The sequence below is a fragment of the Eubalaena glacialis genome, chromosome 1 (genome assembly GCF_028564815.1).
Source record: "Eubalaena glacialis isolate mEubGla1 chromosome 1, mEubGla1.1.hap2.+ XY, whole genome shotgun sequence".
Classification (NCBI taxonomy): Eukaryota; Metazoa; Chordata; class Mammalia; order Artiodactyla; family Balaenidae; genus Eubalaena; species Eubalaena glacialis.
Genome location: NC_083716.1, coordinates 11,759,378 through 11,831,466, shown reverse-complemented (window position 1 = coordinate 11,831,466; position 72,089 = coordinate 11,759,378). Strand labels below are relative to the sequence as shown.

The 72,089-nt window shown below is 40.1% G+C and overlaps 1 protein-coding gene across 7 annotated transcripts; it reads right to left on the bottom strand.

Moving 5' to 3' along the window:
- Positions 1 to 14,544: 14,544 nt before the first annotated feature.
- TIAL1 (TIA1 cytotoxic granule associated RNA binding protein like 1) lies at positions 14,545 to 35,942 on the bottom strand. 7 transcript variants are annotated; one of them, XM_061192719.1, is made up of 12 exons: positions 35,418 to 35,934; positions 28,316 to 28,412; positions 22,454 to 22,603; positions 22,160 to 22,214; positions 21,915 to 22,002; positions 19,945 to 20,020; positions 17,906 to 18,014; positions 17,148 to 17,243; positions 16,958 to 17,042; positions 16,601 to 16,724; positions 16,124 to 16,263; positions 14,545 to 15,290 (listed from the first exon to the last, which is right to left on the bottom strand). In XM_061192719.1, exons 1-12 carry the CDS (start codon positions 35,447 to 35,449, stop codon positions 15,164 to 15,166), a joined length of 1,179 nt encoding a protein of 392 aa, XP_061048702.1. In that variant the 5' UTR covers positions 35,450 to 35,934; the 3' UTR covers positions 14,545 to 15,163. The 7 variants fall into 7 exon arrangements, with proteins under 7 accessions (XP_061048702.1, XP_061048706.1, XP_061048728.1 ...); XM_061192723.1 differs by having other exon boundaries at positions 14,546 to 15,290; positions 22,454 to 22,552; positions 35,418 to 35,933; XM_061192732.1 differs by lacking the exon at positions 35,418 to 35,934 and adding an exon at positions 22,898 to 22,980 and having other exon boundaries at positions 14,548 to 15,290; positions 28,316 to 28,377.
- Between the last annotated feature and the right edge of the window lie 36,147 nt (positions 35,943 to 72,089).

The following is a 72,089-nucleotide window of genomic DNA, read 5'->3' as shown; positions in this document are numbered from 1 at the left end:
GAAAGCCCGCGTGCAGCAACAAAGACCCAACACAGCCAAAAATAAAAATAAATAAAATAAAATAAAGTAAAATTTTTTTAATTGCAAAGATCAAAACCAGCTCACATACAAAGGTTCAGAAGTCAAATTGTCATTGGACTTCTTGGAAAACTACTGGAGGATATGGTGCAACAATATAAGAAAATGCAAAAAGAGGGGAAAACTCAGGCTCCTAGGAACAGGGGACCCAACATCAAAGAGAGGCAAAGTCCCTGTTGGGATGCCGGTGGGCATGTGGTAAAGTCAGGACAGCCAGTCCAGAGGGAAGCATGACAGTGAAGGCTCCAGGAGCCTCATTTGATGAGTTTGAATGTTTTGACATCGTAGTGAAAAGCATTTGATACATCTGTGGCTCTATTTGGTTAAAATTAGTGACAAGTTTATAGAAAACTAAGCAAAGAAAAATCAGTCAATTATTAACTCCAGGAAAAACCCCAAAAAGTTCAAGAAAGAAAACAACCAAAATATACCACTTGTAATTAGTAATGACAGAGTCATAAATGCTATTAACTGAAAACGGATACATTTGGGGGAAGGGGATTGAAGAGAACGAAAAGCAAGACAGCGAAATACTCATCTACCATAATGGGAAGTCAGCAGCAAAATTCTAAGATTGTTGCCTTAAGAGACAGCAGTATTGTATATTATTCCTGTTATGTGGAGGTAAATATCAGAAGAAACAGTTAAAAATTTTAAACGATGGCCTCTGAGGAGTAAGCTTGGGAGAGGATGGTGAAGGGGAGTGCTCTTTTCCTTGACTTTTTGTCTGTTTGACTTTTTAAGCTATTATATATCATTTTAAAATAAAAATTAAAAAAATTCTAGTAATCATCATGTGTCTAGTACATAACAAAAGAGGTAAGAAGACTTGGTGATATCACCAATAACAATAACAGCTAGATTTCACTGAGCACTTTGTATGTGTGTGGCACTGTTCTAAGTACGGTTTTAAATACTGTTCTCATTTAACAACCCCTTGAAGGGGTCTTAATCCAGCTGCAAGTAAAATTGTGGGTCTCCATGGATTAAACAAGCACATTCACACACATTTTCATTTGATCTTCCCTAAACCTCACGATACAGGAATATAGATGTAGAAAACTGAGTCTCAGAGAGGTCTGGAGAATGGTTCAATGTCACAGGTACGACTGAAAAAACAGGACTGGAATTCAGGTCTTTGGGCTCCTGGTACTCTTTATACACATGCCTCATATCCACGAAAAAATGATTTTTAAAAATCGCTGTTCCTGGTGACTACTTTGTAACACTGTTCCCTCATCATATTTTTATTTATTTTTTGATGTAGACCATTTTTTAAAAACATCTTTATTGGAGTATAATTGCTTTACATTGTTGTGTTAGTTTCTGCTGTATAACAAAGTGAATCAGCTATACGTATACATATATCCCCATATCCCCTCCCTCTTGCGACTCCCTCCCACCCTCCCTATCCCACCCCTCTAGGTGGTCTCAAAGCACCGAGCTGATCTCCCTGTGCTATGCAGCTGCTTCCCACTAGCTATTTTACATTTGGTAGTGTATATATGTCACTGCTACTCTCTCACTTCGTCCCAGCTTACCCTTCCCTCTCCCCGTGTCCTCAAGTCCATCCTCTACATCTGTGTCTTTACTCCTGTCCTTCCCCTAGGTTCTTCAGAACCATTTTTTTTTTTTTAGATTCCATATATATGTGTTAGCATACGGTATTTGTTTTTTTCTTTCTGATATACTTCACTCTGTATGACAGACTCTAGGTCCATCCACCTCACTACAAATAACTCAATTTCATTTCTTTTTATGGCTGAGTAATATTTCATTGTATATATGTACCACATCTCCTTTATCCATTCATCTGTCGATGGACACTTAGGTTGCTTCCATGTCCTGGCTATTGTAAATAGTGCTGCAATAAACATTGTGGTACATGACTCTTTTTGAATTATGGTTTTCTCATATGCCCAGTAGTGGGATTGCTGGGTCGTATGGTAGCTCTATTTTTAGTTTTTTAAGGAAGCTCCATACTGTTCTCCATAGTGGCTGTATCAATTTAGATTCCCACCAACAGTGCAAGAGGGTTCCCTTTTCTCCACACCCTCTCCAGCATTTATTGTAGATTTTTTGATGATGGCCATTCTGACTGGTGTGAGGTGATGATACCTCATTGTAGTTTTGATTTGCATTTCTCTAATGATTAGTGATGTTGAGCATCCTTTCATGTGTTTATTGGCAATCTGTATATCTTCTTTGGAGAAATGTCTATTTAGGTCTTCTGCCCATTTTTGGATTGGGTTGTTTGCTTTTTTGATATTGAGCTGCATGTGCTGCTTGTATATTTTGGAGATTAATCCTTTGTCAGTTGCTTCGTTTGCAAATATTTTCTCCCATTCTGAGGGTTGTCTTTTCGTCTTGTTTATGGTTTCCTTTGCTGTGCAAAAGCTTTTAAGTTTCATTAGGTCCCAATTGTTTATTTTTGTTTTTATTTCCATTTCTCTAGGAGGTGGGTCAAAAAGGATCTTCCTGTGATTTATGTCATAGTGTTCTATGTTCCTCATCTTATTTTTAAATGTTAAAGGAGAAAAGGGTTTGGCATTTTCAAGTATCTTAACCAGACCTTCCTTAAAATCCAGATGAAAACTGCTCTCTGAAAAGCCAAAAAAAAAAAAGGGGGGGAAAAAGAAGTGCATTTTTGCACACAAACTCACGCACAAATAAGGAATGACCATGACATAATAGTTTTTTTTTTTGGACAATCGTATTGCAACACACATCTCCCACTAAGTGTGGTCCATTCTGTGTGATCATGCAGACACTCCTCAGCACTCCTGAGACAACGGGGTGCTGCGACTGCTCAGACCTTTCAAAAAAACTTCTCCCTGGGTACGTCTAATGGTGAGCAATATCTTGCGGCCGTAGCCAGTTTTTGGAAACTGCTGAAAGCCATTTGATGAAAATCAGCAGAATGACATGGGTGATACAGTGGTGAAATGCTGGTGGGGGGCTGCGAGACACAGCTGTAAAATAGCTGGACCAATTTACGGGTGTGGCTTATAAACCAATCTCAAAAACAACTTCAAAAGAATCAGCATTTGCGAAGAGGATTACAGGTGACTACTTTTTAAGGCAAATATATACTTCACATTTTGGATATATAAAATCTGGCATGATTAAAAGAAACTCACTTTATAAAAGCAAAAAGTTACATTACTAAGGTTTATGGCCATCATATAACACACCCACAAATGTTCCTTAGTACGCAGTAAAAACAATGGACATTTTGTGAACTAATCAGTCCCATAAGACAGAATTCAATGAAGAACATTTAAAAAATTATTTTTTAACCCAAGCCTAATTGATATTGAAAAATGCAAAAGTTATAACGATTTTAATTAAAAGTATCCTGTTATTCATCTACGCTTATAAACTAATCTCCAGAACTCTTTTAAATGCTTTTAAAAATCATAAAACCTAACCAAGGTAGAAAGCAATCTTCAAAAGACAGATCATTTATCAAGATGTCCCCATTTACCATTTCCAAGTCCCATTTGATCAGTCATCAAATTTCACCTAAAAGCTATTTTATAGCTGTTTCACATGTAGTTGAAGAAAATGTTAAAAATGGTGGTAAACATATAAGAAAATCATCTGACAAAATACAGGGGCTGCAGATCATGTCGTTCTTGCCTAAATTTTAGCCAGATAGAAACTTCTCTGAATCACTACTTCTTAGACGTTCATTGACCAAATTCTCAGGAAATGTACTTTGGCTCACAAGTTTGATATTTTTATCAGATTTTAAAGGAACATTACATGTGAGTCTTTGCACCTTAAACCAAAAAGAAAAAAAAAGCTGAAATAATATACAAAACCATAACTCAGATCTTGAAGATACTTGGGGTGGAAAAATACATGTGTGTATATACAAATGAACATGTATGTACATATTCACCTATATGCATGCACATGTATGCATATATACATATTTAAATGAGTTTGTAAGCAAGCTGAAAAGCAGTGCGTTTTATTGGCCCAGCAACTGGACAAATGCACTTTAGAAATAGTCTGCACAGCTACACCTCTCAAGAGTAGGCATTAGTTCCACACAGAGATCTGGCAATCATCAGATCCAAAGTTTTCAGCCCATAAAAAGGAGTTACCTTTATAGGGAGGCAAATACCACAAGTTTCTGTTTATCAGGATTGTTAGATGATCTCTGTTGATAAAGACAGGAGAATCCACTAACAGTACTTAGTTTTACATGCTTCCAGTCATAAATACCAAAATACCTTCTTTAATAACTGTTAATCCCACACATTTACATCATAGGCTATAAAGTGCCATTTTTGATCCAGTCCGTATTTTGAAGGTATTTACAGATACAGGTAAAATTTGTAGCCAGGCACTATTTACAACCTTGAACAATCTTTCCAGCTGAGGCCACGTCTGTTCTCAGCCACTACTACCCTCAACCTTTTTCAGTCAGGGTCACCAGAAAGTTTTTTCACCCTTAACATAAACAGCAGTAAATTCTCCAAGGGCAAACATACCATATTTCTGACTTTATAGGATAAATGGATACATGGCAGTTGAGGAAGACTGTTATCTGCTACATTTTGCAGGCATTGTTCTCCTAGTGTTGCTGAGGTTGATGGCCTACCTTATTTCTTCATGTCTAGTATTTTTATGTCATTAGGCTAAAAAAATGCCACTAGATTAAAATCACCTTAAGGCAATGTAAGAGGAAATTCACTAATAAGCTGATGACTAGCTGAGATCTTAACTCACCTAATGTCTTAAATAACTAAGTTCTGTCACATAAAATGAAAACTTGACAAAGCAAAGATGTGGAAGAGTACTGTTTCTCAAAAGGAAAAGTATCTAAGAACAGTCACCTAACAAGAAGAAAGCTGAGTAAATTTACACAGACTCTAATTCTGTCAGAGAGAAAATGAGAAGAATTCTGAGAGCAGTTACAAATCTGAAAGGAAAATAGTACCTAGGCCCAAGCAGTAACGATTCTGTTTATTTTTTAATGTGAGCTATAAAATTCAAAAGTTATATACTTTATTGTGTTGAAAATACACAACATAAAAATTTCCATCTTAGCCATTTTTAAGTGTACAGTTCAGTACGGTCACATTGTTGTGAAACAGATCTCCAGAACGTTTTCATCCTGCAAATCTGAAACTATACCCATGAAACAATTCCCCTTTCTCTCTTCCCTTCAGCTCCTGGTAACCTCCCTTTTACCTTCTTTCTCTATGAATTTGACTACTTTAGATACCTCATATAAGTGGAATTACATGGTATTTTTCTTTTTGTGACAGGCTTATTTCACTTAGCACAACTTCTTCAAGCTTCATCCAGGTTGCAGCGTGCATCAGAATTTCCTTCCTTTTAAAAGGCTGAATAATATTCCATTGTATGTATATACGTTTTGTATAATCCATTCATCTGTCGATGGACATCTGAGTTGCTTCTATCTCTTGGCTATTGTGAACAACACTGCTATAAACATGGGTGTACAAATATCTCTTTGAGAATCTGCTTTCAATTCTTTTGGATATATACCTGGAAGTGGGATTGCTGGGTCATGTGGTAATTCTCTTTTTAATTTTTTGAGGACTCTCCAGATTGTTCTTCATAGCGGTTGCACCATTTTACAATCCTACCAACAGTGCACAAGTGTTTTAATTTCCCCACATCCTCATCGACATTTGTTTTTTTTTTTTTTTTTGGAGTATAAAAAAAAAAAAAAAGCTATATACTTTTTACGTCCACAGTAAAGTTTTCCGTTTAAGGTAAGTTAAAAAAATGGAAATAACTGTCTAAAAATTTTCAAAATTTTAAAATGTATATAGCCAACTAGGATCATTGTTCCCAGAACTTAAAACGTTTTAAACTCCAAGTTATTTTTACTTAGATCTCTACTTATTCTTTCTTTTGAACACCCTGTCCTTATTCTAGCCCATCCGGGAGCAGAACATAAGTAAGGATGCATTCAACTGTAAACACGGGAACAGCTGCCAGTGGTAGAGAAGGGGATGAGGCGGGCGTGCATGACAGGAGAAGGGCAGAAGGGCAGATTTGGCACCTAGACCGGCTTCCCTCTTGAAGATTTCCTTTCCAATCACTGCCACAAGCACGTTCAGGAACATCAACAGCAGCTCCTGAGAGGAAGCTGACTTGCCTTTTCCCCAAAACAGCTGAGAACTGAGAGGTTCCCATCACCAGCAGTAGCCACCTGGACTGCCAGAGGAAGCTCTCAATGGCCCACTTGACTTTGGGAGTGACAAGGTGGAAGGCGCAGCAACTGTGCCTTGAATAATAATAATAATAAATGACCCACACTGCTTCCTGTAGCAGTGCATTTCTCTCATTCTAACAGATCTAACCAGACCCATGCTCCAATTTTGTACACAATGCATCTATTTCCCTTCTGTTCCTACTTTATCATTATTTGCCATTAGGCCCTTTGTAAAGTTTGCAAATTTACCTCATAAAAACTTACTCATTCACTCAACAACTATTCATTAAGCATCTGATACATAGGCACTGTGAGAGTGGCAAACGAGACAAAATCACTACCCTTGTGGAATTCATAATCTGGTAGAATGCCATTAATCAAATCATCACATAACTATCTATGCCTATTGTTTCAAGGACCATAAAGAAAAAAATAAGGGATAATGAAAGTAAAACTGGGCAATCCTTAAATTAGATGTGGGAATGAGGCAGTCAGGGAAGACTTTTCTGAAAAAAATGACAAGCTGATACAAATAGCCAAGTAGACAGTGGTAGGAGCTTTCTAGACTAAGAAGGCATATGCAAAGGCCCTGAGGTGGGTAAGCTCAGCCAGGGTGACTGGAGCTTGTTAACAGGGGGGAGGGGGAGAAGGGCTAGATGGGTAGGGAAGCACCCAGTTGTGCAGGGCTGTAAAGCATGTCAAGGACTTGAGATTTTATGCTAAGTCCAGTGGGAAGTTATCGAGGCATTTTCAGGCTACATGTTAGTAAATGTTTATTAACAATTAATGCAACTGTATACTAAGATTTATTAAGTGAATAAAGAAAGGTGCAGAAGCGTGTATACAGGGCTTCCCTGGTGGCACAGTGGTTAAGAATCCGCCTGCCAATGCAGGGGACACGGGTTCGAGCCCGGGTCCGGGAAGACCCCACATGCCGCGGAGCAACTACGTCCGTGCGCCACAACTACTGAGCCTGCTCTCTAGAGCCCACGTGCCACAACCACTGAAGCCCGCGTGCCTAGAGCCCGTGCTCCACAACAAGAGAAGCCACTGCAATGAAAAGCCCACGCACTGCAACGAAGAGTAGCCCCTGCTCACCACAACTAGAGAAAGTCCACGCACAGCAACGAAGACCCAATGCAGCCAAAAATAAATAAATCAAATAAATTAATTAAAAAAAAAGTGTATACAACACACTATCATTTATGCGGAAAAGGGAAGGAGAATAAATGTTCACATATAGGTATCTCTGAAAAAAATACAAGACACTGGTAACACTAGTGTCTCTTGAGATGGGAACTAGATGGCTAGGAGACAGTGGGAGGAACAATTTTTTACTGTATACCTTTTTTTAATCTTTTGAATTATGTATCACAATTAAGAGTTACCTATATAACAGTAAGTTAAAAATGAAAAAGTCACTCTGGCTGTTGTGTAGAAAAGACTGAAAGGGTTAAAAGCTTAGGTTAAGACATAGGTAAGACATCGGAACAGTTAAAAATGAAAAAGATTGATAATATGTAGTGCTGAGGAAATGCGGGGAGTAACTGGAATTTTCATATGCTGCATGCAAGTGCAAACTGATGCAACCATTTTTGGAAATTATTGGGCAGCATCTGCTAAAACTGATCAGACACATATCCTATAACCCAGACTTCCATCCCTAGGTATACTCAACAGAAATGTGTACTATGTTCCCTAAGATTTATAAAAATTCATTACAGCACTATACATAACTCCCAAATGGAAAACCAAGTGTTTAAAGGAGAGTAGAATGGATAAATTGTAGCACATTCACACACTACTAGCACACTGAAAAACTCAGCTATGTGCAACAAGAAACCCATTAACACTAAATCAGAAACAAAAGAATATACACTGCTTAATTCCATAGTTACACAGTTCAAAAACAAGCAAACTGATTTAAGATCATAGAAATCAGGCTAGTGGTTATCTTAGGGGAAGAGTGGAGGTTAGAGACTAGAAAAAAGCATGAAGGCTTCTGGACTGCTGTCAATGTCCTATTTCCCAATCTCGGTGGCACTACATGAACGTGTTCGCTTTGTAAAAGTTCAGAGCTGTACACGTGTGTGTACTTCTCTGTGTCATGTCCTAACTTCTTAAAGTATATATACCAGGTAGGAAGCTACTGTAGCAGTCGAAATCGAAGATGGTAGGTTAGACTAGCATAAGAATAGAGAGCAAGTAAAGACGAGATTTATAAAGTGAGATGTATTTTTTTTTCCTGCTTTTTCATTTTGTCACCAGTCTAGTAGGTCTAATAAAAGCATCAGCAAACTGAATGTCAAGACAAAGCCATTTGCTTGAATGAGGTAACAAATTTGAGTAAGGCTGTACATTCCTGGGAGTAAACACAAGTAATTTCCAGATATATTAGAATTTAAAACCTTTGCGTTTGACAGCACTAGTTTCAGGACACATTTAAGACCCAATCAAACTAGAAATATAGAATATAAGGCATTCAATAAACATTTACCCTTCGTGATAGAAGGGCAGACCGAATTTTAAATACACTATTTTAAACGTGCACTTGCAGGTGATACCATACCATGAGAGATCAATACTATTAAAATTATTACCTACTGGGGCTTCCCTGGTGGCGCAGTGGTTGAGAATCTGCCTGCCAATGCAGGGGACGCGGGTTCGAGCCCTGGTCTGGGAAGATCCCACATGCCGCGGAGCAACTAAGCCCGCGAGCCACAAGTACTGAGCCTGCGCGTCTGGAGCCTGTGCTCCGCATCGAGAGGCCGCGACAGCGAGAGGTCTGCGCACTGCGATGAAGAGTGGCCCCCGCTCGCCGCAACTAGAGAAAACCCTCGCACTGAAACGAAGACCCAACACACCCAAAAATAAATTAATTTAAAAAAAAATTATTACCTACTCTTTTCCTACAAGTCTTTTATAAACTGTCTTATTCTCACATAAGTAATTAGGAAATTTCCTTATATCCTAACCAGTTTATCAGTATTGCTGAAGCACGCACAAACTTTAGATGTCTATGTGATATACATATATAGCAATTATATACATAATTGCTACTTGAAGAATCTCAACTGTGTCCCTTCCTATGGTTATTTCCAAGTGGTCTATTATACTCAGATGCTGCGTGTCCAGGAACCCAATTCTGCCTTGCTGGTAGCCCCTCTTCTGAGAAAATAATGTTCCCCAAACTATCTGACACCATGGCCCAGTATCACTCATGTCCTTGAAGAGTGCTATACAGGAGTAGCTATGGTTCCTACCTGGTACATCCAGGTACATTACCATCAGGTGTACATTCTAATCACCTTTGAAAGATGCTTAACAAACTATATTGGGTAGCAATCATAGTGATCATGCACTCTAAAAAACTAGTTTTTCTGGGAAATGTGTGACCACTACCCATGGAATTTTCTTCCCCTGACAACAGCTAGAAAAGGAAGGAAACCATGCCAATGAATTTTATTTCAGATTACATTCACCCACAACTGTGGAGCCTCAGAATCTGCATTTTAACAAGCACTCAGTTCATTCTGATCAAGTTCTACTCAAGTAGAACACCAAGTGGTATTCTGGTTCTAAGAGGGAGACTAAAATATCCATTTACCTTTACTTCCTCAATCATGTTCACGCATTAAACATCTACTGAGTATTTACCATGTGCCAAGTATTCTTATGTAAGTCCTAGGGTTTGTGTAGTTACTAGAAGGTCCTGCCCCCATGGAGCTTACATTCTAATGGAGGAAAACTGACATAACCAAAGACAGAAAAATAGTGAAGCAACCTGGGAATGAAGTTATCCATTTTTAAAAATAAAAGATTCCTGGTTATAATAAACTAAATGTGGATTGTGAAGGATATCGTAATCCCATCATTTTACTGAAAATGCTCAAAGGCAGTATTTTAAAAACAGCAGCATGTGCCCAACATTCTAATACACACATAGATACAAAAATAAATTAAAACACACATTAAAGGAAATTGAAAAGAAATGATCAGGGCCAGTAAATGACATAAAGATGTTGGTAATACTTTATTTTCAATAACCTGGTAAAGTCTCCTAGTCTTCTTGACAAAATGTGCAGTCTGAGCTAACATATTAAATATCCGCACCCAAATTCTGATTATCACGCGTGGTTTACTATACTTGCCCAAGACTGTCTATTCCCATGTCAATGCTCTTCAGAATCAAGGACTTCTCCCCTCTTCATTACCCTAGTCACCACTCCTTTCCCAATCTCGTTAAACAGATAACCAAGGATGAGCTGGGCAATATGCTAAAATATAACCTAGCCAAAGGAAGTTAAAAATGTTCTTCCAAGTTTAGTCCTTTTCAAAAAAAGAAGCTAACTAAAATTATTGTATCTATTTTGTTTAGCTATGTTAAGACTTAAGAATTGGCATTATTTTTGTGAGCAAAAGCAATCATATAAACCACATATGGAACAATTCAACTCACAACTTTTAACCAGTAAAATGAACTGTGAAAATCTGAAATTTATGCAATATTAGTATCAATTTTCATAACAGGCACAGTTGCATATGGCTACATATTTCACGCCCATTTTGTCCAGATGGTTTTGGACTTCTCTTCATTGGTATACCAAAACCCAAGGAAGAAAGATACAGGAACAGGAGAAAAAAAAAATCACGGGTGGGCAAGTTATGATATCCACTGGATATATATATAGCAAAACCTGGCTTACCTCAAAAATACAATTCTGCAGCACCACCTGATAACCACAGTTTGCAAACTCTTGTCAGTTCACAAGAATGACACACAGTCAAAACAGGAGGTCCACAGGCAAGCTAAGCCCAGCTGCAAGATCGACAAGTGGACAGCTCCACCCCAAGAGATTACTTTTCAACGTAAAATTATCCTGGCTTTCCTCTGACAGCTATCCAACAGCACTTCAGTTTTTGTCATGTTTGGCAAACTTTCCAAGCTGACTTCAAAATATTAGATGTGGATCACTTTGCCAGAGGAATATCTCAGAGCAACAATGTTTTATTGAATTTTGAAAAATGCAACAATCTGGAAAAGTGAGAATTCAGCATTATGTATTAGAACTAGGTTGGAACACTAAGGAAATCATTTACTGGATACATACCTTTTGTCAACTGTTACTCTAATTGACACTGTTCAAAAGCCAAACTATGAACGTTATGTGAATTAATCTTCTCTTCCCTCGAACAAAACCCTAATTCAACAAAAGGGTCCATGACTATTAGCACCCCCCGCCCCACTTTTTTGTCTAAGATAAACGACTATATATAATTCCTCCTCCTCTATTCACATTTGAGCAATTCTAAAATCAAGTTATTCTCCCCCCTAAAAGAGATACTTATACAAAGTATGTTGTGAATTATAGTTTCTAGTTTATCTGCACTCATTTAAAAAACAGAAATAGACCCCCCCCCCAAATAGACCCAATTTACATAGGCACAAGCCCAGGTTTCATACTAATATGGCATTTAAATACCACACTAATTAACCACAATTTGGAACCGCACATTTTTAAAACGTCATAATTATTCACATAATTTCCTTGTTTAAAAATGGAATAGATGGCAAAATAATCTGTAGTGATCTATCTGAACATAGTAAGTAGGACATTTTATTACTACACAGAGAATTCTTATTTAACAAAACCCACTCATTTGGACCTCTTAAGAAGGCTTATATAATAATAAAAGCCTAAATCATTTTTACATCTTTCCAATACATACTAAAAATGCAAATTCAATGTTTATAATGTATTAAGTGGAAGCCCAAATGCTGATTTTCAATGAATAGGTAAGATATAATTTGGGTATACCTGCTAGAAAGGTGTCTAGATAATTTATTAAATTCTTTTTCTACTTTTTCTGTTTGTCGAGTGCAATCTTTACTCATAGGTACTACCAAAGATCAATCTAGAAACGGTAAAATTATGGTTCCCATTATTTGTGGTCTCTAATGAGATTTTACTATATTAATATTCAAGAGCATACATTTTTAAGGATGCAAATTCCTACTCCTCCATACCCAGAAATTAAAATTTAATCCAACAAAAGCAAATGGACTTTTATCACTTATAGAGAACACAGAAATAGGTCCTGAATATATGCATACTCCACATACCTTACTAAGAACTTAAAAGAAAATGGAATTACTTATTTCACGGCAGCCTGCAAGGAATAATTATGTAATAAACGACAATAAGAAAAAGCCACTTATCATATAGTCTAGTCTTTATTGAAAGACTTACTTCAACTGTTGTTTACAGCTTTGGCTTAAGTTGGCCAGTCATTTTAGCCTCTCACTGCCAGCAGACATAAAAATCAAGTGGTAATGGCACGGGGGGAAATACTAGTAGAGAGATGAGAGTAAAGAAGATGCCAGTCAGAAACACATCACCAAAATAAATGTCAAAGTGATTATGAAATAAACATTTTCTTGCCTGCCGAAGAATCTCTGCTGCTGTTTTTAATGAACATGGAAAATGCAATGATTCTTAGGCTTAAACTGGATCAAGATAGCACTGACTTCACTTTGTGTTATAAAATAGTCTTGAATATGTGTTAGCTTGACAGTTGTATTTTAAAACGGTGCATTTCATCTGGATAAGTAGCTTTATCTTTAAAAAACCATTTAAAATGAAATAACTTCCATTAATTGAACTGAGCATGGAATCTTGTTCTTTCAGATAAGACGAAGGACACTTCAGTCGTATGTTACTATGCAATATAACTAGTCTGGACCATTTTATTAAATCATAGAATATACAAGCAGCTATATTTAGATGGTACTGTATTTAGCTACTTAATTTACTGGCAGACCAAAAAAGGTAAATTGAGAGTTTAATAGGCTTTTCTCAATATATATATAAAAAAAATCTTTAGTTCAAGTTTCACATATATTTAAGAAATTTTAACTAGGAGGTATAATTAATTTGAGTGTTCTCCTTATAAAATATAAAGTAACTTTTCCATAACATCCCCCAAAGACACTAACCATGAACAAAAGAAATAAGGGTAAATTTTATAACAGAAGAGTGTAATAGATGAGTACTGTGGTTAAAACTAAAGTGCCATAAAAAATTTGGCCCAAAGATGAACAACTTCAGACCCTGTAAATTTTCATGTTCAACACATTTCTAAATGGGGGAAGAAGGAAAATACCAAAATTATTGTGGAGACCAATTTATAAAACCATCATTATTTTAAAGCTAACTGTAAGACGTCAAAAGTTTAAAAAACAGTAATCTGTGGGTGCTAGCTGAATCTTATTACCTAACTGTAAAGAGTTTTCTCATTTTGGTGCCCAGACCTCAGAACATTTCAAATACGCTGCCTAAACATTTGCACCCCCTAGCTGTCAGAACTCAAAAACATAGGATTTTTATCTCTTTTACATTCCTGCTATGATAGAAATTTGAGGCAGATTTTATGCACATGGCCTGAAAAATACCTCAGAAGCAAATGTCAATCTTACCCAATCAATTCATTTACAAACTCTGCACTCATACAACTCAGCCTCTGTTCAGGTTTGTCATCCATGCACACTACCCACAAGGAAAAACTTAATTAAAGTCACAACTCTGTATACTATTTAAGTTGAATATCCAATTACAAATTGGTACATTAAACTGTCTAAATAAGATGTTTTAGCAATCTTGTTAAAAAAATTCTTGGGCAAAATATATCTAATTTTAAAAAACACCCCAAGATTTTTTAAAAACACTGTACTATACAACTTATAGGAACCTTGAAATAGGTTTACAAGGTTTTAATCAAGGTATTTACATACCAAATGATGTAAAGCAAAAAAAGGAAAAAAAAAAAGAAATCTAATTTCCAATGACATTTTAAAATGCACTAATGCATCAAAGATTTGTATGAAATTAAAATTAAGGCTTTTTCTGTATAGTAATTTGTATAATTTTAATTTTACATAGTAGCCAACCTTAGAAATGTCAGTCTTAAACATTCTTATTCATCCACTGCATTCAATGCAGTGGAATGTGTTAAGTGTTACTTCAAATAATTACATTGCTGCTACTTCTATGTTGAAGCATGCTTTTTAAACACTGTATTCAATATTTACAATGTATATCATTTAAACTTCATGTAAAAGCATAAGTATGACTGTCTGACTTTAATACAAACACCATACTTGGAATTTTCCCCCCAAAATGAAATGTAATTTACTACAGTTTTAATAATCAACACTTTTTAAAGTTTTAAAAATATGTCTTAATCTGGATCACCAATATTTGCTCAAGTAAGTCAGACAATGCTGTTCCTTATTTAGGTTGCAAAATTTCTTTTATCAGTCTGGCTTCAGTTTCTTTAGGCACAGAGAAAGTATTTCCTCCAAAGCGACTCCAAAATCATGCATTTCTTCTCAATATCACACTTTTTTTCTGCTGACTTCAAATGTGGTCCACCTTGGGGGAGGGGAGGGGAGTATCAAGGTTCAAGATGAACTTATTTGTGATTCCCAGTTTTCCATGATCCTCCCTTTTTTGCTCTTTTAAAAACACAGTGAGTTAAAATACTGAACAGCAAGATAAAAATGGAATAGTATCTAAGAATCAAAATGTATTACCCATTTCTCCTATTATATCAAAATTTGTAGTCAGAATTGTCTTAATTGACTTTATTGTAGTTTTTGTACACAAAGAAAAATCATGTTCATATCCATCATGAACAAAAACTTAAAAAGGCAGAACTAGAAGACATGTGTCCTTCACCAAAGCAAAGCTGTGCTAAAGGTTCCAAACATTTCAATTTTTAAAATAAATATTTTCATTTTCCGATGTCTACTTTCATGTCTTCAGAGTGTCACAAGGAAATTGAAGCTATCATGAATTACATTTTGTTTAGAGTCCCAGCTCACTGTGTTTGGTAACTGGCCATGCCATATCCAGCCTGGTTGGGAGGAGGTATTACAGGGGGAGGGGCTTGTCCTTGGGGAGGCTGAGCACCAAATCCACCCATCCAAGCAGCTGAAGGTGATTGACTTGGAAGAAAAAAAAAAAAAAAACTTCAGCAAACGCAAAGAAAAAATTATCTATACAGTTATAGAAAAGTCAAGCAGAGCCTAATCATAAACAAGAAATCAACATACTTACAACAGAGAGCAAAGAAATAAATGATACATATCCACATATGCAAAATATATATTCCAATATTAGTCTTAAATTTTTGCTAAGATAACATATGACTTCTCTGAAAAGTATCTCAAAACTGATTTTTTAAAAAATGACAAATGATTCAACTCATCATCTACCCATCATATACTGCATACATGGTATATCAATTTATAAACAATTTTAAAAACACAAGTTTACTTTGTAAACAGGAAGAAGAACTAGTGAAAATAAAGGTTTGGGCTGGCTAGAAAGAGCACAAGGGACCAACACAATCTAACAATAAAGGAAAAAAAGTGAGCTACTTTATATTAGATAAATTGCAGAGACTTCTCACACAAGCCAACAGGCATAAATCATTAAATTTCTGAACATATCCAGACAAAGATCTTTTCTATGCAAAAATAAACAAGTAGATAAAACAGTATATTAGAAATGTAAATCAAATTCTACCAACTGCTCATAGAGATAGGACACATCAAATGTTACCCCAAACTCCCTTTCCACCTAGATAATAAAAAGCAAATTTTTAGCATTACAAATCATTTTTCATAAGGTTTCTACAATGCTTATAATGCCACATAGTTAATGCCATATAGTTCAATGTATTTAGTTTAAATAGATTCTCCCTAGGAAAACACACTTTTTAATTGCTTTTGTCGGAACTATATGTTTCTATACTGGAAAAACTCAAACAACTTACTCTACTCCAAATCCTTGTTGATTCCATGGTTGCCCATATACTCCATAAGGTGGTACTTGCCACCCATTTGCCATATACTGTCCATACTGTTGTGGGTTTCCATAAACTTGGCTCCACTGGCCCCACTGACTATAGTCGACCTAGGAAAAAGCAAATTACTGTTTTAGGGAACAAGAAAGAAACACAGTATTTGAAGAAAGTGGGAGACAAGGAAGAGAAAAACTAAGCACCCTTATGTGAATAGGACTCTGTTATTTATCATTGTCTAAGTTTATTGGGGTGGTGACACCTGTGAAAAGAAAGTATTAAGATTCAGTTAATACCGCAAAATAATCACTTTTGAAATAGCATTAATAAAATCAACTGAAAGCAGCTATATGCTTTACTTTTTCGTTTGCTTTCTTTTACAGTTTCTAAAGCTTTTATGTAGATATGTAAGAAGGAAACCTTAAAAAGTGCTATGAAAAATTGAATTACCTGTTGGAAGTTTTTAGTCATATCAGGAGATTCTTTACCCCAATAGCATTTAACAACATGTCCTTCAATTGTAGTACCATTCACTGAAACAATGGCGTGGGCTGCACTTTCATGGGTAGAAAATCTAAGAGAGGATGAGAATGAAGTTTTTTGTTTTTTATTTTTTTAAGTACTTAGTAAGTAATACAGAAACTCCTTAATTTATAACTATCAACTTGGTATTTTCCTAAAGTACATCATGTAGGAGTTTAAAGTTCTACATTGCAAAGAAGTACTAAAATAACAAACTCTGATACCTGAGGGGATATCAAATAATATAACTGAAAGGAATGGATCAAACGTAAGGTAGGATTTTACCTGACAAATGAGTAGCCCTTCTCTGGAAAAACTCTGATTTCCATAATTTGCCCAAATGGTGAGAATGTCTGTCTCATAAGCTGATCTGAAAAACAAACATACAAATAAAATATTTAAGGTTCATGTTATCATGAAATTGCTAATAATGATGAAGCTCCAGAGAAGGGGATTAGAAAACCAGACACTATACCTGTTAACCCAGAAGCAATTCCTCCACAGTACACAGTACAATTTTTTGGACTTGATTGGTTTACTACATCTTCAAATCTCAACTGCTTAGTGTTATCTATATGCAGAAAGAAAACAAAAATGTTGATGGGGCCTCCCTGGTGGCGCAGTGGTTAAGAATCTGCCTGCCAATGCAGGGGACACGGGTTCGAGCCCTGGTCCGGGAAGATTCCACATGCTGTGGAGCAACTAAGCCCATGCGCCACAACTACTGAGCCTGCGATCTAGAGCCCAGGAGCCACAAGTACTGAGCCCGCATGCCACAACTACTGAAGCCCACACGCCTAGAGCCCCTGCTCCGCAACAAGAGAAGCCACCACAGTGAGAAGCCCGCACACCACAACGAAGAGTAGCCCCCGCTCGCCGCAACTAGAGAAAGCCCGCGCGCAGCAACGAAGACCCAACGCAGCCAAAAAGAAAAAAAAAAAGTTGATGGTTATACAGCATTATAAAACTGATTACCATATACTATTAAGATATGCCTCATTGTGGGGAGAAACAGAATTTTTTCTCCTTAACACTATGATTTGACCTATAAAATCACCTGGTTCACAGCTCCAAATATACTCGCATCAAAGCTCAGTTATTTTCCCACAATTATATTGAAGATAAAATGAGTCTTGAAATGCTAATAAAATTTCAATTTTAAGAAATTAAGACTAAACTAATACATGATTCTGTGAGGTATCCATAAAAACATATAAAGGAGACATATCTTACTTTCTTGTGTACTTTTAGGTGCAGGTGGTTTACGTGTGGCCCAATTGGTTCTGATTTGACGACCACCCAACCACTGACCTCCCATATGCACAATTGCATTTTCTGCATCCTATGGAGAAAAAGGAAAAAAAACCAGCAATTACAAACACAGAAAAGAGTGGTTCATAAGACTCATTAAGATGAAATAAAACGTTGGCACTTCTGGATCCAATAAATCTTATCAGTAAGTGACTCATTAAAACAATATTTATTTATAGATTTTAAAATACCAGGATAGGGACTTCCCTGGTGGTCCAGTGGCTAAAACTCCGCTCTCCCAATGCAGGGGGCCCAGGTTCAATCTCGGGTCAGGGAACTAGATCCCACATGCCGCAACTAAGAGTTCGCACACTACAACTAAAGATCCTGCATGCTGCAATGAAGATCGAAGATCCCGCGTGCAGCAACTAAGACCCGGTGCAGCCAAATAAATAAAAATATTTAAAAAAAAAAAAAAAAAACCAGGATAGCATTTAAGCATCAAGGGGAATTATAATTCAAACATAAAAGGAGAAAATTACAATCCCACTGATCACCAGAAAAAAGGACAAAGTTGTTTTCAAATATCTTAATTTTATGGTTGATTTGTAATATGACTTTTACTGAAGAATATCTAAAAACTCTTGATACTATGGTCTAAATATCACCTAACCCCCCCCAATCTACATTCTAATAGCAATGGACTATGACACAAGATTTAAAACTTAAGACGGAAGACTTCTGCATTATGATTTAGAATTCTGTAAAATTGAGTTCTACAATAAACTGAGTAAGGTATGGAACTCATGCCCCCTACAGTGGAAGTGAGGAGTTGTAACCACTGGACTGCCAGGGAATTCCCAAAAAATGAATTTAGGAAGTAATGTGAATTTGCAATGAATCTAAGCAAAAAAAGGATACAACTCCTGCCATTTATCTTACTGCTTCAATAAAATATAAATAATTTAAGTTGTTGAAACTGTTCCAAAACATTAATACCAAAGCCCATTTTATTATCTGATGTTACAGTTAATGCAAATGCTTAGATATTTGGTACCTCGTTCTTAAATACATGCAAAAATCAAGACGAATTGCTTAAAATTTCATTTACATAATTTGCTGTAGTCATCAACGTCCCAGCTACAAAAATATGGATAATAATTAAAAAGTTAAGGGACTTCCCTGGTGGTCCAGTGGTTAAGAATCCACCTTCCAATGCAGGGGATGCGGGTTCGATCCCTGGTCGGGGAAACTAAGATCCCACATGCTGCGGGGCAACTAAGCCCACGCACCACAACTAGAGAGCCCGCGTGCCCCAGGTACAGAGCCCCCGTGGTGCGTTACAACTGGAGAGAAGCCCATGCACCACAACTAGAGAGAAGCTCACAAGCCACAGCTAGAGAAGCCTGCACGCTGCAACAAAAGATCCTGCATGCTGCAACTAAGACCCAATGAAGCTATAAATAAATAAACAAAAACATTTAAAGAAAGTTAAAATTGAGATTTTCATGCTTAAGACAAATATAATTTTTAAAAACATTTATTTATTTTATTATTTATTTGGTTGTGCCGGGTCTTAGTTACGGCAGGTGAGCTCCTTAGTTGCGGCATGCGAATTCTTAGTTGCAGCATGCATGTGGGATCTAGTTCCCTGACCAGGGATTGAACCCAGGCCCCCTGCGTTGGGAGCGCAGAGTCTTAACCACTGTGCCACCGGGGAAGTCCCAAGACAAATATAATTTAACTTCCCTTCAAATTCTGAGATTAGCTCATTTTTCCTAGTTGTGAGTTTTACTTCTAACACATCTTACCCTTACCAAGTCACAAATGCAAGCTTTAATATACTTCATTATAATCAGCCTATTTTTCCCAGTTATTTCCAAGCTTATGAAAAAAAAGAACGAACTACACCCTATTATTAAAACAAAATTACACAATAGTTGTGTTTGTAGTCAACATCCAAAAATATTCATTAATAACTAAATTTTGCATTAAATTCAAATAGAGTTGAAAGAACATACCAGTTTATTATAAAAAGATACAAAGCCATAGCCTTTGGATTTTCCAGTTGCCATGTCTTTAACTACTCGGGCATCCCTGTGAAAAGAAGCACAGCTAAATGAGGGAAGTAAAAGTCATCCTCAAAATAAAAACTAAAAGGAACCACACACACTGTATTGTGAGCATTTTTTAAAATAAAATTCCAGTTAGCCCTAATTAACTACAGCCATTCCTGAACTCTCCCTAACGCTTCTTTACCTGTTAGAAAAAAGCAGTAGGACAAAAACATGTAATAAACATGCAACCTAATCAAATAGCCTGTGCTTTCTAAACTAAATGCTCAAATTTGAAGATTAATAGGAACAATAGTTTCCTTTTCTAATATTCTATTCGCTAGTGTCCTCTAAGGTTTACTGGTTCTATAAATTACTGTAACAATGCTAACTACTTTACCATGCAATCTCTAAATAGTTAAATGTCTTCTGCCTAGTGATACAAAATATATGAAATATTAAAAAATTGAAAAAGAGGAAAAAATAGGAATTAAAAAGGCATACATGGCCTGTTAACAGATTTCTTTATTTTTCTTGGTCAATTCTCTACCATCATTTTGGAGTTTGGGCAGCTGTAAATTTTGAAAAATTGACATTTTCAGAAATTTAAGAAAGAATAAAAAACTAACAACAATGCTAAGCACACCAGTACGAAAACAACAAATTTACACAGAAATTTTAGTGAGTAAGTTAAAATGATTGGAAATATAGAACTCCACTGAATATAGAATGTTAAAATGTAAATACTAAAATATGTATATATAAATAATGTATAATAAGAATAAATAGAAATGAGAAAAAAATCTACAACTGAGTTCCAGTGTGCACAGTTCCTTGCAGTTAGCCTTCAAGATCCTGTCCATTCTTATGAGCAATTCTGCAAAATAACCAGAATGCTATTACTTTTAATTGTGACTTGGACTTTAGAAAAACTGCAGGTCTCAGGTATAAATATAGATTGAAAAACAGCAACCTGTATTATTTTTTATACTGATTTTTAAAACAGTACTACTTACCACATCTAGATTAAAAAGCAAAGTAAATATCAAAATAGAAAATTAAGAATTAAATCTATCAAATAAATTAAATCTATAGAACAACAAATTGTAGAGAGAAATATTGTTGTTCTTAGGCGAAACGTATTTTTGTAAAGTAGTATTAAAACATTTAACTTCAATCTATAGGAAATAAATACATAAAATAAAGTGATTTTAAGCAGATAGATAAATTGTGATTAACATTTTATAGAACTTGTAACACTTTAAATTTTCCAATATATTTGATCAAGTAACATACAGCAAAATCTGAGCACCAACTTTGTTTAAAAAAAAAAAAAAAATCAAACCACAATTGGGCCCTACCCTAGCAGAATCAAATACCACTAACAAAAAAAATCTACTAATTAATCCCACATTTATGGCTCAGACATTGAAACATTTTACTACTATAATAATGCTACTTTTCAGCTAAAATATCAAAACACATTTATCATTATAATTAAACATGTACATTTCTAATTTCACAATATATCCAAGGATTTACCTACTTTCCCCATTTATAAATTCCTCCCATAGAAGTTTAATACACAGTATAAATCATTTATTTTTGGTTAACCCATATCTTTAACCACCAAATTTTGAAAACATTTGACAAAAAGCTGGACTTTATAATAAGTTTTACCACCCAAACATCTGCTTTAAAGATAACAAACAGAATCATTTAATTTTTAACATGTTATACACAAGATTAGATGAAAACAAGACCCCAAAACACTGAAATGACATTAACATTTTCAACAACATCTACTAATCAAAAAAACAAAACAAACAAACAGAAAATCACACTAACTAGGGAAAGAAAATCTTAATTCTGATACAAGTTAATCATGTACAATTTTGCCTATCACTATTGAATACAGTATTGATTATGATACTTACGATATTTTACCAAAGGGGGCAAATGCTGATTTGATATCTTCTGTTGTAATTTCTGGACTCAAATCCCCAACAAACACGTGGAAATGATCTGAAATCAAAGCATTTGGTAATCAAATACTTAAGAAGTCAGGTACTAAACTTTTTTTAGGCAACACTAAAGGAAGAAAAAAACCTATTTGAGCTGGTAATGCTGCCAAGGATAATTTCAGAACTCTTCCACAGTAAAATGCAGCAGGAGTACTTACTGGAAGTATCTTTTTTCTGGCTACTTGGTGTTGTTGCCCAGTTTACTTTGACCTCCTAAAAATAAAGATTATATTTAATAAAATTATTAGGCATGTCATTATGAATCACAACACTTACCACTTATTAAATCATTTTATCAAGCAGGATTATTTTGGTAAAAGCACTAGGCTGAATAAAGCAAAACCATCACTTGGCAGAGCTGAATATTTATTAAAAACTTGCTAAGAAAGAATACAAACTAATTTGACATGCAAATATATATACTCATAAGATGCCATCATTTATTATCTTACCTTTCCCAAAATTTTTCTCCCATTCATAGCAGCTAATGCAGCAGCTGCATCTCTGTGTTCATAAAATTCCACAAAGCAATATGGGTCATTGCTTGTATGCTGCAAAACAGAAAATCCAACAGAAGAGTTGACCCTTCTGCTATCGGGTTGCTGAGAAGAAAATCCAGGAAAAAACATTACTGATAGCTAGGCATGTACGAGGTGAGATTGCATAAGCTTATGAAAGCCTAACACTTTAAAAATAAGATTTACACCTATACCTGACTTTGCACCTCAGAATACTGTTGTACTCAAACAGAACTACAAAGCAGTACAGAATCATGACTACCAGCATTAAATCAAAATATAGAATTCTGGTGAAGTATGTTAAATATAAAACAGAAGTTTATATTAGACCAAACAAAACCTCAAGTTCAGATTTGAGAGATAAGGACCACTCCTTACCACTGCTCTTCTCTCCCAACATTATTTTCAAAGGGATGAATTCTATTTATGCATCATAATCCTTCATAAACTGTATCCCATGACTATAAAAAAAATACAGAAATGAACCAACTTTACAAACTTTACTCCTGATCGAAACTAGGATTAGTACTATTGATACATACAATAGGACGAGATTATGTATTTCTTTTCTGTACAAGGAAGGAATAAGAATAAAAAAGAAAAATTTCAGATTTATAACCAGCTGTTGAAATGAAATCCCTACCTTTCAAAATCTTCTGAAGCTCTGGAGATTCTATACACTTTGAATTGGTCTTCCAAAGACCAGAAAAATATACTAGTGATTAAGAAAAGATTTTCTGAAAATGTGTCTGAATAAAATATTCCACAACAAAGCTAAAATTTTATATCACAAAACACCAATATAAGAGAGTGAATACCTAAAGAGTGGATATAAGTATATGTATAACTGATTCACTTTCCTGTACACCTGAAACTAACACAACATTGTAAATCAACAATACTCCAATAAAAATTAAAAAAAAAAAAGTGAGTACCTAATATGACACCAATAAATATAAAACACCAATATAAGATGAGAAAGTACCTAAGATATAACAACTGTAACACCTATGAACCAAAATGGAAATGAATTTTATAAGATTGCAACCTATATTGAACAGCTATACAGTTGTACAAATATATTTTTTACATAAGGTTAAAAATATCACTATTCAACGTAAAATATCTAAAAGTAATGTTTAAAATGTGGAATTCCAGTTGCACTTACAAGGGATTAAAAATACCAGATAAAATAAAGCTCTTTTCAACAACCACTGTTTTTCATTCCAGGAAAGTTTTAGAAGAAAAATCCAAAATAAGACGTCTAAAACAATAGTGGTGAAGCAACCAGAAGGCATTTCCTTGAGGGGAAAAAAGTGTAATCATTAATACTGACAAGAAAACTACTACGGGCTCTCATACAAAATCCTATTGTTGTAGCCAAGTGAATGCTGTTCTTACGAGGCAGAGAAAGGAAATAGGGAAAAGACTCCAAACAGAAATACGCACTCAAATTCCTCTTGTAGAAGAGTTAACATTTACCAGTAACACTCACTGAAAAAAAGGTTTAAAGGTAAATAAGAAGCTAAAACTGTGCTAGTCAACTTTTCCTTTTACTCCTACCTCTTCTGCCCTGATGGTCTCTAAGGAAAACACTGTTAACCGTAGCAAAACATACAGGAGTCCAATGGTAGAACTATGATAACAACGGGCTTCAGTAAACTAGTCTACTCATGCATACTGACTTCAAATTTATCTAACCAGTAGTAGGCCAGATCCCATTCAATGTATGTACATACATGTACACACACACACACATATATTCACATCACACTGCATTTCATCTCATTTAAGACACCATTTTTTGTCACTGTCAGAGATGTTAAAATTTTTTAACATTTGCCTTAGAATTGATAATATACATTTATTATAGTATACAGGGAAAGCTAGAATCTACGATAAACAGTATCTAAAGTAAAACATCATAAAACTAAGGGGAGGAAAGGGATTTCATACGCTAAAATGAAATTTATGAAAGGAAACTAATAGCCTGTACTAGAGTTCATGAGTTCATGCCCTTTGAAAGCTTCCCGTTTACACCACCACCAAGTGACACTCTGAAATCAACTGTGTCCTTACCATGGTGTTGTCACCAATTTTTGTTGGATGACATAAATGTTGAGACAAAGAAATATGAGATTTTACAACTATTTACAAGTTCAAATGTAGGAGTTGTAGAATATGGATAAATTATGAAAGTTCATTTCAAACTCCTCTACCCCTTCATATGGCTGACTGCACACACAGGTTTTAAAAAATATATGTATCAAATGTTTCTCAAAAATTTTCTAGCAACTCTCCACTTTCTCACATTTCATTCTTTCCTAAACCCACTCCAGTCAGTTTCCAACCCAACCATGGCAAGGAAACTTCATGTTGAGCTCACCAATGACCTCCCTGCCATCTCTGTGATCCCTTTTCTGTCCTCACCTTGACTTTGAAGCAGAATTCAAAACTGTTGACAACTCTCCTTCTCTTCTAAATATTCTCCTGTAGATTCCACCATACTCTCTTGGTTTTCCTGTTTCCTCACTGGAGGATCTTTCAGAAAGTATTTCTTCCTCCTTAACTCAAACTATAAATGTCACTTAAGTGTTGATATGCTCCCGGGCTCGAACCTAGGCCCCCTCTACTCTCTTCTCTCTCAGCGCTCTCTCTAGATCTAGGAGCTAGATCTTATCTGGTCCCATGGCTTCAAATTATCACTGCAAGCTAGTATCATCAACACTGGTCTCTCTACAGTTCCAAAACAGTTTATCCAACTGCCTACATATAACGTCCATTTATATGTTTAATGCACATCTTAAAATTAACATTGCCAAAACAGAGCTCGATTCCCACCACTCCCCACCCCCCAATCAATCCTGGGCCTCCCTCAGTCATGCCATGCCCATTTTAGCAAATAGCATTATCGTACACACAACTGCAAACAAGAATCTAAGGGGTCTTTCTTGATGTCTTCTTTTATGTCCCACGGCCAATCCAGTCCTACTGATTCTACCTCCAAAATGTATCCCAAACTTATCTACCTCTACTTCTATGGCTACGACTCTAAAGAACAAGCTCCCCCCACCCCACATCATCTCCTACCTAGGCTAGTGAAATAAACACAGCTGGTTTCCCTCTCCTTCCACTCCTGCCCCCTACAATCCATTCTCCATACAATAATCATTTTCCAAATAAAGTAACGTTAAAAATGCAAATAAGGGGCTTCCCTAGTGGCGCAGTGGTTGAGGATCTGCCTGCCGGTGCAGGGGACACGGGTTCGAGCCCTGGTCTGGGAAGATCCCACATGCCGCGGAGCTACCGGGCCTGTGGGCCACAATCGCTGGGCCTGCGCGTCTGGGGCCTGTGCTCCGCAGCAGGATAGGCCGCGATGGTGAGAGGCCCACGCACCGCGGTGAGGAGTGGCCCCCACTTGCCGCAACTGGAGAAAGCCCTCGCGCAGAAACGAAGACCCAACACAGCCATAAATAAATAAATAAATAAATAATTAATTAAAAAAAAATGCAAATAAGAATACTTCATCAGGAGGACTTCCCTGGTGGCGTAGTGGTTAAGAATCCGCCTGCCAATGCAGGGGACATGGGTTCGAGCCCTGCTCCGGGAAGACTCCACATGCAGCAACAAAGCCTGTGCGCTACATCTACTGATCCTGCGCTCCAGAGCCCACGAGCCACAACTACTGAAGCCTGCATGCCTAGAGCCCGTGCCCCACAACAAGAGAAGCCACCGCAATGAGAAGCCCGCGCACTACAATGAGGAGTAGCCCCCGCTCACCGCAACTAGAGAAAGCCTGCGCGCAGCAATGAAGACCCAATGCAGCCAAAAACAAACAAACAAATAAATTAATAAAAAAGAATACTTCATCGCCCTACTTAAAACCCCCACTGCAACCAGAGTAAAATCCAAACACTCTGTCACGGCTCATACTGCCATATGTGATTTGAAACCCCGACTGCCTACTCCATTATACTCATTTCCCACCATTCACCAGGTTCCAGCCACCTTGGTCTTTGGTTCCACAAATGCACCAAGCTCATTACCAACTCAAGGCCTTTGTATGGACTGTTCCCTCTGCCTCCAGCTCTTAATGTAGATGGCACCATCTTGCTATTCCTATCTCAGCTCAAAGAGGTGATTTCTGATAGTGGTCATTACCATGTTGATCCCATACCAAACATCCATAGTCTAAAAAAGACTCATTTGTTCTTTTAAAATCTGGTTGAGTCAACTGCCCACTGATTAGAGATTTCTAGATCACAGATCATAACCAAAAAGCCTCAACATTCAATTAGGCAACTTCAGTTCCCATCTCCTTAAGAACCTACATTATTACTTTCACAAAATAGATGCCAACTGCAGCAAGATGTCATCTCTCACCACCTAGCCTATGCAGCACCAACACTGCAATCATCACCACAGAACTGTTATATTCTCTTCAAAGCTCTTATTCCTATCCGGAATTATCTTGTTTACTTGTTATTTACAATACTCTCACTAACATGTAAACTCTTGTCAACCTCACTGGTCTAGCTCTGCATTATATCCCCAATGCTTTGAACAGTGCCTAGTACAAAGTAAATTTTTGATTAATTAAAGAATGAATAAATAATCAAAGACAGGAAGGAAGTAAGAGATAATATACCAGAACAGAGTGATAATTATCCTTATTAGTTAAGAATGAAGATCAAAAGGCCACTTTGCTTTACATATTTTTAACAGTTCCCCTCCATCTCAGAATATAACACAAACTCCTTAGCACAGCTCTGGCCCCTGCTGAACACTCCTGCCTCATCTCCTGGCATCTCTTAAGACTAATCCCTTTCGAAACTCCAACCACATTATGGTTTCTATCTTTCCCTCTATCTCACAAGCACTCCCGCTCTCTGTCTACCAGGCTTGATCAACATTCTTCTCTCTACCTGGATTCCCTTCTTTCTCAAATTCCTGTCTAGCCAGTTTCCATTACTATCTTTTTCGGTTTCAGCCTAGACACTGAATCCTCCCCTGACTGAAGACTGTATGGACCTATAAGCTCCTATAGCACTTGAAACTGTCAACTTCCACAGTACTTATTATCCTATATCATTAGTGCCTATTAATTCCTCTGTCCCTCTCATAGACTGGAAAATTCTATCGGGCTAGGAACCGTTTTATTCACCACTGTATCCCTAGCACTTACCGTGGTATCTGGTACATACTAAATAGTTGAAAAAAAAAAAAAAGTGTTAATAAATAAACTGAAACCCGAGTCATTGGGCACTGCTACAGAGTCTTAACCAGGAAAGTATAAAAAGTAAGATTTTTTTGAAAAAAAGGAAAACAAATTATCCTAACAATTTAAATTCCTATCTACATAAAGTTGGTCAGTCAGCATTTACTAAAATTGCTGAAGATGCTTGGGTGGCACTATGCTCATAATAACCTAATGTTTTCCTACACACACCAATTATTATTGGAAATATTTGAAATATAACATTCTTATTGGAAATATATGAAATATAACCTAGTTTTTCAACATTCTGAGATAAGCTCTAACAACTTTTTACAAGCAGAATCACTTGAAGATAACTACATCATGAAGGACCCTTTGAAAATAACAGCACAGAAACTTTGTCCTCTCAAATAAAACTCCATTCTAAACCTAGTTTGTCAGTCAAATCAAATAAGTCAACACAACAAGAATCTCTCCATCTAGTAATTTGAAACTTAAAATGATACTCATCAACTCATGTATCTCAAAATGTCAAACATTATGCTAACTGTCAGCACAGGGAACTGGGAAGATCTTACCTCTGTTATCATTTTACAGCTTTTACAGGGTCCAATCTGACTGAATAACTGAAGAATAAGAACTTCTGTCACATCTCTGGAGAGGTTACCTACGTATCTGTACAGAAAGAAAAAAAAATCAGCAATTTCCCTTCAGCTCTGGCTCTAAAGCATTATCACCTACTCATCACCTTTTATTTCATTTTAACTTCCTCTGTCTTCAATAAAATTTTTCCAATTAAGCCTGATCCTTTGAGTGTAAGATTAACTCTCATTTAGGAAAGCAATAATTGTTCTTAGGTCACTAAAATATCACTTCAAAAGACTCTATTAAAAACAAATCAATACGACCTTGTTTATCCCCCCAAAGCATATTATTCTGTACCTATATATCATTTTCTCATCTTATTTGTTAGAATAAAAATAATAAAAATTTAAATCAGTCTCAAGATAACTACAATTTTTAGATATGAAACACAATTCAAAATAATGTATAACACACACACGTAATACCACAAATATTGATTCATTAAAACACCTGATCATAGAAGGATATCAGACACAAGGTGAGTTTATCTTAGACCCCCAACCAAAGCAATTACATGAACAAAGAAAAGAATTAAAGTTATAGCAAAACACAGAGATTGAAGGATTTTGTTCTTTCTGTCTTGCTAGTAAGATTGTTATTGATGGTAGGTCTTCATAGTTTTGTTTTAGGAGAGCAGCGTAAAATAAAATTCATACTCAAAAATGCATCAGAATCAACAAAATACATCTTTATGTAGATAACAAAGCAAATATAAAGATTTCTCTAGAAATTCAGAGAAAATTTAAGACAAATCCAGGTATACTTTTGACTATAACATATCTAAAGATTTGGGATTTTTAAAAAAATTACAAATTGAATGTATGTATTTTGTATAAGAAACTTAAAATACACGTTAAGTTTAAAAGAAAAGAACACCACCACCCAGAGATGACCACCTTGCATCACGGATCTTTTTTTTTTTATTGGAGTATAATTGCTTTAAAATGTTGTGTTAGTTTCTGCTGTACAGTGAAGTGAATAAGCTCTATGTATACATATATCCCCTCCCTCTCCCCCATCCCACCCATCTAGGTCTTCACAGAGCACAGAGCTGAGCTCCCTGTGCTATATAGCAGGTTCCCACTAGCTATCCATTTTACACATGGTAGTGTATTTATGTCAAACCTAATCTCCCAATTCATCCCACCCTCCCCTCCCCCCCACCCTGTCCAAACATCCGTTCTCTACATCTACCTTTCTATTCCTGCCCTGCAAATAGCTTCATCTGTACTGCTTTTCTAGATTCCACATAAATGTGCTAATATACAATATTTGTTTTTCTCTTTCTGACTTTCTTCACTCTGTATGACAGACTCTAGGTCCATCCACATCTCTACAAATGACCCAATTTCATTTCTTTTTATGGCTAATATTTCATTATATATATGTACCACATCTTCTTTACCATGGATCTATCTTAATTTAGCTTAATAAACTTTAAGTCTTTCTCGCACTCAGCATATAGTTCCTAAAACTCACATCAGTTATGATCCTCATAAACCAAACAACATTTATAAAATTTAACACATTTTCTTCTGGAAAGTAAAAGGACATAAGTTTTATTTTCCTAACTATAATATATAACATCTGGAAACAATGTACTGAGACCAATATAAGCCTTGAATCTACGGCTGCCATAGTTTAAGATAGGATACTCTGAAAGGGAAAAATAAGACTGAGAAAGGTAAGGTTAAGTGTTAAAAAGAAAAAAAAATTTGATTAAGAATGAATAGCAATTTTCTTTTCACCTAAGAATTTCACTGCAATGGGTGCTAATAATTTTAACACACTCTAAAAATGAAACACAAGTCTAATGTTACTTAAATGGAAGACTAAACCAGTGACAAACTGGTTTAGGCCCACTATGCCACCTTTTTGTTATATTTAAAGTAGAGCAGACCCATCAGTAGGCTGTGCAGTGACATACTTTTCCCAGCAGTAGTGAAAGGTTATAGGCTTCTGAGCTAGCCAGACAATTGCCTTTTTTTTTTTTTTTTTTAACTCATAGGGGTTTGTGAACCTGTATCCATGGAATTTCTTTTTGTACAAGGTAGACCTATCTGTAAAGAAAATGAACAGTGACCTTGGTCTCTGAAGTGTTAACACGCAACTAACCTAAAATGCTAATAATTAGCTCATTTCTAAGAGAATAGGAGTGGATAAAACTGATTTTCACATATCAAAGCTAACTAGTAACAAAGTTAAAATTATCACTTGAATGTAACAAATTGTAAATGATTTAAATAATTTTAATTTGTATGACTGTTTAATGATTTTTCCAGGAAAAAACTGCACTGGCATTAATTACCTTACATACCTAACAGTCACAATTAAAGCTGTTACTGTTTCACAGGATTTTTATTCCAAGTCAACCTATTTCTAATCAATTACAGATTTTGAAGAATTTCTAGAGGCACATTTAGATATATTAATTTATATTTCAAGCACTGATAACAAAGAGCAAAAGGTTAATGTAAGTTTAGAATGTCATGAAATACTCAGAAAAACTTTAGTTTTAAGGTTTCCTATTTTTCAAATATCTCTACGAAAAGTTCAGTTGGTAAAGCAGCAAACTCCAAAAACTAATATAAAAATTGCCTTCCATAACAACATGTAGAACGTCTTGATTTGCCAGGATAAAAAGGATATAATTCACCATATAATTTCACCTAAATTATACCCAAACCTGAGACTGCCTTTTCCTTTACTCAGAGTTCTGTAAGTCATTCACCTACATTTGCCTTCATCCATCATAACACTTAATACAGAAACATTTTATAGCTTTTAAAATACTACACAGCTTAAGTACCTTTACGTTATCATAAAATTATCTGTCCCAAAATAAACACTAACAAAAATATTCAACTCTTGACCTGGTAAAAACATCATCTCTTGGTAGCATATAGAAATATTTCCTTTTTCTTTCTAAATCATCTACACTTCACTTTCTTTCTGCTTTAGTTATAAAATCGTCAATATATTCTAAAGTTCCAAGCGTTTAAATATAAAATTTCTACTTGAAGAACATATACAAAATAACAGAAAAAGACAAATGGCTCAAGTTCTTGTATTGAGATCAATTCAAAGAGTAAACACTTAGGAAATTCCAAAACGATTTTTAACTCAAGGGGGGAAAAAAAAGCAAACCTTAGGTTCATTTTGTCTTCTAAGAACAGGAACTGTAGGAACTAACGCATTAAAAACGGAAAATGATGTCTTTATCCCTAAAGTCAGGGTTAAAATCAAATTTGAGACTAGAACTTGGCAGTTTCACAGTAGGCAAAAGTTCACATTGCCAAACTACTTCCTATGTACAACCGGGCAGAATTTTAAGTTAAGAACATCATGTCTTTCAGAAGACTAATCACACTTTTCAATACTGAATGTGCTCTCACTCTGAAAACATTAGCCCTACGAAGGCTGAAATTACCAGCACTTTTACACAAGACACTATGGCTAAGTAATATTTTTACTTTTGTTCTTGCAAATTCCTATATAAGAGGAGATTTTGCAACAATATCCTTCAATGGGCCTCTAATGTGCTGATCAATTTGTTGATATTTCATTTTAGGAAGGAGGCAGGGTGGAGGAAAGGTGTAGGAGGTACAAGTGAACTGACCAACTATATAAGGAATATCAACACACATACACATACATTTTAAAGAAACAGAGAATATGATTAAATTGAATGAGAGGCTTAATTACAGCCACAATATAGCCAAATCTATGGTACAGCTAATCAATTTGATAATGGGATTTAACAGTATTTACTGCTATTGCTCTTAGATGTTCAGATTATACTCTAAATCAATGGTTTATTTCCTCCTTTTGACTGAGTCTCTATCGGGAAGAAACAGCCTTAAAGATGGCATTGCATTAACATGGTATAATTCCAGATCCACAATTCCTACTCATTTTGGTGCATCGAGTAGATGAAGAAAAAAAAACTACAATAGAACACCATTACAATTTAATGTTGTATAACAGATTCAGATATACCATGGATCAAATCACTGCACTCAAAGCTACACACAACACAAACCTGAAATGTGGGTCCTACAAGGTAGGTGTCAGGCAGTTCACTTCCAACACCAGTGTTATACAGCATGATCTCATTTGTTTTTTTAGATCCCAAGATACCCAATACATTTACCCCCCAATACAAAAAATGTCAAATGGGAACAAAGAACATCAGAAAACAGACCTTCAAAGAAACTATATGACAAATTTTAGGCTCAACATCAAAGCAATTCTATATCACTTTAAATACCATCAAATAAATTAGTAATACTGTAGGTAATGAATATTTAAAGACCTACCTAGGCTATAAACACCATATTGTTTTCTGATGATAGAACCATATGTCTTAGCTTGTGTGTGTCTGCAGGAAAAAAACCTCACTAGTAACACACAGGCATATTAAGGAAACAGTTTAAGATAAGCTTTGTTAAGAGTACATTCTTTTAAAACATACTAGCCACTTGAAAGCCTAATCCAAAGATCACGATGTAAAATAAAAGAAGGATCTCCATAAATAAACAAAAAACCCTACTAGGTATCAACCTCTAAAGTCACCTTCAAAGTTTTTATCATGTTACTTGTAACTAAAAGAACCTTTTGAGAAAAAATATGTAAAATGAACACTTTAAAAAAATATGCATTTTTATTAAAATCTGACAAAAATCCAATTGTGAAACATTTGCTTTTATCTCAAAATTTCACATTTCAAATTTTAAAAAAATATACAAAAATCAAGACCGCACCACATATGACCATCATGTCTGCTTATATAATTTTAAATCAATCAGGACTTTTTAAAAAAACGGACTTAATATTAATTTAATGAAAGGAAGTATACAGTAATCATTGTAAAATATTTGAGTACCTCTTACGTTCCAGGCAGTGAACTAAGTGCTGCAGGGGTAAGACCTAGGAAGATGTAGCAGTCCTTGTCTAAAAAAAAAAAAAAAAAAAATCCTTCCCATGGAGAAGAGTGGGAGAAGGAAAAAGGAAGACAGAATAGTAAACATGTACTGACATACAGGTACAACGAAGCTCAAGATGTTTCTTTACTTATATGTATACATGTCACACTTTTAGATAACTGTGAACATAGACAACTTAATTGTGTTTCTGAGAAAGAACAGGAGACTGGAGAAGGTAGAGATAAGAAATAAGTGACAAAGAAGTTAGCTTATTAGTCTATGGTCTAAGATCTGATGGAGATGAGGAGAAAGCAGATGCAAAGTGCTTATATGAATTAAAGGTACTGCAATAACATTTTGTTTAGCATGACAAAACAGGAATTCTTCATAAGGAACAGATAGATACAGTTAATGAGAAATATGCCTTGAGGATTTACCAATTATTCAGTAGCTATTATGATGCGATGACATTTCAGATTTTTAAATACAATGTAACTTCTATCGTTGTTAAATACATGCTTGCTAGGCCTAAATCCAGCTTTCCCAGATGCTTCCATCAAAGAACACATTGCTAACTAAATACCAAGTCTTGGCTTCAACAGATGTTAGAGGACAAATTTCAAGTTTGTCCCAATTCTCTCTTTTCTGGGAAAAGAGAGCAGAAATGGAAGACAGCACAAAACATAAATACTGATACAAAACTTCCTACTAAGCAGACTTCCCATTCAAGCATTTGATATACTTTTCTCAAAAGGGATAGCAGATACTTTAGTGAGACATTAGAGAAGTAGGAATAAAAAAGTGTAAGCCCCCCCCCAGCCAAAAAAACAAACTTGTATCAATATTGAACATAGACATCTACCTTCTTTACTGAGCAAACTTTCTTTGGTAGGACTAGAGATGAGAAACTAGTCAAACTTCCTAAGTACCCATTCACCTTCATCTGTTCCTCAAAAAGTAATTTCCCCATCAGACAGCAGAGCCAAGTGAACTATGATCATATCAATACCAGGCAGAGGCAAGAGAAAACAAAGCAGCGACCTGACTGACTCCTTGCACCCGAGGTAGGTGTGCTGAGCTTCGAGAGGCTAGGAAAACCCAAGGTGCCCAACTTAAACATTTAATTAGAAAGTACACTTTTAAAAAAAATTCAGGAAAAAAGAAAGGCGTGCCACACTATTTGGAAAGGAATGCAAATGCTGAGTCATCACTCTTCATTAGGAAGGAAAGGAAACTCGAATAAGCGTTTCAAAGACGAAATTCATTCATTACACTGGGCTTCAGAGTCAAGAGCAACAGCAAGATAGAAGAAAAAGCGCTCAAAAGACACATCGAAGAGCTGATAAAAACATCACTTGATCCAACTCTGAAGGTCGACCCACAGATGAGGAGGAGGTAACACCACTTTAACAACTGGTTGTCAGTTTAGCGCAGGTAGCGCTCAAAGTAAACTTCTTCATCCAAGAAGGGAAAGATGCTCCGGCGGCAAGAGGGATTCCTTTTGCACTTTAAAAGTAGCGGGCGCTGGGCGAGTGTTTCTGACAGCGTGGGCGGGGGCACGTGGGGCAGAAAGACAGTAGGGGCTTGAGTGGTGTTAGAATGTCCGGCTTCCTCGGAGAGCTCAACTTGGGATAAGAGCCGGGAGCGACTGGAGACTTGGAGGGCGTGAGTGCTAATTCCTCGCGGCCCGCAGGGGATGTGGCTGCGGTCCCACCCCCAGTCCCACCCCCACCAGGCCCAGCCCCCGTGGGGGACCGGCAGCTCCCGGCCCAGCCCAGGGCCCCCAGAGCAGAGGGGGATCAGGAGCTCTCCCGGGCCTGACAGGCTCTGCTGTGCAGAAACCCGGCTTAGGAGGAGGATGCAAAGAAGGGCACGAGAGGAAAAGGTCGAAATAAGCCCCGGACCCCAGGAAGTGACTGTGTTTGGGGGAAGGGAGGGCTTCCTTTCTAAGGAAAAAGGGACAGATGAGGAATGCACTTCGCGTCCGCGCCACCGCGGCCAGGGAGCCGCCGAGAGTCCCGCCTTCGGCCCCGCTCTCCTGCTCCCTCCCACAGCGTCCCGCGGTGCCCGGGCCTCTCGGCGCCTGGCACCCCTCGTCTCGGGTACTCACAGAGTCCGGGGCTGCCCGTCGTCTTCCATCATGGTGGGTGCGACGGAGCGATCCCGGGACAAGGGGGAGGGCAGGGCCGGGGAGGGGAGGGGGTGGGGAGGAAGGGGAGGGGGGCTACGGGCACCGGCTGGGGACAGAGGAAAAGGCACCGAACCCCGCTCTCGGGCTCTCTCCCCCCAGCCCGCTCCGGACACTGCGCTCCAACCAGGAGGAGCAGGAGGAGGAGGAGGATGAACAAAATGGCCGCCGCCACCAGCCAGGCAGGAAACGGGGCAGAGCGCAGGCGCGGCCCGCCAGGTCACCGCTCAGACCAGCCGCGACAGCCTGAAAAGGGGATAACTGAGTGAGGAGGAAAACGAGCCGCTGAGGAAACCCTGTGCCGGGTCACGACGGGTCACGTCGTGGCTGTGCGCCGGCTGGTCGGCGAAGCCCAGCCAGCTCAAGAAGAGATAGAGTAAAAAGAGAACCGCCAGGAAGCTGAAGTCTCTGGGAATTGTGGTCCTGGAAATGAGAGAGGGAAGCACTTCCCCAAAGGGTTTCTGGGAACTGCAGTCCAAAGAAGACGGCCGGCGCCCGCGGCGTGCTGGGACGCGAAGAAGAGACTTCTGGGGAGTGTAGTCGTACGTGGGACGTGTGGCGACCAGGAAGCCGGCGTGCTGGGAAGGGAGGGGAAGAATAAAAGCGACGTTAAAAGGCGGGGAAACGAGGCGAGAAAAACTGCTGTCCGGGAGGTAGACTACAAGTCCCAGAGTGCCTCGCGCTGGGGGCTGTCCTAGCGCTGTTCCAGGCATTTTAAGGCTCTTCTGTTGGCTCAGCCCAAGCTGCTGCTCCGCCTCCGTCCAGCCCGAGAGCGGTTCCTTCAACTACGGCTAAGGCAGTGCTTTGGCTCCGCGTGGTGTCCGAGCCCTCAGGCCCTTGCGGCCCTCCTGTATTAATCAAAACGGCCGGCCCGCGGTCATCAACCGCCGCCCCGCGCGAAGGGCGGAGGGGCTGGGGTGGATCTAAGGCCCGTGCTGAGCTGCAGGCTGCGCTCGCCGGGGCTCCTCGCGCTTTCCCAACGGCCGGCAGCGTCCTGTGGGCGCGTTTTCCCGCAAATAGGTATTCTAGCCTGGGTAGGCGGCTTGTAGCTTGCTTTACAAGTTTCAAAGGTTTCCCCATCCGTTAACTCATAGGATAAGGGGGTAAGAAGGGCAGCCCTCAATTAAAATGACTCTTCGAGTCAGTGTACAGGGGGTGATAATGCCCTCCTACCCCCTTATTTAGTTCTTAGAGAGGAAGTCTTTGGGCAGAGACGTGCACAGACTTAAGATTATGTTTACAGACATCCATCATGTGGACGGGGAACGAAGTCTTGTTCGAACATGTGGGAAACCACGTTCAAACTGGCTACGTAACACTGTAGAATTTGCTTTGTCGCCCGCAGCAGTTCACGGTATGCTTCCATCCCCACCCCACCTCCCTCTCTAAGCATCTTTAGGAAAACGTGATTGAGTTCGTACCCGCTCTTGTAGCCTAGTGAAGGGTAATGGTGAAGAAAGATTTTTCAGCCTGTTGCCGGAGCTTGAGGGTCCCAGTTAAACAGTGCCTTGAGAGTTGGTTTTACAAACACTACCAGTGAATCCTAATCCTGTAAGGGGAGTGAACCGTGCAAGAAAAGCGTTGTAAAGTCAATATGGGGAGGAGGGGGGATTTCGCTCTGGGAGGCTTCATAGAGACCGTGAGGAGAGAGTTGAGCCCCATGAATCAATAGGAACAGCAAAAGGGCACAGAGGCCAGGACCCATGGCTAAAATGTATGGGTTTGGGGGAGGGAGGTGTGGGGGAAGACATGGAGTAGGGATATTGAGAGCTAAGTTAGAGATGTGGGCAGGGACTTTATAGAACCGTGTTGTTAAGGATTGATACCAGGCTGCGGAGTTTGGGCTTTATCTTCCACTCAGTGAGGAGCTATTCAAGGGTTTTATTTTTTTAACTGGACCTGAGTATAGAACTGTATTTATCATAATCCAGTTCATCATTGATCCATGCCTGGCCCGCTGTATTAATTTCCTATTGTTGCTGTAACAAACTTAGTGGCTTAAAACAACAGGAATGCATTATCTTAGTGTTCTGGAGGTCAGAAGTCTGAAATCAGTTTCACTGGACTAAATCCAAGGTGTTGACCGGTGTGGTTTCTTCTGAAGTCTAGGGGAGAATGGTTTTCTTGCCTTTTCCAGCTTCTAGAAGCTGCCTACATTCCTTTGCTTTTGGACCCTTTATCTTCAAAAACAGCAGCATAACGTCCTCTTTCCTCTCTGACTGCCTCTCTCCTTACCTCTCTTTCTGACTGATCATCCTTTCTCCCTCTTTGACTTACAAGGACCCTTTGTGATTTCATTGGGCCAGGATAATCTCCCCACTTTAAGACCCTTAAACACATTAGCAAAATCCCTTTTACCATAACATAATAAATTCACTGGTTCTGAGGATTAGGACATAGACATCTGTGGTGGGTCATTATTCAGCCTACTTTTTAAAATGTAATAATAACTGTGAGCCCTCCACCCTAAAGAAAAGTTATTAGGGCAGCAATTTACATCTAACTCTTCGGTTTGCCTCACACACACACTAACTCATCCTCCTGCCTCCTCTCACCTGGGTTAACCATCATCCTGATTCCTGAATTTACCATTTCTTGTTTTCCTTTTTACAAAATTTTATTATATATATACATATATACTTATACATACATATATATTTCCAAAAAGTGTGTGTGTATACACATGTATTTTTGAATTGTTTTTAAAGATGTTATTAAAAAGAATATGCCTATTAGAATGGTTAGAATGCTAAACACTGACACCACCAAATGCTGGTGAGGATGTAAAGCAATAGGTACTCTCATTCAATGCTGGTGGGTGTGCAAAGTGATACAACCACTTTGGAAGACATTTTGGCAATTTCTTACAAAGCTAAACATAGCTCCTAGGTATCTCAATGAGTTGAAACCTTATGTCCGCACAAAAACCTGCACGTGAATGTTTACAGCAGGTTTATTTGTTATTGCCAAAACTTGGAAGCAACCAAGGTGTCTTTCAATAAGTGAATGGGACAACTGTAGTACATCCAGACAATGGAGTGTTATTCGGTGACAGAAAGAAATGAGCTATCAAGCCACAGAAAGACATGGAGGAAAAGCCAGTCAGAAAAGGCTACATACTGTATGATTCCAACAGTGTGACGTGCTGGGAAAGGCAAAAAGTATGGAGATGGTAAAAAGATGAATGGTTGCGGGAGATGGGGATGAATAGGTGGAGCACAGGGCATTTTTACAGTGGAGAAACTATTCTGTGTGGTGCTGTAATGATGGATCCCATGGAATGTACAGCACAAAGAGTGAATCCTAATGTAAACTATGGACTTTGGTTAATAATAATCTGTCAACATTGGTTCATCATTTGCAACAAACGTACCCATAAATGCAACATAGTAATAATAGGGGAAACTGTATGCTGGTAGAGAGAAGATGTATTGGAACTTTGTACTTTCTTCACAATTTTTCTGTAAACTTAAAACTGCTCTAAAAATAAATTCCATTACAAAGGGAGAAAAACAATGCCTTTGTATCCTTTTGGACTTTTTTCACCCACTGTAACATGGGAAGAGTCAGCCATATTTTATGTATTTAGTTCATTCATTTTCACTATTGTATGATATTCCAGTGTGTGAATGTAGCACATTTTGTCTGATTTCTCATTAATGGACATCTGGGTTGCTTCCAGGTTTTTACTGTTGTGAGCAGTGCTACTATGACTATTCTTGTACTCTCCTGTTATAGATGTACAAGAGCTTTCTTTTGCTTATTCGAGTCTATACCTAAAAGTAGAATTGTTGAGTCACGGGGTATGTGAGTATTCAATTTTAGAAGATAAGGTCAAACATTTTTTCCAAAGTGGATACATGGATTTGTACTCCCATTAGCATTATGTAGGAGGGCTTATGAGTGGATCCACAACCTCTTCAACACTTGTGTTTGTCAGACTTTTTACGTTTTTATCTGTCGAAGTTGTAGCTCAGTGTGGTCTTAATTTGCATTTACCTAATCAATAAGATCGAGCGTCTCTTCATATTTAATAGCCATATGTGTTTCCTCTTCTGAAAAATGCCTATTGATATATTTTGCCTATTTTTCTATTGGGTTAAATGTGCTTTTTTTCATTGATTTTAAGGAATTCTTTTTTTTTAATAAATTTATTTATTTATTTTTGTCTGTGTTGGGTCGTCGTTGCAGTGCGCGGGCTTTCTCTGTTTGCGGTGAGCGGGGGCTACTCTTCATTGCGGTGCGCGGGCTTCTCACTGCGGTGGCTTCTCTTGTTGTGGAGCACGGGCTCTAGGCACGTGGGCTTCAGTAGTTGCGGCACGTGGGCTCAGTAGTTGTGGCTCGTGGGCTCTAGAGCGCAGGCCCAGTAGTTGTGGTGCACGGGCTTAGTTGCTCCGCGGCATGTGGGATCTTCCCAGACCAGGGCTCGAACCCGTGTCCCCTGCATTGGCAGGCGGATTCTTAACCACTGCACAACCAGGGAAGTCCCTTAAGGAATTCTTGATGCTAATCCTTTTGCAGTTATGTATATTGCAAATATCTTCTCCCAGTTTACAACCTCTCTCTCTCTTAAAATGTCTTTAATGAACAAAAGTGCTTAATTAATTAATTAATTAATTAATTTTTTGGCCACACCGTGTGGCTTGCAGGATCTTAGTTCCCCGACCAGGGGTGAACCCGCGCCCTTGGCAGTGAAAGTGTAGAGTTCTAACCACCAGACCATCAGGGAATTCCCAAAGGTGCTTAATTTTAAAGTGGTCACATTTATTTGGGGGGTGTGTGTGTGTATGTGTATGTGTGTGTCTTGTTTAAGAAATATTTCCCTACTTCGAGGTCTAAATTATAGACTCTGAAAGATACTCATCCATAGAGTCTACTAAAAGTTTTTAAACTTAGTATTTGAAATTTAAGTCATTAATCTACCTGGAGTTAAATTTTATACAAATGTAGGGTAGGGATCCAATTTCATATTTTTCCATGTGGATAATCATTATTTTAAAATTCCATTCATTGAACAGCTCCACGCAACCTTTCCCAATGGATCTGACATGCTCCTTATGTCATCGTGTAATTTGGGTCCTCTAAGAAGGTAACAAGATGGAATTAGATGTGCAAGAGATGCATTGAAGGGAAACTCTTGTGAAGGATGAAAGGAGAGAATGGGAATAGGCAAGAGTCTCACAATACAGGTTGGACACTTATGAAAAGAGAAGGGAGGAAGGAGGATTGCCTAGGAATTGCCTTCAACTTGTTGCAGCTGTAAGAAAGGCTTGGCTAGGCCATTGGCGACCCTCAGAGAAAAGTTTGCCTCTTAAGAGGAGACCCATGTCAGACAGAAATGGCCCATCTCCTGTACCCCCGCTGTCTCAGTCACTGGCTGAAAGCAGCCTCGGGAGAGAGTGTGGTCTCTAAGTGAATGCTACAGTGGATATAAAGTTGCTGTCTTCTAACCTGGGCAAGCCCTGGAGGCTGTCCACTAACTATGCTCCTTGCCCCAGGTTCTCTTGTAGGGAGGTCTTAGTAGGGTACCTTCACGGTCACCGGAGTCCTATGCCAGAGTTTCAGATACGCACAGGTTTTTTCTGGGCTCTCTATTCTATGCCTTTGCCAATACAAAACTATTATCTTCATAATAAGCTCAAATCGTGGTAGGCTTAGTCTCCTCCTTCCTGCTTTTCTCTAGAAGTGTCCTGGCTACTCTTGGTCCTTTACCCTTCCATGTATATTCGGAGGTTTTAAGCAGAGGAGTAATATCACACCTGTACTATAGCAGGATAACTCAAGCAGTTGTGTAGATTGTCATACAGATGAAAGATTTCAGGTTGAGAGAGCTTCTGGGACAGAATTTCAGTAGTCCAGGTAAGAGAACAGGAGTTACAAATTGAGTGGATTTAGGCAGTAGCAATGAAGAAGACAAAGTTATGGATACAAGATAACAGGGAGGCAGTAAGGTAGGAGAAAGGAAAAACCAAGTTAAGTCCCATGTTAATGGCCTGGCCATCTGCCCAGGTTGTGGGGTCTTTCACTGAGTCAGGAAATACAGGAAGAAGAACAGGTTTTAGGGAAAGTTAGTTTGGCTTTGCACTTGCTGATTGCGCGTGTACTTAAAGCTGCCCAACGTTCAAATGGATATGGTAGTCTAGAGCTCATGTAGGGACCAAGACTGGCTATGGGAGTAATTAATCTGTAAGATAATTGAAGTCTTAGGCGAGAGAAAGTGTCACCTGGGGAGGGTACGGAAAGTAGGAGGGCTGAGAATATGAGAGGACACTAACACATAAGGAGAAATCAGAGGAAGAGGAACTATACCTTAAAAATTGATAAGGAACAATCAAAAGGAAAGGCTACTACCCAAAACCCATTAGGATGGCTACTATCGAAAACGCCAAAAAAAAAAAAACCAAAAAATAACAAGTGCTGGTGAGGATGTGGAGAAATTGGAACCCTTGTGCACTGTAGATGGGAATGTAAAATGGTGCAGCCACTGTGGAAAACAGTATGGCAGTTCCTCAAAATTAAAAATAGAAATAGCCATATGATCCAGCAATTCCACTTTTGAATGTATACCACAAGGAATTGAAAGCAGGATCTCAAAGAGAAACCATACACCCACGTGGATAGCAGCATTATTCACAATAGCCAAAAGGTGGAGGCAACCCAAGTGTCCATTGATGGATGGATAAACAAAATGTGGTATATACATGCAATGGAATATTATTCAGCTTTAAAAAGGAAGGAAATTCTGACACATGCTACAACATGGATGAACCTTGAAGACATTCTGCTAAGTGGAATAAGCCAGTCACAAAGGACAAATATTGTATGGTTCCACTTATATGAGATACCTAGCATAGTCAAATTCAGAGAGAAAGGAAGTAGAAGGGTGGTAGCTGGGGGCTGGGGGAGGGAGGGATGGGGAGCTAGTATTTGATGGGCAGAGTTTCCGTTTGGGATGATGAAAAAGCTCTGGTGATAGATGGTGCTGATGGTCGCACAATATGAATGCACTTAATGCCACTGAATAGTACACTTAAAAATGGTTAAGATGGTAAGTTTTGTTATGTATATTTTACCACAATCTTTTAAAAAGAGTCTGAGAGAGATTTCTTCAAGAAGATGAAATGTAATGAATACCTAATTTGCTTGATCTTATTGAAAGGAGAACAAACAACTGGGGGAAAATCGGAGGATAAGTTAATAAGTACATGGAAAACCGAGTGAACAGGAAATAAGACATTTACCAACTCCTTAAAAAGAAAATTATATAGGAAAGGAGAAGTATTGATAATTATATTGTATTATTTGGCTCAGCTGTGCATAGCATTTACATGGTCATAATAATAAAGACACTGAATATTGATTTAACCAAAATTATGATATGGTACATATTGGAGGATGAGAGGACAGAACATATGCATTTGTGTGGTAGATGAGGGGTGAAAGAGAGATAAATTCATATATTTTATAGTGGGAAGTCAATAGATAATACCTAAAATTGAGGAACCGGGAAATGGCAATATAGTCAAGCTATTGAAAGATAGGGACGTAAATACTAAAAATGCAGTTGAGTTGAAAATGGATGATTCTGGGAATAGGAAATGAGAGAGGTTCCAGGAGAGAACTTCTGGTTTTCCTAACAAGCCTTAGAGATTCTGATTCTTTAAACGATGTATATAGATCTGACAAAAATTAGAATTAATCTAAAAAGAAAAGAAAGCATCAATATGGTTGCACCAGTGGAAAAACTAACCCTCCCCTCCGCAATGCTAAGCTTCAGACCTGAGAGTGCCCTGTAGATGATGAAAGGCCCTACTTTTGGTAAAATCAAGCAACTAAAACATATATAGCGAAAGGCTGATCTAAATTTGAAATCAGACAAATGAGGAACGCAGACACACTGAAAACCTAGCCCGTAGCAATCTCATCCTCTACTGCATGTACAGTCATTTAGAAACTATTTCAAAAAATCACAAACCTCTGATCTGATGAAAGGTAAAGGGTTCTCAAATCTGTGGTCGGTTACAGTTGGGGACTGGGATCCGTTACGTCCTCCAGAAGCCTTAACATGCTCCTTCCTGTGGTGCTTTTACTCCCTGATCTCAAGTCTGTTCGATCAGGACCCTAACGTGGACACAGTCATCAGTTAAGAGACTCTACCTTAAGTTCTCACCCCCTTAACCACTTTGAAAAACAGTTTGGCAGTTATCTATAAAATTAAACATAAAAATTACTATATGATCCAGCTGTCCCACTCTAAGTTATTTACTCGAGTGAAATGAAAACTTATACTCACACAAAACCCACACCAGGAATGTTTATAGCAGCTTTATTCGTGTTCACCAAAAACTGGAAGTATCTTGTGACAATTAATTTTGCATGCCAACTTGGCTAGACTGTAGTGCCCAGTTGTTTGGTCAGACATTAGTCCAGATGTTGCTGTGGGGGTGTTTTGTAGATGTGAGTAACATTTACAATCAGTTGACTTTAAGTGCTGGAGATTACCTTCATTAATGTGGGTGGGCCTTGTCAAATCAGTTGAAGGTCTTAAGAGCAATCACTGAGGTTTCCCAGAGAAGAAGAAATTCTGCCTTGAAAATGTTAACATAGAAGTCCTGCCTGAGTGTGCAGCCTGCTGGCCTACCCTTCAGATTTTGGACTTACTAGCCTCACAATCACATGGGCCTCAAAATAAAATTTTTGTCTCAGTAGATAGATAGATAGACATAGATATAGATATTGATACGGATGATGTAGATAGGTATAGAGGTATATATGCATGTGTATATATGTATAGGTATATGTATACATATATGTACATATATACATATATGTATATCCTACTGGATCTGTTTCTCTGGAGAACCCTGACTGGTACATATCCTACATGTCCTTAAACTTCTGAATAGATAAACTGGTACACCATTCATACAATGGATCACACTTAACAACGAAAAGGAATGAAACAGCAAGCATGCAACAACAGCAATGAACCTCAAATGCATAATGCTAAATGAAAGAAGTCAGGTTCCAAAGTCTACGTACTGTGTGACTCCATTTATGTGAAATTCTGAAAAAGGCAAAACTGTAGGGACGGAAAACAGATCAGTGGTTGCCAGAGGTCGAGGGCTGGAAGAGGAGTTGACTGCAGAAGGGTTTGGGGAGATTTTGGGGTGTGATGGAACTGTTTTATAGCTTGATTTTCTGATAGTTACTTGACTGCATATAAATTATACCTTCATAAAAATATTCTAAGAAATGAATAGGAGGCAATCATGTAAAGAAAATTATTCTACTGAGAAGAAACTGTATGGTAACACAGAACTGCCTACTTAAATATATTAATGATACATAGAAATTGAGACTAAATCTGCAATATAGTAATTATCTTAAAAATAATGTCGGGACTTCCCTGGCGATCCACAGGTTAAGACTCTGTGCTTCCACTGCAGGGGGGCACAGGTTCAATCCTTGGTCGGGGAACTAAGATCCTGCATGCGGTGTAGCCAAAAAAACAAACAAACAAACAAACAAACAAAAAACTATAGAGCCACACAAGGCAGTTAATAAAAATATTTTTAAAAATAATGTCATGTACATTAAATTTAATTGAGATATGTACCCTACATAAATTATACTTTTTTTATTGAAATAGTGTTACTTAAGAAATTTATATAAAAAAACCCAAACACCAATAAACTGAGACTGTTAAAAACAAAAAATCCATGTTGTTGCATGTGGCTTTAGTTTATTTTCTCTGTTGTGTTACATTCCATTGTGTGACCATTGCAGTGTATTCATTCTTTCATTAATGTGCACTTTATGCTCTCATGAGTAGTGTTGCTATGAATATTAAATAAAGTATTATTTAGTAATAATAATTACCTTTTCCTGAAAATTTACCATTATCCCTATTGCCTACAAATAAAACCCAAAGGGACTCTTATGGCTGCATCAGTAGCTTGTCCTGGGCTCTGGCTTCTGCCTGGGTTCAGCCAATGGGGAGTACTGGCTAGGTTTGCCAGATAAAATACAGGACACCCAGTTAAATTTGAATTTCAGTTAAACAACAATACTTTAGCATAGGTATTTCCCATGTAATCTGGCAACCCTCATATTAGCACGTAGGAGGAAAGAGAAGACAGTATTTATTTCCTCAACTTCCTGCCCACTGGGTCGCTACGCTACAATGGGCTGGCTGTGACACACCCCCGCCTCGGCCATTGGCCCTCAACATACAGCTCACCAGGTTCTAGTAACTGGTCCTTCTTCTTGCTCTGTCAAGCCTAAAGTGGTAGTTGATAGCTCCCAGCTATTATTAGTACCAGGGTACTGTACCGACTCCTTGTTGCTGTTACTAAACCCTGCCCACACTTTTGAAAATAGATCCCTGATTCATTTCCTTTCAGTTCCCCAGTTCGAGTGTGTTGTCTGTGTCCTGCAGAGATGAGGCGTTCCCAGCTTTTTGAGGCAGAATACGTACATCTTTCCTTTCTTGGCCCTCCCACAGCAATTTGTGTATACCCTTCTAACTCCTGGAGAGGCCAGAGAATAGGGCCCCTCCCACAGGCCCAACGTAACAGATCTAGCTAAGCCCCTCTGATTCTTTCTCTCCTGCTGGTTTGTCACTATCATCTCCTTTAGGGCAGGAAAAAAAACAAAAAACTGTTCCAGGGACCTCACGGCTTCCTTTCCTCTCTGTGCTTTTGGTATGAGCTCTGTATTCTGAACCCTCCAGGCTCTTGGTCTCTGAAACCTCAGGAAACCTTTTCTCTCTCAATAAGCCTAGCTCTTGCAATTGAAAAGTATAGCTTTCAAGACCATTGTCTTGGTTAAATGTTTGAAAAATCCACTCAGAAGCTCTGTGAACTTCTGTGACAGGCCTAGCCCTGACACACTCTCCCCTGAGATGATAAATGTCACTGCCTTTATGGATGAGAGCCAGAGAGCAGTAAGAAGATATTGGGATAGAATAAAGCCTCAGTTATCTCCAAATTTTATCTCATTGCATGGTACCTAGTATAGTGAGAGTTCTGTGCAATTGTGCTTAAGAAAGATGAAAAAAGAGTTAATAACATAAAAATAATTATCCCTTATTGAACATTTCATCTGGGCTGTGCAAACAATACCAGTCTTCACCACGCCTGCAAGGCAAGAGAGATTTCGTTTCAGCTCTCACCCGTCTACCCTGTGCTCTGTGATTCATGCCAGGGCTGGGAGTCTGCAAGGTACATTTCTCCTTTGTCAGCTGGCCAAAAGAGGGCCACTAGGGGGAGTTTGGAAGGCAGAAGGGACTTGTTCCTTCTTATTTGCTTGCCAGGAACAGCAGATGGTTCCAATTTCCAACTTCTTTCCACATTCCCGGCATTGCTGGGTGGCGCCCACTTTTCAGCTCTCTGTGCCCCAGCTCCGTGAGACCCCTCCTCCAAGGTCCTGAGGTAGCAGCAGTAGCTGGAGCCCCCTCCTCTAAACTTGTAGGTTCTTGTGATCAACTGTTGCACCAGTGACCCTTGATGGATGATGCCTCTTGAAGTCAATGCCCTCGTGGAGTCCCCGCCAACGTAACTCAGGCTAGGCCAGGTGATCTGCTGTGGCCAGTGGGATATCAGCTAACAGGAAGCAGAGCCTGGATCAGAACTTATGCTTTGGGACTCGTTTTCTTGGACTGTTGCTGCCACCATCACATGAGGGAGCCCCGTTTAGTTTCCTTGAGGATGAAAGACAGAGGCAGAGAGAGAGGCCAACCACCAGGATGTCTCAACCTACTTTCCAGCAGAAGACTGCAGCGTGAATGAGCCCAGGTGAGACCTGCAGAAGAACTGTCCAGCCAACGCAGACAAGGTGAAGCCTCTAAGCTTGGGGGTAATTTGTTGCGCAGCAATAGATGGCTGAAGCAGTTCTAATAAGCCCAACCTCTTCTCTCCACCAAAGGAATGGTAGCTGCTGCTTGTGGTTATTATCATCTGTAGCTTCAAAATACCTGTTTTGTTTTTTCAGTCTTCCAACACATGTTTAACAACTTCCCCATGTTCTCTCTGTTAAATCAACTAGTGTAATTTCTTTTGCTGACTGATACAGTATTATTATACCCATTGTACAGATGAGAAAACTGAGGCTCAGAAATTAAGAAATATGCCAAAGGTCACTGCTAATAAGGGTCCCAGGCTGACTCCAGAGCCCTTGCTATACTTCATAGTAACATTATTAATCTATAGCAATAGATAATTGTACTAGATAGTAAGCAAATTGTTATAGATTGTTATGATGACAATTATTTGAAGTTGATGTCACATAGGAAGGGTTTTGTTGAACATCCAGAAGTCTCCAGCTTGTGAGCCAGCAGAGGGAGCTCTGTCCCCAAGGACCCAGCCAGCCACTGGCTGACCCAGTGGGGAGTAAGGGTAACATACCTCTCACCATCAAAGGTTTGGGCAGAGGAGACTGTGGGCTCCTTGAGGAGAAGGGAAAGGAAGCAATGTAACATTTATCAAGCCTCAAGAACTGTGTCAATTTAAATTTTAAAATATTAAACTAGAGCCGCTTGTTTGGAGTGGATTGTCCTCCAGGAGAAGGAATTCAGGGTCCCTTCCTCTCTTCCTCCCGGCCTACGCCTGATTCCACCCTGAGGTCAAGAGGAGTTTCTCTGGAACTCAGTATGGGCCACACTTGCCAGTGGACAGATTTACTGAGTTAAAGGGACCTCGGGTACAGTGTGGCTCTTTCCTCAGTCTCTTCCAGTAAAATGATAGCAGGAGTAGGAAAAGGCAGGCCTGCTCCCTCCCCAAGAACATGTGACCAAACTGCCTCTCATCCCTCCCCCCTTCTTTTCCCGACCTGCACCAGCTCTGCACTTGGCTCCTTCGCTCTTGCCCTCTGGCTACATTTCTCCCTGATGATGAAGGGTCTGTGTGAAGCCAACTTTTCCTCTCATCACGGTGGCAAAATCTGAGACTCAAGTCTGAGTTCTGGGGTAGGAAGTACTAGACCTCAGAACCTGTAAGCAGGCATCACAGCCCAACCAACCCGGGCAAGAGGGGGAATACCGGTCCAGCCCAGCTTACCTCCTCTCCCTGCATTGGGGTTTAGAGCAAACAATCAATGACCCCTTGGCCTCCCAGTTGCAGGCCATTCCCTCCTGTTTTGGAACTAGGTCTAGCTAGAGCTGATAGGCCAAAGGTAGCATTTGGGCATTTCGGACTTCCCCTAGCTAAATGCTATTTTAAAACATGATGTAATATGTAACACATACTAAAGAATATATATAACATATGACAGTGTCAAGGATAATAAAGTGAATTCTTAGGAACCCACCACCCAACCTAAGAATTAGTACATAACCCACCCCCAGGTTTCTATCTATATGCTCCGCCTCCTCTCATCTAATCTCTACTCCTTTAAGTTAAGGGTTAACTTAAACTAGGCTGAATCTTCTTCCATTCCCTTCTTCTTTCAAATACTAATTTATCACAGTTGTATTTCTTCTTTAGTTACATTGACACTTTTTAAAGGTTCAGGCCCTCGATTTGGATTTGTCTCATTGTTTTCTCATAATTATATTCAGGCTAAATATTTTTGGTAGGAACACCTTATAGGTGATGCTCTGTCCTCAGTACATCCCATTAGAAGCTACATGGTGTTGATTTGTCCCATTACTGATCATATTAAAGAAGATGTGAAGAAGATAACTGGTGAAGATGTCCACCAGATTTTTCCTTTGGAAAGGAAATTACTGTTTGTAATTAATAAGTAATCTGTGAAGTAATCATTCGAGTTGATGTAAATATCCTTTTCCCCAACATTTTTTCAGCAGCGGTTTTAGCACTTATTGATGATTCTTCCCTGAAACAATCAGTACTACAGTGCTTCCAAAATTTTCTAGTAAACTCTTTTTCACCAACCCTCGCACTCTCCCAATATTTGATTTGAAGTCATATCCTTTTGTTCCCAGTTAAGAGCCATAAAGTAATCAAAAAGCTTATTCTCTTATTTCACCTTCATTCTTTAGTTTATTTTCTCCCAGTGTTTTGAAGGTATTGTCTACCCTTTGCTGGCTTCTATTATTGGAAGTGAGAAGTCTCTTGGCACCTAGGGCTGCCCTAACAAAGTACCACAAACTGGGTGGCTTAAACAACAGAAAATTTTCTTCTCCCAATTCTGGAGGCTAGAAGTCTGAGATCAAGGTATTGGCAGCATTGGTTTCTCCTGAACCTCTCTCTGTGGTTTTCAGGTGGCTGTCTTCTCCCTGTGTTTTCACGTGGTCTTTCCTCTGTGTGTATCTACATCCTAATCTCCTCTCTCATAAGGACATCAGGGCCTATGTGCTCAGGGCCCTAATGACCTCATTTAGCTTAATTACTTCTTTAAAGACCCTATCTCCAAACACAGTCGCATTCTAAGGTACTGGGGCTTAGGACTTCAACACATGTACTTTGCGGGGGGGGGGCATTTCAGTTCATAGCAATAAGAATTACAGTGTATATCAGGTATGGTAAAAAAAGAAATCCACACCCAACACAATATAGTGCAATTGCTGAACACCGAAGACAAAGAGACGATTGTAAAAGCAACCAGAGGAAAAGTCACGCCTCATTTAACAGTAGAATGGCTCCCTGCCAGGCATCCTCCAATCCAGCTTCTAAAAGCTGTCAAAGCTCAGCTGCGCCCACCCCCCCCGCCCCGCCCCCCGCCGGATGTCTTGTCCTGAGGTTTGCCTTCTCTGAACTTACTCAGCACTAGTTTAGTCCCAAGCCTGTAATGTGGCCTTTCTGCTCACCTGCAGCAGAGGGGTTCTGGCAAAAGCCCCCAGGTGGAGCCAGACCTTAAATCTCTCTCCCACCCAGACCAAAAATGAAAAATCCATCTGGGTTACAGCACCGCTTTAAAAAGCAGATGGGGGACTTCCCTGGCAGTCCAGTGGTTACAGCTCCGCGCTTCCAGTGCAGGGGGTGCGGGTTCGATCCCTGGTCAGGGAGCTAGGATCTCCCATGCCGTGTGGCGCAGCCAAAACAATTTTAAAAATAAAAAAATAAAAAGCAGATCCGTGTTGGGGCCGCGAAAGCTGGCAGGTGGGGTCTGAGTAGAGGGTCAGTGTGGGAGATGAGGTGGGTCTGTATTCCTGGCTGGGGAAATGAAGGTGGCACAGACATTATAGAGTTCACAGTTTTGCCAAGGGTCCCAAAGGCAGATGTCTGTGCAGCTAATTAAATCGTCCCTACTGCCCCTGACTTTCGTGCCCACAGTCACCAGTGCCTGAGGCCTGGCATCTTATGATTAAATTCGTCAGGTGGGGATGTTTGGTCTACCCATGAGACAGGTGTCTGTCTTAGCGTTTCCTATAACCCCTATTGCACCAGACATCTGTGTCTGTGCCAGGCAAGTGCTCAGCAGAGGACTGATGAGTGGGTTGATTGGAAACCCTGGAGGATCTTTGTATCCTGGAACCTGCAGGGGTTCTGACCTGTTGTTGGAGGAATTTATAACTAAGCTGTGCATCTGCTGCTGTAACAACTGTCTCCACCACTCTTGCCTGGAATATGGGCACCACCTTCTCCATGGCGTTCCTTCCCTTCAATGAATTCTCCACATAGCAGTCACGTGGTCTTTGTGAAAAAGTAGGAATCAGACTACATCACTGTTTTGCTTAACATCTTCTATGGCTTCCCATGGCACCGAGAATTAAATCCAAGCTCCTTGCTATGGTTTATATGACCCTGCAAGATCTAGGCCCCCTTGGCAGAGTTTCTTCTCCTTCTCTTTGTCACTATGGTCCAGCCACCTGGGCTTTCTCAGTTTACCAAACATACCGAGCGCTTCCCCACCCCCAGGACCTGGGCCCTTGTTCATCCTTTCGCCTAGAATGGTCTCTCTCAGCTCTCCCTGGAGCCAGGCCCTTCTCATCTATCAAGTCTCAGTTCACATGTCCCCTCCCTAACCTCCTATGGAAAGTGGACTCTCCCAGTTACTCTCTATTTCATCACTTTATTTCCTTCTGGGTGCTAACCGTAAGCTCTATCCATTTTGTTTTCTTGCTTGTTTACGTCTGTCTCCACATCTACAACCTTACAGGACAGGGACCCTCTCTCATTCTGTTGTCCATTGCATCTCTAGCTCCCAGCACAGTGCCTGGTGCATTCAGTAGGCTTCATGTGCCAGGTGAGGTCTGCCCTGGGTCCTGGACCCTGTAGCAGAACTCTTTTCTTACATTCCAAGGGAACCCAAAGCTCAGCAGAATCACCAGAGCTGCAGCTCTGGCTCAGTCCAGCTCCTGAGCATCCAGTCTACTATCAGAATTTAAATGGACCCCAGGAGCCAAAAAGAGTTGAAATGCAGAGCTAGCAACTGTTTACCTCCATAAATTCGCCTCCCCATTGCTCACAGTATTAACTCTGGTTTCAGGCACTTCCATTTCAATTAAGACTTGGCACAATTCAAAATACCTCTGACCAGCGGGACACTGACTGAATTCCAGGTGCCAGGAAGCCAAATGAAAAAATAACAGTAAAACCACTGGTCCTTTGACATTATAGTTAAAAGCTTGAAAAAACAACTATTACACTTCCTTTAATGTTGATTCTGTTCCAGATTAATCTGGACTAAGTGTAGTAACTTACACTGTTTTTAACAGGCCCCATTAGGCACGTCCAGTCCGGTCCACAGTGCTCTTGATCTGAGGTTCCAGTTTGTCTCTCTGCACCACTGTTGGTACATAGTGCCAGTCAAGTCTATAAGATTTGTAAATGTTGTAAAGGATGTTTGAATTATTCCAATGGTTGTTTGCATGTATGTTCAAATATAGAACCTCTGGACAAGTTTGTAATTATATATTTTAAGTGCTCTCCCTTCGTCATATAAATTATGGTACCTATTCAATGAAATACTGCCCAGTTATTTAAAAAGAATGTGGGAAATCAATATGCATTAATATGGAAACAGACCCAAACTATTGTTAAGTGAAAACAGCAAGTTGCAGAGCGTTAAGTATAACATCTCTCTGTGAGCATGTGTATGTAGATAAATTTTGTTGTAAGCATGGAGTATTTCTGGAAAGAGACCCTACATCATCTCTGGAAGTACAATGGCTATGATGACTATCATTAACATATGTGAGGTGCTTGCTCTCCGCCAGGCATTGCACCAAGCATTTTTCAATGCCTTCATTTAATCTCCACAATAATCCTAAAAGGAAGATATTACTGTTATCTCTCAATTACAGATTAGGAAACTGAGGCCAGGAGAAGTAACATAACTCAGTTTCAGTGTCCTAGATTTTTCTTTTTTAACTTTGAATCTACATTACTTCTCTCATAAAATCTTTCCCTCTTGGATTTTGAAACTGAGAGGGGCAGTAGAAATGTTCAGTCCCAACAGGTTCTATTATGACAGTGAATGAAAATCCAGGTTGCATCACATCTCGCTGGATGCACTTTCTTCCGGCAGCCTTGCATGGAGAAGGTGATCGGGAGCCCCTGCAGTCATAGCAGAGCTCAGTGGAAGCAGGAAGGAGGAGAGGCCGGTGGGAGGCGCTTCAGGAACCCCCGACTCAGGTTTCCTAAGCGTGTGATTATGGACGAGCTGACCCCACTGCCACTAGGGCGACATTAAGGAGGCCTCAGAACTGAAGAGTAGGGGCTTCCCTGGTGGCACAGTGGTTAAGAATCCGCCTGCCAATGCAGGGGGACACGGGTTCGAGCCCTGGTCAGGGAAGATCCCACATGCCGCGGAGCAACTAAGCCCGTGCGCCACAACTACTGGGCCTGCACTCTAGAGCCCATGAGCCACAACTACTGAAGCCCGCGCGCCTAGAGCCCGTGCTCTGCAACAAGAGAAGCCACCGCAATGAGAAGCCCTCGCACCACAACAAAGAGTAGCCCCCGCTCTCTGCAACTAGAGAAAGCCCACACACAGCAACGAAGATCCAACGCAGCCAATAAATAAATAAATAAATAAAATACTTTAAAAAAACACAACAAAAACTGAAGGGTAGCACTGTCCCCCAGTAGCCTAGATAATTTAAGATTACCCACTGACTGCAACCTTTTATCCAGTGGTACCTGGATAAAACCCATTACCGTTCAACACTCACCGTGATGCCAGGCCTTACATTAACAATTCATTTGACACCCACCCATGAGCCTCTTATCCCCATTTTAACAGCAAGGAATCTGGCACTTTGTGCAACTCAATAATTTAAGGCCCACAGCAAACTGCAAGATTCGGACTTGAACTCAGGTCTGTCTGATTCCCTGTGAACTTCCACTGTGGGCTTCCCGTGGGTGACCTGATGGTGGACAGGTGTCACAAATTTCATAGGTTCAGCCCCCCCTTACTAAGCATCCTTCACCCAAATTGTGTAGGATACAAAAAGTGAACAAGTGCAAGGCTCCTGCCTCTCGAGCCAGCCTCTGTCTGCTCTCAAATCTTCTTCGCTGGAGGAACATTAAGCAAAGTGGCCATCTGCTACCAGATTGCCCAATGGCCACCTGCCTAATGACCTCTGAAACTGCCCTGAATCTTGTTCCTGTGGTCTACAGCTGAGATCTTCCTGGACTGATTGTTGTGTCCTGGAATTTTCACCTGGGCTCTGGTGCCTCAGCCTCCGTGGACTGGCCACTCCGCCACCCATGGACCTTAATTTTAATTACTCAGACCCCATTTCACTCTAGAGATCCAGCGTGGAAATGCAACTGCTTGGCCTCTGCAGAACTTGGGAGCGTTCATCGTGCTCTGAATCTCATGCTCTAGAAATCTGGTGTCTTGGAGATAAGATACTGGGGCAGTTCCTGAAGGATTTTCTGAGGCTAAAAATAATGGTGATGGGCAAAGCTAGTCTTCCACCACTCCCACTTGAACACGGGGCTGCCTGGAGGCACAGGCACACACACGTGTGTGCATACACACACACACACACACAGCCACGCTCACACACCACGTTTCATACCTCTGGGTCCTGGCTTGCTCTTCCCTCTGCCTGAAATGCCCTCTCTTCGCGTGGCTGACTGTTACTTAATCTTGGAGATTCAGCTCGGATGTCACACCCTCAACCCCCCAAGCTGAGCTAATGCTTTCACAGCACCAGGGTTTACTGCCATGCCAGCCTCCTACAGTGAAACACACCTTCCTCTTTGGACTGCAAGTATTTAAGGATGGAGCCCAGGTTCAGGTCCCCTGCGGTTGCTCAGGGCCTCACCTGATGTCTGGCCCGCGCGGGCGCTCAGATCAGGTAGGTGGCTCTGTCCAGCAGTTGTGTTCTGAGCCTCCAGGTGGCCTCTTCATTGTGCTGCCACAGGTTCCCACTGTGCAGACACGTTACATAAGTGCAGGGCTTGTAAGTTTGCGGCTTATCTGAAGTTCCTCTGGAGAAGCTGCAATTAAAACAGCTTCCACGATGGAAAAATCACTTCTAGAATTCAATTTCCAAGCTTGTGGCCTGGATCGTTCAAGCTGATCACCGGAAACGGTTGGAGTGCTAATGCTCCCTGTGCTGAATCCAAATGGGTGTGTTTACTAGGCTGAGAAATGTTAATCCCGTCTTTGGCCCCAGAAATGTCTGGCCTTCACTTTGGAGGAAAATAGAAAAATAGAGTAGTATAGCCAGCTAGGCTCAATTATATTCCTCTTAAGGAATGTTTTTTCAAAACAAAGCTGGCAGGGGGTGGGAGTGGGGTCCTGCCAATTCTAACCTGGGGCTGCTGGGGGACCTTTGCTGTTCAGGAGATAGTGTGCTACTGACATTGATTTTAAAAATTCAGAAAAAGAGTTGTGAGTAGTCAGTCTTTAGCACCATCACAAGGCTGGCCAAACATCAAGAGAGTCTGAATGCTGAAGGAGGAGTGCACCTAGGGGAAGGAGCAGAGGTCTGAATCTGCTCTCCTTATGTAAGTAAGAGGGTGCATGCGATCAAATGACAACAAGAAGAATTGACTGAGCCCTGGCTTCTTGCCAAGCATCATGCGGAAAAACTCTACATCCCTTACATCATTTGATCCAATAACTCTTGGAGGTAGATGCTAATACTAATTCCATTTCAGCTGGGGAAATCAAGGTTCAAAAAGTGGCCTGTCCGAAGCAGTAGGTGTCCTACATGCTTGCAAACACTTTTTTACAACTTTAAACAATTTTTTCATCCCCCACCTATGGTAGCAACGCAACCGGCCCTGCTTCTGAGTGGCCACCCCTGTGCTGTGTAGTGAGAATTCAAGTTGTTCTGACTGAAAGATTGGCAGGTGCTCCCCAGCTGGTAGGGCAGCAGGTGCCCTTTTCTCCCCAGGATTCTTCCACGCAGAGCTCAAGACAGCAGAGACAACAGATTCATTAACTAAATGAGTGACCCACCACCTGCTTGCCCCGTCCAAGCTCTGCGAGGGTCTGTCTTGGGTTACGAGTGCAGGGAGCAGCCATGGAGAGGAATAGACCTTTTGAAGCCCCATGGCCCTGGCATGGAAGTATTTCTGGGCCTCCCCTACCACCTTCCCACCAATGCTAGGGAGACAGAAAGGAGGGAAGAGTCCCTCTTTGTCAATCAGGAACGCCATCTCCTGGTGCTGGCACCAGAAGAGAGTGCTGAGCCTCCCTCCGGCCCCTGAGCTCAGCCCTGTGACCCAGCCCCAGAGCCCCTGCCTTGCATACACGGTTTGTGGAGCGCTGTAATTAGTTAGTGAACCACCTGAATGATATTTCTCTAGTCGTTCAACCAGCCCCTCTCCTCAGGGTGGTAATTGTATTTGAGGTTATTTTAAAATGTTTCTGTATCCAAATAGAGTTTACATCAGCAGACAGCGTGATTAGTAATCCTGCTCTCCCTTGGTGTTTCTAAGCTGTGCTATGAACTGCCTGGTGGTGAGTCGTGCAAAACTGGCTTCTCCAGCCACGGGACCCTCTTCCTAATCCCAGGGGGGCTTCTCTGCCAGAAATAACCGACCGTCTGAGACGGGAAGTAGTAAAAGTAACTTCTGGCCAGAATCCAGTTGACCTTGGTTTAGAACAGGTGTTTTCAGAAGAGGTGCTCTGCTAATTTGATCATCGTCTTGAGATGTGAACTCACTCTCCTTTATCTTTACAAGAAAATGTTCTGACACTAATCTCAGACTACCTTCCTTTACCACCTTTTATGGAATTATTAGAGTGATACTGTTAAAAGCATGTACCCCTGCTTACTAAACATCTCCAAGCCTCCATTTCTTTGTCTGTAAAATGGGGATCATGGCAGTGACAGTAACAGGAGGTAGCATTTTAGAGCTTATCATGTGTCAGGCACTGTGCCAAGTATTTTACATGAATTGTCTCACGTGAGCCTCAGGATAACTCCGTGAGATAATATGATTAGGTAATATAGCCAGATACCTATGATTATCCTCACTCTTCCTGTCAGGAAACTGAGTAGTGGAGAGGGTCAGTAACTTCTCCAAGATCACTCCCCTGCAAGTAGGAGTGACCAAATTCTGGAGACTGATTCTAGAACCTACGCACTAACCATTCTGCTACTCTGCCTTTTTCATAAGGTTGTGAGGACTCAGTGACATTCACTAAACAAATATTTACTCTGTGCCAAATACTGTCACGGGTGTTAGAGTTAAGGACAAATTTCCCTCCCCCACCCCCCCCCACCCCCCCACCACCGCCATAGCTATCACATCCAAGTAGGGAAGATTATCCATTTAAAGCTTTTAGTGTAACACTCAGGAGGCCAGTGCTCAGTTCCAGGTGTTAGGGCTTTAGAAGTTTCTACATGGTATTTTAGTTATTTATATACACGTTTTAATGCTCCTGCTAGACTGTAAATTCCCTGAAGGCAAGATTAAATTCTGATTCCTTTCTATATGTTTTCTAACTCCTTACACATAGTAGGAAGTCAGTAAATATTTGTTGAATTAACAAACCTGTAGATCCTGGATGTATGTGAAAGAATTGCAAAAAGTGCTTTATCCATGTATTAATGCAAACGTTTTCAATGTAAAGTTAATCTATAGTGGTAGTTATATCTGAAATGTATTCAATAGAATTACACACCCATGTCAATTGCTAAGAGGATCAGATGAGAGGTATATAAAATGCTCTTTGAAAACTAACACACCAAACCTAAGTAACATGTCATTGGTATAAACAATACAGAGAGATGTATTATATCTCTTCTAGGCTTTCAGTGGAGCAGATGCTAATCCTAGGGCATAAAATGTCCCTAGAATGTGGATGAGAACCTACCAATCACACAAGGTAGCAGTGAGTAAATAGTGAGTATTTACACACAAGCCAATACAAGGGATTTTTTAAAATTATTATTATTATTTTTTTGGCTGTGTCGGGTCTTAGTTGCAGCACGCGGGATCTTTTGCTGCAGCGTATGGGCTTCTCTCTAGTTGTGGCGCGTGGGCTCCAGAACACGTGGCCTCAGTAGTTGCGGCACTTGGGCTCTCTAGTTGTGGCACACGGGCTTAGTTGCCCCACAGCATGTGGGATCTTAGTTCCCCAACCAGGGATCCAACCTGCGTCCCCCGCATTGGAACTCAGATTCTTAACCACTGGACCACCAGGGAAGTCCCTACAAGGAATTTTTATTGTAAGAAACAAAAAGCTGTATTAGTTGTCTATCACTGTATAACATATTACCACATTTTGTGGCTTAAAACAACAGCAAACACTTATTATCTCACACAGTGTCTGTGGGTCAGAAATTTGGGAGCAGCTTAGCTGGAGGTTTCAGCTCAGTGTTTCACGCAGTCAGAATGTCTGCCAAGGGCTTGACTGGGGTGGGAGGATACACTTCCCAGGTGACTCACTCACAAGTTGATGCTGGTTGCTGGTGGGAGGCCTCAGCTCCTCTCCATAAGGGCCTCTCCACAAAGCTGCTTGAGCGTCTTCTCAACATGGTGACTGGCTTCCCCCAGGGGGAGTGATTCAAGAGACTAAGGCAGAATCATCAATGTCTTTTATGTTCTGTCTTGGAAGTCACACACCCTCTCTTTTGCAATATCCTATTGGTCACATGAGTCAGCCTTATTCAATGTGGGAGGGGACTATACAAAGGCAAGTACCAGGAGGGGATGGTCATGGGGCCATCTTGGAGGCTGGCTACCACGAAGGGAAACTGGAGCTCAGAAATCAAGAACAGTGGCCACAGCCAGGCCTCCCTGAGACAAGAGCTAGAGGGTATCCTGGAGCCAAGGCAGCTCTGGACACTTAGGTAGCAGGCATCCCTAAGTCTTCACTCTCGTTCTCTGCCCTTCATGTGACTCAGTCACACCTCTGTCTTCTGCCAGTTATTTCTATGTTTCTTACTTCACGTTCCTAAAAGCAAAGCTTGAGGGTTCAGTTCATCTTTTTTTCCCAGGTCATTGTAAGTCACATACCAGCCATTGAGTTGGCTTCTGAGGACCCACTCCTAGCCCAGACATTTAGGGGAGTTAAGGTTCACATGGTCCAAAATATAGACACTTTCGCATAGAGTTTAGTCTGTGATCAGGATAGTCTTGCTAAGATGAGACTGGGGGGAGGTGGGGTCAGAGCTCAAGAAACATAGTCTGCCCAGTATGGCTATTGCTCACCAGGCACTGTGCTGGACAGATGGGCCACAGATGGGGAGAAAGAAGAAAAATAAATACAAATAAGTTGATCCTTGGCCTCTCTGTTTAGAGAGGAAGACGCCCATAACCAAACAATTATAAATTTGTGTATAATGAAGTATACTAGTAGTACCTGGGTCAGGTGGGGAAAGTTTTCTAAGAAGACCCTTCTGCCAGGGTCTTGAAGGATGAGATGGATAGGATCCAGATGAAGAGAAGGGAGAAGGGCATTTCTGTCAGGAAGGAACCCGTATAGGATATTTTGTGGGGAGGTGAGACTCTGTAGTGGGGCTGGCCGGTGGGGTGGATGGGAGGAAAGCTGGCAAGGTCGGCTGGGGTGACACTGCGATGGGTTTGGCGGCTCAGTGAAGAGTTTGGGTTGTTCCCCGAGAGTGGTGGGAAGTTCTCGAAGGTTCTGAAACAGGAATGAGGACTCCTGTGGGTGGCTCCAGGGGCTGAGGCTTCCTTTGAAGGCGTGTTTAAACACACGCGCATCCATCCCCTTCAGGTTCTAGATCACAGGGGGTTGTGTATGATTTGAGGAAAGCTGTAGTCTCCATTACGCAGAGACATCCGTTCTTGTGAGGAACTAATGACTGCCCCTCTGCTGGTTTCCTTTAATAGCAGCCAAATATAATTCCACAGGCATCCAAATTAAGCAAAGTTTTTTCAGCACCAAGAAGGCCACATCTGCATAATGAAAACATGTCATCAGAAGTCTGCGAAAAGTCTCCCAGTGGACTCCTCATCAAATAACTTATCATCCTCCTACCAAAAAACCTCCCAACCAATTCAGAAAATAATATTTGGAAAATAACCCTTTTTAGCAGTTCAGGCCCTACCAATAAGCAGCTTACAGCAGACTCACAATTCCTATGTAAGTGAGCAAAGTCCAGAGATGCTAGTCGCAGGTTTTATTATTTAAATGTCCATGGGCCAATTTTATATCTGGGCTTTCACTCTGTGGTTGCTTTGGTGAAGCCTGGTCCTGGGTAGGGGAACCATCATGCTGCAGAAGCTCCTGGAAGCTGCATGGCCCATGGTTAAGAGCTCGCTTCGGCAGCCAGCCTACCTGGGCTTATGTCCTGGCTCTGACACTTTCTACTCTGTGACCTTGGGTAAGTTACTTGAGGTCTCGGCGCCTCTGTTTCTCATCTGTGAAATAAGAATTGTCTTAATCTGTTTGGGCTGCTCTAACAAAACAGATTGGGTAGCTTATATGAACAGAAATTTATTTCTCACAGTTCTGGAGGCTGGAGTCCAACATGAAGGTGCCAGTATGATCCATTCCGGGGAAAGCCCTCTCCATTGTTCACAGCTGGTGCCTTCTCACTTTGTCCTCACGTGTTGGAAGATGGTCAGGGATCTCTCTGGAAGGGCTCCACCCTCATGACTTAAGCACCTCCCAAAGACCCCACCTACTACTACCATCATCTTTGGGGGTTAAGATTTCAACATATGAATTTTTGGGGGGGGGACACAAACATTCAAACAGAATGAATTAATCCTCATGGAAGATTATAAGCATCTGTCATACAGCTCCATATAAGTATATGCTGTCATTATTACCCTAGTATAAATTAATTGATCTGCAACTTTTCTCCCATTAAGCTGTACCTATAAATTTTTTTTGTTTTGAGTTAGCTGTCCCAATCATAATAAATGGCACCAATCGTCTGGTCGGGTTCATGGAAGAAACCATCCAATCAATCACCAAGTTCTGTTATTTCTTACTCCTAAGTATATTTTGAGTCTTATCTATTTCTTTCTAGTACATATGCTACATGTGGTAATTAAGCCTACAGGCTTTGGACCCAGAGTGCCCAGGTTCAAATCCTGACTCTCCATTCACCAACTGTGTGACCTTGAGCTAATTTCTTAAACTCTCTGAGCCTTGGCATTCTCTATAAAACAACAAAAATAATGATACCTACTTCATAGGTGTTTGTGAGGATTGAATGAAATCATGCAGGTGCCTGGCACTTAGTTATACATTCAATAAAACCTAATCTTCATTAATATTATCCCCATTCTAGTCCCAGCCATACCATCTCTCACTTAAATGTTCATGTTGGCCTCTTAACTAGTCCCCTGACCTCCAATCTTGCTTTCCTACGAGGCATTCTCCACATGGCAGCTAAACGATTTCCTAAAAACACAAATCTGATCGTGTCACCCATGGCTTAAAATTCTGCAAATGACTCCCATTGCCCTTGGGATAAGATCCCACACCCTAGAGAGGCCTTGCTGATTAACACAGACCTTCACACATACTGTGGAACGGCTCCTCTGTCCAGCCTACTCCTATTCATCCAACGAGGGCCAGCTGATGTGTGACTTCCTCAAAGATGCCTTCCCAACTTTCTGGCTAGGATGGCTGTTCCTTCTTGGTGTTAACAATTGTGACTAAATTCTTATCTGTACAACTTTCATGCCCATGGTCTAGAGTTTGTGTTGTTCACGGAACATCCCCCAAGTTTGGTGTGGTGCCCTGTCCATAGTAACCACTCAATAAATATTTACAGAGTTGTGAATGAATGAACGGACAGATGTGGCATTCCCAGGGAACTAACCCTCTTCTGCAAGTGCCACTCTGCAGAGCCTTGATTCACTTTGCCTTCTTTTGCTCTGTGGGGCAGCGGTGGGGAAAAGGGACACACTGTTTAAAACCCAGCAGGCTGAGGACAGGTTGTCCTGTCACAGAATCAGAGCAGGAAGGCCCTTTAGAGGCTGGTCATTCAGTCCCCTTCCTTGTTAACACTGCCAGTGACCAAGAGCTCACTCCTAACTGTTAGCACGTTCTTCCCCATCTCAATCTTAATCCCGTCTCCTTAAAAGTTCCCATCCAGGGACTTCCCTGGTGGTCCAGTGGGTAAGACTCTGCGCTCCCAATGCAGGGGGCCCGGGTTCCATACCTGGTCAGGGAACTAGATCCCGCACGCTGCGGTGAAGATCCTGCGTGCTGCAACTAAGACCCAGTGCAGCCTAAATAAATAAATATTAAGGAAAAAGAAAGTTCCCATGCATGTGTGAGACTTCCATTTTCTTCTGCGACTTCTGTATTTTCCAACTTTTATAGAGTGTATATAAATTGCTTGTGTAATTACAGAGAAAACAATAAAAGTCTTTAAATTCTAATCACAAAATCTAGTTCTGCTTTTTACACGAACAAGAAAGAAAAAGAGAAAGAAACCTAACTGCTGGCCTCCTCTCCCACATGAGGTTGGTAACTGAGTCCAGCGTGAGCACAGCTTGGCCTCCCTTGTCTTTGGGACCTGCCTGCTATTGGCACTGACAGTGAGCTGTTAATAACTAGCATATGCTTCTCCCGACTTTCAAATGCACATTTACCAGCCTAGCGCTGTGGGCAAGGAATGCTGTATGGACTCCCAGGGTGCTACCAGGCCTGTCCCAGAGGGTGCAAGCTGCCTCACCATGTTGTAGATGCCATGAAGGCCAACACTGCCTGCTCCAGTTCCCAAGTAGGTCTTGGAACCTTGTGGCCGATCAACAGTACAGGATAGCTGGGTGGGTAAAATGAGTAAAATTAATCTGGGAAACAGAGACATTTTGGAAAATCATAACAGATTTTTCCCAGGTACAAGTGGGTTAAGCTCTAGCCTCCACTGTGTAAGAACAACCCTAAAGAATGCAGAGAAAGAACAGATTAAGACATTGGATGAAATGCTTCATTTATACTTGAGTTTAAAATTTAAAACACATTTTCAAACAATGGTATATCTTGTATATTATTTATGTACTTAAAAAATAACACTAAAAAAATCTAAACATAAACAAAGGAAATGCTGCTAATTATTCCTCTCTATTTACTGAGAATAATGCTTCTTTTTGTGAGTGAAGGGTGATAAAAACTAAACCAGTTTGGCCTGTCAGGGTGAAGAATGTGATCTTTAAACACAAACAATAACCCAAAAAAATCATAAAACTAAAGAGGCTGAGTTGCCAGAGGGATCCACGGAAAAAATGAAAAGGGCCCTTCAAATTTAACAACCTATTTTGTATAAAATGGGAATGGCTCCAGAGAAATGCCCTGAGAGATTTGTTCTCCACAGCCTCAGAAGGGGAAAGGAAAATGTGTATTTCAAGCACAGCAACAACTAAAGACCGTGTGTCCAGCGGCCAAGAGGTGGTACAGAAACACCCAAGTCGGGAAAAGCTTTGATTCTGTGAGACTCTCTCGAATCTGCTCAACCCCCCCGGAAGGCAGGGAAACCCTGTGTCTCTCTACTTCACCTTTGTATTTCAATCCCTAGCACACAGCAGTAGGTGCTTAATAAATGTGACGGTCCTGGTTCAAGAGCAAGGAGAGATCTGACAACGTGGCAATAATAACGTATCACATTCTACAGTTAACGATGATGTTTTTTAAAAAAATTTATTGGTGTATAGTTGATTTACAATGCTGTGTTAGTTTCAGGTGTACAGCAAAGTGAATCAGTTATACATATACATATATCCACTCTTTTATAGATTCTTTTCCCATATAGGCCATTACAGAGCATTGAGTAGAGTTCCCTGTGCTATAAAGTAGGTCCTTATTAGCTATTTATTTTATATCTAGTAGTGTGTATATGTCAATCCCAATCTCCCAATTTATCCCTCCCTGCCTTTCGCCCCTGGTAACCATAAGTTTGTTTTCTGCATCTGTGATTCTATTTCTCTTTTGTAAATAAGTCCATTTGTACCATTTTTTATATTCCACATATAAGCAATAGCATATGATATTTGTCTTTCTCTGTCTGACTTACTTCACTCAGTATGACAATCTCCAGGTCCATCCATGTTGCTGCAAATGGCATTATTTTGGCAGTTAACGATGATTTAATGTTATTTCATTTCCATCTCATCTCTGGGCAGGACTACAGATGTTCTATTTTCTATCTTTCTGCATTGTCTGAATTGTTTATGAGTATGTTTTTTGAAAAGAAAGTAATAAAATTATTTCCCTATTGGGAAAAAGTAATTCTCTTAACCATCATTGCCAATTTCTTGACCCCTTTTGGAACAAGGTTGGGAATTCATTCTTCCATAGATTATAATTCAATACAAGGACAAAGTGAATACATTCACTCCATAAATAAATTTATTCAGCAACAACTTGTGTAACAATTTAGGTAAGCATGGGGAATGTGCATGCTTAAAAAACACCAGTTTATGGCCTAAGAAGGAGTCAGACATGAAACACATACTTCTACTAACAAGGTCCAGTTGCAACTCTGACAACTGCAGTGTGGAAGGTACCTGGAACCAGGAGCACCTGTGTCTCCGGGATCATTTCCCCTGCTTAGGCCCAGCTCCACAGCTTTCCTCTGGCTCTTTCCCCTCCCAGAAGGCCCCTCCTCCCTCTTCCACCTATTCAAACTTGTCCTTGCTTCAGAATCCTGCTCAACTCTCCAGGTCCTGCTCAAGGCCTCCCTGACGTCTGAGGGCCACCTTCCTCCCTCCCCTCAGCATCTCTCTCAGTGTGTGCTAATTCAGATACTGCCTTGAGGGTCACACAACTCGCTAGTAGTTGTATTAGTCAGGGTTCTCCAGAGAAAGAGAGACAACAGAGTCTATCTATCTATCTATCTATCTATCTATCTATCTATCTATCTATCACAAGACAGAGGAGAGATGGAGAGAGAAAGAGATATTTATTTTAAGGAATTGATTCACACAATTGCAGAAGGGCAAGTCCAAAAGCTTCAGGGTAGACCAGCAGGCTGGGGACCCAGGAAAGAGTTTTAGTCCAAGTCCAAAGGCAGTCTGCTGGCAGAACTCCCTTTTGCTCAGAGGACATCAGTTTTTGTTCTGATTAAGGCCTTCAAGGATTAGATGAGGTCCACTCACATTATGGAGGGCAATCTGCTTAACTCCAAGTCCACTATTTTTAAACCTTCATCTCATCCAAAATACATCTTTACATAAACATCCAAAATAATGTTTGACCAAGTATCTGGGCACCACGGCCCAGCCAAGTTGACACATACAATTAACCATCACAGTAGCCTTATTTCCCTAACTAGAGTCTACCATCTTGGAAGGCACAGGTCAGCTCTTGCATGTCTGTATCTTCCCACAGGGCCAAGCTCAGGGATTATTGTCAGGAGGTGTTCCATAAATCCCCAAAGAATGGAACAATAGATCAGCAAGACTTGATAGACCCTCTGGAAGCAACCCTATGCACCTTCTGGAAACAATAGGGATGTGTGACCAACATCTGCTTAATCCCCAGGGTGCAAAACACGTGGCTGCAGAGAAACCAGAAGCATAACCCAGATCCTTTCTCTGTTCTGAAAACAGCTCTTCAGACATACTCAGTTATACCTTCCAAGATAATAACAGATTGAGACAGAACTGGCTGTTCGTTTGAGTTTGAACTCAGCACAGCCCTAGCCGGTGAAGAAAGAACAAAAGAACAACACAAAAGCATGCTGTGGCCTAGGGAGGAATTTCTGAACCTGGTCTCTGACTGTCTTTTTAGGACTTATGTACCTGTTTCAAGCCTCACCTTTCTCCTAAACCTGTTCCGAATTCAAGCAACAAGCTCCCACCTCTTATGCCCCCTCCTGGCCCCCACCAACTTTGATCAGCCCCCTGGAGATAAACCAGGCTCAGAGGAGGGGCCCAGTGCTTTCTCAGACAACTCTCAGTCCAAGCTCAAATGTGCAACTCTAAACCCAGAATCTAGTTTCCAGGCTTCCCCTTGGCTCCTGAGCAGCCTCTTGCTTAGGCTGGAGAAGGAAGAAATCTCAAACAGCTGGCGAGGTGGTAGTTCTTCAAGCCATCCTTCAGGGCCAGTCCTCATCTTCGTGTGCCCCACAATTATCTGATGCCCCTTTAAAATTCCATCTTTCTGCTTCTGTAAAAACCCTTTTCATTCCTCCTCAGTTTCAGCAGAAAAATGGGCAAAGGATAGCTACAGGCTTTTCAAAGAAAAGGAATACCAAATGTCTCTTAAACAGATGAAAAGATGCTCAATAATGCTCATAATAATAGAAATGCAAATTAAAAATACAAAGCGAATATATCAAATTGGCAAAGATCAGAAAGTTAGGTACACAGTCTGGTAAGATTATGGGGAAACAGGCACTGTGAACACGGCTGGTGCAAGGCTGACCTTTTCTGACCTCTTTGGAGAGCAATTTGGTAAAACATCTCAAATTTTAAAAATGCACTGGTTCGATGACCAAGCACTTTCACCTCCAGGTATTAATAGATGTACTTGTACATTCTTGCAAAATGATGTGTGCCAGAGAATATACATTGTGGCGTTGTTTGTAATAGCAGAAGGCTGGGAACTATCTAAATGTTTATTAAGAGAGGACCAGTTAAATAAATTATAGACTATTGTACAGCCACTTAAGGGAATAAAGAAGGTCTGTGTGGACTGATATGGAAAATTTCACAGGGTATTAAGTGAAAAGAGTAAGGAGGATGCCAGTGCACGTGATGTGCTAGTATTTGTGTGTGGGAAGAATGCACATACATGCTGAGAAATGCACGGCAGAATACCCAGTAATCTGGGATTACTGGTTGCAGGCACCTGGGAGCAGGGACCTGGGAGGCTTGGGAACGTTAGAGGAAAGGAGATTTATTTTTTTCTGAGTACTGTTACGGGTTGAATTGTGACCCACAAAATTCATTTGTTGAAGTCCTTACCCTCAGTATCTCAAAATGAGACCCTATTTGGTAATAGGGTCATTGCAGAGGTAATTAGTTAACATGAAGTCATACAGGAGTAGTGTGGGCCCCTAATCCAATGAGCCATGTATCCTTATACAAAGGGGAAATTTGGAAACAGACAGGCACACAGGGAGAACACTGTGAAGATGAAGGCAGAGATTGAAGTGATTCTCAGAAAACCGCTAGAAGCCAGGAGAGAGGCATGGGAACAGATTTTTTTCCCTTGCAGTTCTTAGAAGGTACCACCCCTGCAGACACCTTGATCTTGGACTTCTAGCTTCCAAAACTATGAGACAATGCATTTCCATTGTTTTAAACCAACCAGTTTGTGGTACTTTGTTACAGCAGCCCTGGCAAATGAATACAGTATCCTTCGGTACATTTTGAGTTCTGTATCATGCATGTATATTACTGATTAAATTTTTTTTTTTCCAACATAAATGTCCTTTCCTCTCCGAAGCTTTCCCAGACTCATCAGTCTGGGGTGATTTCTCTGTCTTTTGACCTCTGAGAACATCTTATTCTCTGCAATAACATTTACCATTTTGTGATATGATTTAACTGTTCATGGGGTTCTCACCTCCACAAAAGGGGCTGAGCTGACATTTCATCCATCATTATAGTCCTAGAGACTGGCCCTCAAATGTTTGCTGGAGTGAATGAATAAATAGGTAACTAGTCATTTTTCACTCCCTTCCTCCATTTCTATTACTATTCATTGATTTTTGGCTTGATAAACTATCAATTCATTGATGATTAGTCAGGGTGACATCACTGAAAGATTTGGAGGATTTTGATAGGTGAAAGGAAGAAAACCTCATTTAAAAACATATCCAAATGAGTTGAGAGTTTAGTACTTTTCAGGGAAGACAATTCCAATTGGTTCTGACATCTGTCTACCACTGAGGACCATTTGTGTTGGGGAAGTGTTTGTTTGGGACTCCATACCGCTCATCCTCTGAAGAGGATTTGTGATAGATCTGTCTTTTGGGGTGTGTGTATTCCATCTGTGTGATCAGTCTCTTTGTTGTCTTGTGTAAAATGGGAAATTCAGGTTCAATTCATTAAAAAAATTTTAGCTATGAAGTTATGACTAAAGAAAAAGAAAGATGATTTTTTTTAAACCAATGTATGGCAACAGTGTTCTTTAGACTCCTGAGAAAACTGATCAAGATAAAAACTCTTTGAAATTTCAAAACTGATTCTTTTTGTATATGCAGTTAGAGAAAGCTAGCTTGATAAAATGCTGTTTTCAGAATTCTGACCCTGAGAGAACAAAAATATGCCTAGGAAAAAGCTTGAGGTTAACTCTTATCGTGTCCTTGAAATACAAACACAGGCCACTTTGCCTGGGACTTCAGTCTTGGGTTAATTAGTAAAACTTCAAGCCAAAAAAAGGGGGGAAGAAAAAGAAACCTTTTAAAATTGAGTTTGTAAATTTGACTATTCTGACTGTTATTCATAAACTAATGTTTAATTGCAATGCCTAATTCATGAAATGTAAAAAGATAAAACAATGAGATCTCTGTTTGTCTGGTTGTATGTATGTCTCAATATGTGTCTTTGTCTGTGGTTAATTTGTAAAGAGCTCTATTTAATTGGCTTTAAAAAAAAATTAGCGGTTACGTATCAAACAAATCTAAATTTACCTACTTTTTGTCTTCTTGCAAGACCAAGAGGGAAACTAAAGATGTTTGGGTTTCTTAAACACACGTCTTGTACCACATTAAAGAGAAATTGCGCTATGAAAAACTGTATGCTTTTCTTTTTTTAATTTTTACTTACTTATTTATTTATTTTTGGCTGCGTTGGGTCTTCATTGCTGCGTGCGGCTTTTCTTTAGTTGTGGCGAGCAGGGGCTACTCTTCGTTGTGGTGTGCGGGCTTCTCATTGCAGTGGCTTCTCTTGCTGTGGAGCACAGGCTCTAGGCACGTGGGCTTCAGTAGTTGTGGCACGTGGGCTCAGTAGTTGTGGCACACAGGCTTAGTTGCTCCACAGCATGTGAGATCTTCCTGGACCAGGGCTCGAACCCATGTCCCCTGCATTGGCAAGTGGTTTCTTAACCACTGCACCACCAGGGAAGCCCAAAATGTATGCTTTTAGAGATTATGGAATATGTTCTTAAGTTTGCCAATCAGAAAATACTGATATAACAAATAGTTCAATTACCTGTTTCTTGGTTTTGTTAAGGTTTTTAAGGGTTAAAATTGTAATATGTAAAAGTGATAAGGGAAACATTTCAGTGTATAAAGCAAGTAGGATATGTGTTGTCAGCGAAGAGAACGTATAAAGAATGGAGATATTTTTGTTGAGGAAAAATGATGATAAAAATTTTGTCCTACAGTTGGTTGGGTGGGAAAAAAAGGACAAATTTGTATGGATCCAAAAAGTGATAAAAGTTTTGCGAAAAAGGATCTTTGAGAAAAGAATTTTGTATGTTGTCAGGATTAAGATTAGACTGAATTTAATTAGGTAAATGAATTTTGTTATTAACAGTAAATTGGTAAAAGACTAAATTTGGTTTTCTCTCTCTGTTAAGAAAAAAATTTTTTTCTAAACCAATTAGGATTATTTGGTATGTTTAATTATATGGAAAACATTTGATAACTTTCAGATCATACTGTTGAACTGGGTAAGAAATTTAAAAAAATTCTGACCGAACGCTATTGTTTTGTTTCTAACCATACTTTTGACCCTGATGTTCAGGATGGAAAAAATTGTCCAGTGAAGTTGTCACAGAGAATAACTACTCATGATGTGTATCACTGCTGGCTCTAAGTTTACTGCTTAAAGCACATGTACAATGTTTGTGTGAAAATTGGATATAAATGGTAAAGTGTATGGTCTATAAAGCATTTCCCGATTAACATACCTCTGAGTCTGTTCATGATATCCGATTAGTTTTCCCTCAACGTGGACAAATAGGCAAATATACAAACAAAAAGAGGCCTAGCACCGAGGGACATGAATGGACCCAGAGCAGGCAACTGAGCCATTCTGGCAACGTGGGAAAAATATATTGCGTATCAGTGCTTTCTATGGAAGGAGTTACAATTAAAAGGGGGAAATGATGGAGGAAATTTTCACATATTTAGGTATGGGGAAGTCATTCTGGCTTATACGTGATTTAATTTGAACTTCAGGCAAACCAAAACAGCCTGTTTATGGCCTATTAAACATACATTGTACATCTGCTTTAACCATTAAGAAAAAATACATTCAGAGAATAATACAAAGATGCATCTTGATTATTATCTTCATTGTAAAATGTCTACAGATTTTCAAGTGTTTGTCCAGGTACTATGAAAAGGAATTAAGGAGAGAGGTAATGTTCTCATAATACAAAATATGGATGCTAAGCATGGAGCTCGAGATTATTTCCAATTCTGTCCATTCCCCAAATTAGGCAGGACTACGCCCCACTTCAGCAAGAAGTAGCCAAGAGCGGTCGTCGCCCCATTCCCTCAAACAGTTGGGGAAAATTGAAACAGAAATGGAACTAAACCCGAGCTCCTCTGCCAAGTTGATGACTAACCCTCTACCCAAAACCTTCTTCCCCTCTTGTTCCGTACCCGTCCCTCCTGAAGATTGAGGAGTATCAAAGAAAAGAGGGCATTGAAACGGAGCAGGACCCGATGGTCCTTGCCGCCCCATGTCCTCGGCCTGCCTTTTGTCTGCGGAAAAACTTTAGCCAAAGAATAAGTTTAATCAGAGAAGTGAAAAAATGCAGAAACAGAGGAAAACAGTCAAAGGAGACCAAATAATAATAGTTTAGTCATTAAACATAGTCAAGGACCTTTAGTTCCTCCTCAAGGGCTATAGATCATATTCTGAGCCGTGTCCTGTGAGCTGTCTTATAGATACTGAAACCCCCGCCAGGTGGAAGAAGTGAACTACATGATGACCAGACTGTAGCCATGACATAAGCTGCTACAATTCCGAGAACTGGCCTCAAAGAAATGGAAACAAACCAACCCTGGAACTGAAGATTAACTGTACCTAAAACAATTGAGATGACGCTGGTCAGACCACCGATGACCAATTTCAAGATGACTGTCAGAGCTGGCTGTGCTGTTTCTGCATGCAGCCCCCTCCCTCTGTCTATAAAAGCTCTTGCCCACTGATTGTCGGGGGAGGGGGGAGTCGGCCTTTGGACAGGCGTCCGCCCTTCCCCACTCGTTGCCGGCATCCAAAATAAAGCAAACTTTCCTTTCCACCAACCTGGCCTCTTTATTGGCTTTTGAGTAGTGAGCGGCCGGACCCCACTTTCGGTTACAGGTTGATTTCTGCCTGGTGGGGAGATGAGGAATCAAGAAAGTCTACCTCCCTGCAGGGCTGTGCGTGATGAGGGACAAATGAAACAATCTGTCAATCATGCTCCAAAGGGTGGTTCTTATTATGGATTACAGAAGCAACATTTGGGTTAGACAATAAAGACTGATAGTATGGCTGCTGTATTGGTTTCCTAGGGCTGCCTTAACAAAGTATTACAAACTGGGCAGCTTAAAACAACAGAAATTTATTGTCTCTGGGGAGGATCCTTCCTTGCCTCTCCCAGCTTCTGGTGTTTGCTGGCAATCCTTGGCTTGTCGGTGCAGCACTCCAATCTGAGCATCACATGGCGTTTTCCCTGCGTGTGTGTGTCTGTGTGTGTGGCCACATTTTCCTCCTCTTATAAGGACACCTGTCATCGGATTAGGGTCCTGCCTAATCAAGTATGACCTCATCTTAACTTGAATACATCTGCAAAGTAAGGTCACATTCTGAGGTTCTGGGTAGATATGAATTTGGGGGGAACACTATCCAACCTGGCACAGCTGCTCAGCTGGGACTCACTGAGGATGGACAAGCAGCAAAAGGCAAAGGCGTGTTTAACCTTGTAGTTAACACAGGCCATGGAATCAGACAGATTTAATTTCAGATCCTTATTCTACCTGCTGATCAGCCATGTGAACTTGGGCAAGTTACTCAATATCTCTAAACCCGTTTCCTCCTCTGTGCAATGGGCTTAATGCATCCTAGAACTGCTGCGTGAAATAAATAAGATCAGGTCGTGGTGTGCTTAGCACTATGCCTGATATTTTTTAAAAATTAGCTTTTGGGACTTCCCTGGTGGTCCAGTGGTTAAGACTTCGCTTTCCAATGCAGCGGGTGCGGGTTCGATCCCTGGTCAGGGAGCTAAGAGCCCAGTTGCCTCGCGTCCAAAAAACCAAAACATAAAATAGAAGCAATATTGTAACAAATTCAATAAGGACTTGAAAAATTGTCCACTTCAAAAAACAATCTTTAAAATAAAGTCAGCTTTTAACACTAGCATCCCCATTTCCACGGCTCCTGCCATCCTTTCAGGGAA

What these genes read in the sequence shown, in the direction of transcription:
- TIAL1 (XM_061192719.1), bottom strand. Translation starts at nt 35,449, where the DNA reads ATGATGGAAGACGACGGGCAGCCCCGGACTCT. An exon ending in GACGGGCAGCCCCGGACTCT is followed by an intron (nt 28,413 to 35,417) that starts GTGAGTACCCGA and finishes CTTTCTGTACAG; the next exon opens with ATACGTAGGTAACCTCTCCA. An exon ending in CAACAAGGATTTGGAGTAGA is followed by an intron (nt 15,291 to 16,123) that starts GTAAGTTGTTTG and finishes TTTTCTTCCAAG; the next exon opens with TCAATCACCTTCAGCTGCTT.